Below are 72,089 nucleotides of genomic sequence, written 5' to 3' on the forward strand. Positions count from 1 at the left end.
GGTGAAGTACTCTTAACTCCTATTAAAGCTCTTTTAAACTCAAATAATGAGAAATTTGTATCAATTGCACATTCATTTGTGACTTTCCTCCCCAATATGCCTTTATTTTCCTCAATCACCTTTGCTCTCCACTCTAATTCTTCACTGGATAAGTTTTTTGTGCTATGTACCTTAACAAATGCCCTAGCCAGTACCTCTGCCTTTTCTGCATTAGTTACTGCTTCAATGTCATTTTCTCTTATTACTGGTAATGCTAAATCCCTTCTAATGCCTCCCATTTTCCTTATCATTCCCCAAACCTCACTAACCTTGATTTCAGACCCAATGTTGCTACAAAAGTCTCTCCAGTATTTTCTTTTTGCCTCACGAATGACCCTTTTAGCATTGGCCTGTGCTTTTTTATATTCAATTCATTTATTGAATGTGTGATTTGATTTAATTACCTTAAAAGCTTTATTCCTTGCCTTAACTGCTTCTTTACACTTTTCTGACCACCATGGAACCATTTTCTTTTTCCTCATCCCATTAGATTTGCCTATAATCTCCTCTGCTGATTCATACATTATGCCAGTAATCATTGAGTTTAATTCTTCAACATCATTTCCTGAATATGACATAATCTCCACCAACTTTCCACTTGCTACCATACTATAATGTTCCCAGTTGACCTCTTTCATTTTCCATCTTGGGAACCAGTTATCTTCTAAATATAGGCCTACACTTTGGTCAACCATCTTTGTCAAAATAGGGTAATGATCACTTCCCAAACTATTCTCATTAAAAACCTCCCATTGACTTCTCCCTGCTATATGTTCTGACACTATAGTCAGATCTATAGCTGACTCTGTTCCTCTGCCTACATCAAATCTTGTTCCTCTTCCATCATTCAAACATACTAGATTGTGCTCATCCATATATTCCTCAATAATCCTCCCATTTTCATCTGTTCTTATACTGCCCCATAGTGAGCTGTGTGCATTAAAATCTCCACATATTATTACTTTACCACTTCCCCTTTCCCATATACTTTCTAGCATGACTTTTGTTTAAAAGTCTGTCTTCTTCTTCTTCTTGGTTTTTAACGGCGATTGGCAACCAGCCTTTGGGGCATTTCAGCCCGTTTATATACTGTCTATGATTTCAGCCACCTTCTGCAATTTTTTTTTTGTAGGGTGTTAGGGGAAGACTCATGAATATTCATTAGGGAACTCATCCCTGATTGTCTCGCCGATACTCCAACGTTCTGAGAAGCCATGGTAACCCCAAACAATGAGATATCAGATCGCTGCGTGTCACCAGAGGTGGGGACATTCCGAGAGGGATTGTGATTGACCTACACGATTAATTTAAGTGGATTAGCGGTGAAAATCACGAACGCAAATGGTTATTATGAATATAGTATAGTTGGCCTAATTGCATGGGATGCAGTTCTAATGTTGTGCTATTGCATGGGATCACCGTCAAAATCCCCAATATAGGATACCAGAAATCATAGCAAACCATGAATAATTATTATATTACGGTAGTCTTTTCTCTCTGTTTTGCATGCGTCATCGTTATTATAATTTATTGATTTTTGGCTCTTGCCACAGTGTATACTTAACCTGAATTAGCACTGGTATGGTAGGCAACACCATTAGGAAAATGTAACACAAAATATACGTTTTTAAAAAATTTTTTATGATAGGGAATAATCTTAGTTTCGTTTTTATTTTGTTACCATAAGATCTGCGGACATCACTGGGTTTTAATTTGAGGAATAAAAACCTGACGATACATATCGTGACATAGCCATACAATGACTAATATTGTAGTAGATTTTTCCCCCCTGAAATATCCTGTAATTGGACCACTAGGAGGTGCTCTTCAATTCATTCACAGGTGACCCCCAAAACAGAAACCCTTATTCTCAGCATAGCATAACACTTACTAACAAATGACTGTTTTTATTCACCTCACAAAACAATACAAAAACAAAACAGAGATGCATAAATAGGTCTTAAGGTCAACATTTTATACATATTTTAAACTGCATTTTTCAGGTCACAACAGTTTCACTTTGTATGTATGTATATATATATATATAAACATTCCAGAAGAAATACACAGAAAGTCATGATATAGCCTACAGGTGGTAACTTGTTCAGTTCATCACTTAGAATAGCCTACAACACTAGAATTTGGCTTATTCAGGGAAGTGCAGGAAATGGTTGAGTATTATTTTAGGTGTAACATCTGTAGGCCTATTTAGTGCCTATCATGTCCATTTATAGTCTTTACACATCAGCTTGTATACTTGTATGGTTAAAAAGCTGCAAATTTCAAGACACTGACGTCACGTCAGGTCGCCACGTGGGTCACCCGTTTGAAAGTTCAAGACGTTCGGATAGACGTTCGGATAGACGTTCGGATAGACGTTCGATCGGTCGTTCGGATGTTTGATTTTGGCACGGAGTACGCACCATAGTACAGAACCGAGAACTGTTTCTTTCGGACACGTTCGACACACTTTCTGCGTTCGAAACCGCATACTCAATGAGTAGGTACTTATTTCAGTAAGTACTTACTTAACGAGCGCTAAAAGAGAAGGTACTTTATAGCCAGATCTCGTTGAGTATGAATGCGAACCGGACATGTTGACGTTATCATGTGACCTACGACGCGTTATCACAAGCACAACAACTTAAAAGATTTGAACGACACGTTTAATTAATCTATTTATCTTGATATTGATTAAACTTGCTCATTTTGTGGTCTTTTTGAAGAAACTGCTGCCCATTTGTTTTGTGAATACATTTAGGGTTGATTTAAGTTCTTATATTTAACCCTACTAATGTGACCCACCGTTTTATCCTTTTATCCGATATTATTTATTTCCCAAATTGTCATCTCTTGAATATGTTGTTAATTTCTTTATTTTACTATATTACCCCAAAACATACAATGATAACAACGATAAATGCTGACCAATACTTAATTATATAACTTTTTACTGAAAATGATCAAATTCAATAAAACAACCAAAATGTAATGTATGTCATATGACATAGCTATGCATGAATACACTCTAGATGTGTATATAGTGAACATACAGGGGCGGACTTTACCATTAGGCAAAGGTCGGCAATTGCCTTGGGCCCCGAGCTAACTTGGGGCCCCCAAAATGCCCTATTAAATGCTTATTTATTTAATTTTTTTAATTATATATTTCTAAAACTCCATTTGCGAAAAATGGCATCAAATCATTAGTGTCGCAGATAGGAGGGGGCCCCCCGCCTCACTACATTGGACTATTCCATTATCTCACTTACTGCGCATCTGCGAAAGTGACAAGGCTGTGCCAAAAAACTGACGGAGAAAAAGAAGTGATTGACAGAGTAAAAATGAAGTGAAGCTAGCTTCCCAAGTGGTGCTGAAAAAAGGAGGAAGCGGGAGGAAAGCAAAAAGTCTGTAAAGGTGCGCGGCGCGAACGATAAACAACACGCAGTAACAGGAGGACTGGGAAATACACAAACAGAGCAAGACGAGTCTGAACCATAGACTGTAAAAAAATAGGTCTAAACGCGAAAATGTAAAGTTTCGAAGTTACCCAAGCGGCTCAAATAAAAGAAAAAAAGTGAAAAGACGCTGATAAGTATTTGGGAACTGCCAAAGATGACAAACTTTTTTACGGCTACTGTAAGATACAGATCAGGAACAATAACGTCCAACGCACAGAAAAATCATGAAGCAAAGAGGACACGGAGATCGACAGACAAAACTGAGCATTTTACTTATGAATCATGATATTGAAAAAAATCTCAGCTCTCAGATTCTGTCAATTCTATTACGAAATTCAAACAATAAATAGCCTACCGTTATGCCGTTTTAATGTGACGTGACAGATTCCTATAACGATACAGTAAAGATACAGTATAACTTACCGAAATGTATATTCCTCATTCATAATATCGATCAATAAGTGTTTTTCAACCGCGGAAAGAGGTAAAACAGCTGGAGAACAATCGTCACATAACATTTACCTCAGGAAAGCCATTTAATTGGCAAAAAAAAAGAGAGTATTATATATATATATATATATATATACTATAGAGAGTATTTGGCTAAATATGTGTAGGCTACTATATTACTTATTTTAACCTTAAATTATACCATCTGATAGGGCTTTTTTTTCTTGAGAAAAAGTAACGCATATCTTGTGAAACGTTACCTAATATTTATCCAAATGAGTCAATATTGAATCAAATCACAAGAATTGAATCGAAATGGTGAAATTTGTCAAGCAAAAAAAAACAAAAAAAAAACAAAAAAAAAAACAGAGCTTACCAGAAATTGTACCATGTAAACATTGTAACATGTTTCTGTTTAGGAGTAAAGAAGTGTAGCTGGGTTTAAAGGGGACGTTTTTTTCTCCTCTCTAACCTTTACTTCCCCGTAGATTAGCTTTACCTGCCTATCCACCATTCAGTCGGTAGGCCTACATCTTTTTTTCGTTCTCTTTTAAAGATTGGATGGGGAGGGGCCCATAGCCTACCTTCGCCTTGGGCCCCCGATTTGCTAAATCCGCCACTGTGAACATACAACACATGAAACAAAGCTTTATTCAAACTACAATCATGTATGTAGGCTACAGGCGCTGAACCCCACATCCTTCTGCCATCTCAACACAGCGGTTCCCATTCTGCGGCTTTATTCTGATGAATCAGCTGACCACCAGAGGTGAGCCGTTCCTTCGTGCCTGAGGTTGTTGCGTGATGTGTTGTGCTTCACAATCTGAGGCAAAAAGAGCAGGTGGAGTGATGGAGGGCAGGAGGAGTGATGGAGGGTCTCGTAAGGGCAGGTGGAGTGATGGAGGGCAGGAGGAGTGATGGAGGGTCTCGTAAGAGCAGGTGGAGTAATGGAGGGACTCATCCATGGCACCATCTCCAGGATTCAGCTTTGGGCTCTTCATCCTAGGTGCTCACACCAGCCTGCTGACATTTTCAGACATTTCTGACATTTTTCCTACAAAAATGCACAAACATAACACAAAAGCAGTCATTTTAACGGCACAATGTCATTTGATTTCAGTATTATTTAGAAGACAAAAACGCTTTTCACAAATGCCACCATCATCTTCCCTTGCAGGTCCTGCTCCACCACAAAAGCTGTGCAGGAAATGCACAGAAATCAAGCATCAGAAAAGTGTTGTAATAGCTCTGTTTGAAATTACAATAATTAAAATAAACTACAACTTAGTTTGGCATGGCTTTGCTCTATCGCTTTTATATTTTATCTTCTATATTTTTATATTTTAGCTCCTTTTATCACCTAATTTTAACTTCAGCAAATCAGCACAGTGCTCAAACGACAAAGTTTGGATTACTACAAAAACGCAGAATTCTTCTACCCGACCAGCTTACATTCCGGGGAAAGGAAAACACAACTGCCTACAAGGTTAAGAGAGAAAATGCCTCTTCTGGAATCTACTTGCTGCACTAACTGCCACAGACTTTTACAAAGGATTGCAGTTCTTGAAACAAAGTTATTTACGAGACCACCAAACCAGACGGAACACACAACAGAGCTTCGTCATGGACACCCTCAGCATATAGCCGGTGAGTCTCATGAAACTAGTGCTCCTCGACAGGTAGAGAAACAAGCCGATCGACTTACAAACCGATGGCACAAACAGGGAGCGAGACCCAAAGGCACTCGAGACATCAGATTGTCACGAGCCTCACATATTACCGCAGTAGCATCCTCTACCCCAGATACAGCTCTGACAAAGATTGCAAACACTGGTCTCCCACCAACACCTATACATCTTGAGAACAGATTTGAAGTACTAATGAATGTAAATGAGGAATCCGCAAACGTGATGAATGTGATCGAACACAGACTGAATCAGCCAGTAGCTAACACTGATGCTAACTGGCGCTCTAGGTTGAGCAGACAGCGGCACTCAGCTCAGAGCGCAGCCGAGGCCAGGACTCTGATAGTGGGGGACTTCTGATGTAAACAGGGAACTTCAGAACATTCTAATGAAACATAAGACTGCAAATCAACTCATCATTCATGTGGGGAAGAATGATATTCATAAAGAGCAGTCAGAACTCCTTAACCCTCTGAGGTCTAAGGGCATTTTTTCACTTTTTCTTCGATTTTACATATCTTATTAAATTCACCTTTTAAAGGCAATTACATATAATAATCCCATGTGTATTATAATCCCATGTGCAATAATAATTGTCTAAAGTGACATTTTGAAAAATCGTTTTTGGTAACGCTTTAGATTACAGCCCGGAAAGTACTGCGTAATTAAAATGAAAGTACAGTGTAACTTTCGGTAATTACAGTGTACCTATAAAGTACTTACGTGTAAGTATAGGGGAACAATACGTAAAGTCTTGGGAATAAAGGTGTAACAACCAGGAAAACACTGCGTAATTAAAACGAAATTACAGTGTAACTTTCGGTAATTACAGTGTACCTATAAAGTACGTACGTGTAAGTATAGGGGAATAATATGTCAAGTTTTGGGAACAAAGGGGTAACAAATTATTTAGGCAAAATATTTAGACTGTAAGTATTCCATGTAGTTACAGGGTAAGTATGACATTGCGGGCTGTAAATTAAAGTGGTGCTTCTTACCCTCTTGTTTCATGTAGTTACAGGGTAAGTACAATAAAAACAGATGTAGGCCTACACACACACAATCTGATATCACTCGGAATTTTTTTTTTGAAAAACAACTTATTTCAAAACAGATTTACAGCACTTTGTTTCTCTTGCTTGGTTTCCTCCTCCTCTTGTTCCTTTTCTTCTTTTTCTTTCTTTCCACTGATGAATCTTAAGAAGGAATCCCATGACATGTCTCTTGCTATTCTTTATTATGTGTTAAAAGAAAATACAGTACAGAAATGCCCTCACCATTTACTCATCTTTTACCCTGATGTCATCCGAGATGTATACAAATTTCCTTCTTCAGATTAACACAAACAAAAGTTTTTAGAAAAATAAATAATCTCTGTAAATTCATAGGCCTATAATGCAAGCTCATGTGTTCCTAAAAGTTGACAACAGCACATACAACAATAACTACAGTAATCCATACGACCCCAATGGATGAATCAATGTCTTCTGAAGTGAAATGATAAGCGTTTGTAAGAAAAATACCAAATATTTAAAAAAATTTAAACTGTGGACTATCGCTTCCGACCAACTGTCACCTGCGCGTTAATGAGAGGGTTGAGTAAGGCTGAATCCCAATTCTCTGTCTTACCCCTTCCCCTACCCCTACCCCTTCGTCTTACCCCTAGCCCTTGTCCCTCGAAACCGAGTGGTAAGCGCTAGGGTTGAAAACATACCCCTATGAAATGAGACGCCACTTGGTTACGTCATCATACATCATACTCCGGCGTCCCTGTGTGATACAGGACAGTATATTGTAACGAGTGGAAATAAGTATGGCCCCTTTAAGAGCTGCGCGCTCTCTGTTGAACAGGCTGTAATGGTATTGTGCCGTGCGACTCGAACAACCCCATGTATGTGGGTCATTTCTGTGTTGATGCTCATTATTCTTGCTTTGTTTTATTGAGTGACGCTGTGGAAGTCAAGGTGGAGCGTGTGGCAGACAGTTGCAGGAGTTTGATTTGTCAATAAATTGCGAGTGAATAATCGCCTCCGTGAGTCTGTCTGGCCTAATACTTCAGCTGCGAGCTATCCTTATTTTGTTTCCCTCCTAACACAACGCGTTACAATATGTTAAGCACGTATCTTTTTCCCGGACATGTCGCCTGGATTTCGGGATCACCCAAAAATGTCCGGGATTCGGCTTTTGCTTTCTGCCGTCGCTATTCATTATGCACAGAGAGTGTTGTTTCAACCGGACTGAATTCATTCAAACCGTTGAATCTGAATGTAGTGTTTAACGTACATGAACGCTAAACAAGTGATCGGTTTATGTGCGTTTTAGCATTGCTTAAATTCCTGTGTTTTTGTATCAGTCGGGATCCGTTTGAAGCTGAATACATGACCTGCAAAGCTGGCACATACGTGTCAGTGTCAAATAATGAAACGTTACACATAATGAATGGCGACTGTAGAAAACAAAAGCCGAATCCCGGACATTAGTCAGAGAAATGCGGGACTGATTGTGCAAACCAGCAATGTATCGTTAGCATAGCCTAGCGTAGCAGACCAGCGATTTTTAAAAACGTTTAAAAACGTTTCAGTTAACAACATGGTTGCAAATATATATGTACATGACTGTGTAGAGTACAAAACACGACTGTCATAATTTTTCAATCAATCATTTAAGCCGAAAATGAGACTTTCTTGATGGTATGCCCGCCTTTGTTGCCGGTTGCGCAGTGCATTCTGGGTACCCCTTGGTTTCAAGTAAGCTCGCGAAAATTCTTGGTTTTAAGGGGTATCTACCCCTTCCCCTTAGCCCTACCCCTTGATCAAAATGAGAATTGGGATAGCCCTTACTCTCACGTGAACGAGCAAAACTAAGGGGAAGGGGTAAGGGGAAGGGGTAAGACAGAGAATTGGGATTCAGCCTAAGTTTACGCTTGAAAATTTAAAGCTTGACGTAAGCGCACCGAAAAACCGAGTGTCGAATTATTATTCGTTTTTTTTAATGTTTTTATTATTGCTCACAACAAAATACAAACAATAACAGATAATACTAATGAAAAACAAACCATGCAGGAGAACAGAGACACCAGTTCTCCCGTGAGTTTCACATCAAACTCCCGCGAGAATGCAATGAACGCTTAAAGCTTCACCAAACGCGAAGCCATTCAAGCCGACCCTATGAAGCCGACTCTCATGCACTCGCTGGTGACAGTTGGTCGGTAGCGAAAAGATGAGTAAATTATGAGAACATTTCTGGGTGTACTGTATTTTCTTTTAATACATAATACAGAATAGAAAAAGACTCCTTCTTAAGATTAGGCTAATCAGTGGAACGATAGGAAAAGAAGAGGAGGACCAAGAGGAGGAGGAAGCCATGCAAGAGAAACAAAAAAGGACAAAACATGCTACTTTCTGTCAGGACTTTAGTATTTGAAATGAAAAGTTGATTTTAAAAAATAATAAAGAATAAGAAGTGTAATATGTTGTAAATCTGTTTTGAAATAAGTTGTTTTTCAAATAAAGGTTTTCCAAGTGATGTCAGATTGTGTGTGTGTAGGCCTACATCTGTTTTTATTGTACTTAACCTGTAACTACATGGAATAAGAGGGTAAGAAGCACCACTTTAATTTACAACCCGCAATGTCATACTTAACCTGTAACTACATAATACTTACAGTCTAAATATTTTGCCTAAATAATTTGTTATTTTCCTGGTTGTTACCCCTTTATTCCCAAAACTTTACATATTATTCCCCTATACTTACACTTATGTACTTTATAGGTACACTGTAATTACCAAAAGTTACACTGTAATTTCGTTTTAATTACGCAGTATTTTCCTGGTTGTTACACCTTTATCTCCAAGACTTTACGTATTGTTCCCCTATACTTACACGTAAGTACTTTATAGGTACACTGTAATTACTAAAAGTTACACTGTACTTTCAATTTAATTACGCAGTACTTTCCGGGCTGTAAAAATACTGTTGTCTGTGACTCTACCTTCACCAAATGTTAGAGGGACTGAGATAAAATAGGACTAAAAAAACTTCCTACTACATATCAAGCTTTATGGGATGTGTGCAAATGAAAAAGTAGCATTACAACAGGTCTTTTTCAAGCAAAACGTTTACTTTGTGAAAAAAAACTCACTACTAACAATATTCACAAAATGTACACATTTTCATGTTTTCTTGTCTACATTACATGTCAGCTTTTCAAATTATTTTTTTCAAACCATAGATGAACTACATATTAGAATATACTATATATTAGGTGGGGGTGCTGGTTGATGCTGGGGGTTACGGGATCTCTTGGCTGGCCGGGCTGGTGATGATGACTGCGGTGTAGGTGGTGACCTGGTGGCAGGCACAGGTGAGGCTGCCTGTGTTATGATAAAATAGTCAATGGCCAAAACATATCGATTCATCACTACAAGAGATAATGTTATTCAAATTGTGAATTGAGGTGAAGAAATATTACATTTGTTATCAAAAGGAGACCACCAAGAACAGCCTACATGCCTACAACGTTACTATTTGTAAGTGTACCTCAGTTTTACACAAGAAAATAACTTTTAAATAAAGTAAACACTTTGCTTAAGGCCTAGTCAATTTGTCAAAGTTCAGATACACAAAGCAGGACAGCGCAGCTTATTTTAGCCAAGATGGTCACAGTGAGCCTAGCACAAAGTGCACCATGCGAACAATGTTTTTATAAAATAAATACGCTTACCTGGATCTCTTCTGTGATCATAATCCTCATCTTCATCAGAAGAAAATCCATCAGGCTCGCCTTTCATCCTCGTCGCTGCTCTCCAAAACCGCCGCAAGTTGGTCTTTCAATGTCAATGTCTTCGCCATTATCTCCCCTTCTTCTTACTTTTCCTCTTCTTTATATATGTTTTTGCCATGTTTTTTTCGCGGACTTTCTCTTTTTTAGCTTGGTATTTTCCTCACTGTGATGAGATGGGAGGGTACTTAGGGATTTCAAACGCATCTATTGGTTGGTTTCACACAAAATGCAGACAGGCAAGCTAGCCCACCAATCACGCAAGGTGAACGGTCATCTTGTCCTCGCTCTTGCTATCTGTGTGAGTCACGTACGATCTCGCGAGAATAAGGACGTTGATGCTGAGAATCTATCGATTACGGCAAAATCAGAATCATTTATGTGTAATGCACAATCGTGGAGATATTAATAGAAACATTTAGTAAACATCAAGTTGACACGCGCGCGTCATCCAACCTCAGGGGGTTAAGAAGGATTTCTTTTTGAAACACTTAAAAAACTGAAAGTTCAGACATTCATCAGTGGACCACTCCCAGCAAGAGGAACAAACAGGTTTTCACGGTTGCTTGGGATTAATACATGGCTGCAAAAAACCTGCAATATAAAAGGAGTAAACTTCATTGACAACTTCAATCTCTTCTGGAGTCAGAGACAACTGTTTCATCAGGATGGCCGCCATCCAAACAAACTTGGCTCAAGAGTGCTAAAGGACAATATCTACTTCTCCCTCAATCATCCTTCTGCAGCGTGTGCCAATCCACTCAATCTGAACGGCACACACACACCTGGACACAGTATGAATGACCACAGGACTTCACTTCAGAATGGACATGATGTTGCCATATCACACAAGGACAATGATAACACCACTGAGCCACAACAACCTCTGCTCATGGACACCATCTCAGCTGAGCCCTGCCCACAGAGCTCACCACAGACAGACACATCAGAACTGCTCCAAGATTCAGCACCCAAGGACGACTTCCTGGAAAACAGCCAGGGAAGCCAGGACAGCATATTACAGCCTCCTATAACACGGGAACAACAGCCCCTTTCACCAGACACTTTTTCCCTCTCGCCAGCAACTCCACTTCTGTGCTTCTCACTGAAAATGGAAGAACTGGTGCATGCTGGAACCAAACTATCCCACTCTTTTGCTGCAAGCCCCCAGATATCAACCAAAAAACGTCAGGCACCGCTACCACCAAAGCCTGCGGGCCCAGCTCACCCTCCCCTGCCTCTGTGAGAGCTCTTCGGCCTCTGCCACAACGCCAGGGCCCACACCCTCCTCCATCTGCTCGAGGTGAGCCAAAAACAACTGATACCAGCTCTCAGTGATATGTGTCGGGTCCCCGCTTTGATAACAGTAACTTTTTCAAATGTTTACAGAACAAGCGGGAACCCAGTGTGCCTGTATCTTTCTCTATTGCTGCTCTATTACAAGATAGAAAGTCTAAGGCCTTCAATAGCCGTACAGCAAACTCAACTAATCTGGTGCCTATTGCACGTCTAACTAAGATTGGTGTAGGGAAAAAAAGTAAGACTGTTAAGTTAGCAATTTTAGGTGAGATTTGGCGTGAAGACGTGATGACGTGATGAGGGGACAGCAAGTGAGATCTAACATGGCGGTACATTGATCTTCCAAACAAACAATTCTCTTTGATATTTCACTTTAAAACTTACGTCAAACTCATCTGTCATATTGGATAACTCATCTCCTTCAACTCTGGATAATCTCTTCACATTCATCAATAATTATTTCTACAACCTGGATGCCATGTCAACACAAAGAGCACTGAAAGAGTTTATGGAAACATCGCTGAAACTCTCCAAACAGACCGTCGATCAAATAACATTCCACCGAGTTCATCGTCTCACCCCTAAAATCAATAAAGCGAACAACCCGGCGCCAATAATAGCCAAATTCGAGCATTACAAGCAGAAAGAGATGATTAAAAGCAGAGGTGAACTCCTAAAAGGATCCAACTTTGGGATGAATGACCAATTCCCTAAGGAAATTCAACAACGAAGGAAAATACTCATCCCTATAATGAAAGACTTTCGCGAAAAAGGAAAGCGAGCCACACTATCAGTGGATAAACTCTATGTTGACGGAACGTTATTTCGTGACCGTAAGATCACTACTTGGCTGTAGGCTATCCTAGCCTTTTCTTTCATCTGCCAGTAATGCACACCCATGGAACTTTAACTCTACTTTAGCTGTCTCTCCAAACATGTTGTTACATAATGTATCAGTTACAAGCTCAAGAAGCACTGCCTTCATTCTTTCTTTTTTATTATATTCTACTCTCTGTTGCTCTTTTCTCTTCCTCTCTATCTATCTTTGCTCTCTCTAAATCTCTCTATATGTTCGATGTTTGTATGTTACTATGTTAAATGTCTTTATGTTACGTCTATTTGTCTCTATGTAATCCCTATACATGTTTTGTATAGACTCAGGCCCACATTTTTTTGTAAACCCAGGATAATCTGGGGACACCATACCAGGTGCACATCCTGTAGTAATTCAATTATGAGAATACTCTATGGCTCTTTACTCTATGATGCAATGGTTGTTTTCTTCAAACCCTATGATTTCGTTCCTTTTAACACACACATAAGCACACACACACACATTGTAGTTATTTCTTTACCCCCTCTTTTTTTTTCTACCCTTAATCTCTCATCCTTTCCCATTTTCAGACCCCACATATATTAATTATACCATGTATATCATACACTTATGTAGAACATACACTTATGCACCCACTTAAACTGATAACATGGAACATACGTGGCTTTCACACTCAATCCAAAAGAATCAAAGTAATCAATCACCTCACAAAGCTGAAGGCTGACGTATGCTTCTTACAAGAAACACATTTAACTGAAACTGAAATCCCATTTCTTAAACTTATGCAATTTGATAAAATATTTTCATCTACCTTTAATAGCAAACAAAGAGGTGTCTCAATTTTGATAAACAAAAACATCCCTTTCATTCTCAATTCATCAGTTAGTGACCCAAATGGAAGATTTATCATCATTAATGTTACAATTAGTCACACAACTCTCACATTAGTTAACATCTATGCACCAAATAATGATGATCCTTCCTTTTTCAATAACCTCTTTTCTCTCCTTCTCAATTCCTCAAATCTCATATTAGCTGGGGATTTTAACACTGTCCTTAATCCCTCATTGGATCGCTCTGGTAATCATAATAAAACACGGATCTGGCACTCATCAGAAATAATTAAACAATACATGACTGACTATGGTCTTGGTGATACTTGGAGAACAAGGAATCCATTTCTAAGAGAATATTCATTCACATCTTCTGTTCACCAATCCTCCTCAAGAATAGATTTTTTTCTGGTCAGTAACTCCCTTTTTCAGCAAATCTCAGAGAACACGATTAACCCTATTGTTATTAGTGACCATGCACCTGTCTCTTTATCCATATCGTTGCAATCAAATTTCAAACCTTCTGCTAGATGGCGTCTAAATACGTCTCTCCTAGAGGACAAGGATTTCAACACATTAATTAGAAGAGAGTGGGCATCCTTTCTGGAGATGAATGATTCTCCAGAGATCTCCCCATCTATACTTTGGGAAACCGGTAAGACCGTCATCAGAGGTATAATCATATCATATTCTGCACACAGGAAAAAGCAACAAAATAAATTGGAAAATACATTAGAACAGAAAATCAAACACTTGACGAACCAATTATCTCACAACCCTTCAGATGACATACAAACCGAATTAAAACATTCACAAAGACAACTGGATAGTATCATTCAAAGGAAGACACAGTTCTGCATCCAGCAACTCAAATATGAACAATTTTATTTCAGCAATAAAGCAGGAAAATTCTTAGCTAATATGCTACAACATCAGAAAGATAAATCAGTTATTCCATCTATTCTCGACCCCACAGGTAAACCAACCCAGGATCCGCACGAAATAAATTACAGCTTCAGACATTTTTACAGTGACCTGTATTCTGCCGGTAATCAACCCACTCAAACTGAAATAGATCACTTTCTCAACTCTGTCCACCTTCCCTCATTATCCAAGGATCAATCACATTTGTTAGATCAACCAATTACAGTTGAAGAACTCTTCAAAGCACTCGAAAATATGCCAAATAACAAATCACCTGGATTCGATGGATTACCGGCAGAATTTTACAAGCATTTTTGGGATATCTTATCACCATTATTCATCCGATTAACTGCTGATATTAAAAATACTTCATCCATACCAACACATATGAACACAGCTGTTATCACCCTTTTATTAAAACCCAATAAAGATCCAACCTATCCATCTAGTTACCGCCCTCTATCTTTGATTAACACAGATCTTAAAATTATCACAAAAACTTTACCCACAAGAATAGAAACAGTTATGTCCACTATAATTCACCCGGATCAGACAGGATTCATAAAGAACAGGTATGCCTCTGATAACATCCGTAGACTCTTCAATCTAATTGACATATCACAAAAACAGCAGAATAACACCATCATTGTGTCGCTGGATGCAGAAAAAGCATTTGACAAAGTTAACTGGACCTTCCTTCTCACCACCGTCCACAGATTTGGCTTTGGAGAATCATTCATCCATTGGATAAGAACACTATACACCTCACCTAGAGCTTCTGTTGTCACCAATGGGATCACTTCACAAAGCTTCACACTGCACCAAGGAACCATAGACAGTATATAAAATGGACACAGCGACCCCATAGGTTTCCAACGGAGAAAAGTGAAGCAAATTAGAAGCACTCATTTCCTGATTGCCGAGCGAACTGCGCAGCCTGTCTGACAGTTGTAAGTCTTCTAGTAGCTGTGCCAAGAGAAATCTGAATCATTCCCTTCCGAAACTTGCAGAGACGGAGAGCGTGAGTAGGAGCTGTCCATGAGCTAGGAGCAGGAGCAACTTTATGACTCTCTATGGGCTTCTCCCTTGACTTTATCGGACTTTATGCCTCCACGTCCCCCCGATTGACTGCGAGCTTCTCCTCCTGTCTATACGGTAATTTCCAGAGAGTCGAGTGGTTATGACGCAATCGTTAGCCTGTTTTTACAAAAACTGCTTCTACGGGGCCATAACGTAAGATACAAGGTAATGGAGCATTTTATACATTGTCGTGTTTCTTTAGAAATAAATAATGGACAAATGGAGTCTTTAAACGCCTCAGATGTAAAGTTATTCGCTGTCAAAGTGACGCCAAAATGAATGGGAGTCAATGGGATGCTAACAGCAGGTGAAGGCTTGTTAGCCAATGGCGGCCGCCGGGGGTGGTACGGAAATCGAGAGCTCGATTACCCCCCTGCAAGGAACCAGGCAAGGATGCCCACTCTCTCCATCCCTATTCGCCATATTTATTGAACCACTAGCAGCAGCAATACGACAGAATAATAAAATTCAAGGTATCCAAAATTCCAATTCAGAACACAAAGTTAGTCTTTATGCCGATGATCTGTTACAGTATCAACAATCTCCTTGTGCCTCACTTCAAGAAACCTTCAATGTTATTAATAATCTCCAACTACACACTGTAAATGATTTCTGTTGTTTTCACAGTATTATTGCTGTATTTTCAGTGAAAGTTTACTGTAGAAACAGTTTACAGTAAGTTGCTGTCAATTTTATAGCTTTTACATTATTTTTGCCGTATTTCCAGCTTTGTCACCGTATAACTATTTACAGGAAAGTTGCTGTCAATTTATGCCTTTCTTTGGTGGGGGGAAGAAAATAATTACAGTAATTCTTATACTCCTGTTAAATTGATGACAGTATATTCCAACAGACAAGCCCGACAGAGGACATTTTTTGGTTTATTGAGGTTATTTCAGCTTAGGAATTTTATAATACATCGTTTCATAAGGTAACCCATATATTAAGGCATTTAGAATATAGTTAAAAAAAGTTTAAGTTTGCTTGAGTGTTTTTTCTTCTTTTTTTTCTTTATGGTTGCCAGATTTTGTCAAAAACCCAACTAATCTCAAAGGTTATTATAGCCTAAAATGTTTGAATGGGAGATGTAGTCCCATCCAATGATCAATAATATAGGCAATATAAAATAGATAGAAATCGATTTCCATGATTTAGTATTATTATTGTTATTTTGCTTTAGATTTACACACTTAATTAGGCTACATAAAGAGCGAATCGCACGGGATATACACCTGGCAACCAATTATCTAACCGTCAGCCGTCAAACTCGAATTTTCCATTTCATCCTGACTGACTTCTAGGACGGAGCACGCAGAACCAGCAAGAACTAGCCAGGTAAGATGTAAAATTGTATTCAAAATCTTAAAAATTTGTATTTCTAAATGTTCCACCACTACAAATGTGAAGATATTCGTTTTACCATTAACTGTTAAGTATCCTAATCGTGGTGAGTTTGAAAGGTAAAGTTAAGGTAACGTTAGCTTTTTAACGCGAACATTCTAGCCAGTTAGCCAAATACTAGTTATCACAAGGTTTGATGTTAATGTCAGTTATTATTTTCAAGTTTAGAACAAAGTAATCGAAATGTTCTTGTTTCTGAACACGTGTGTGTAACTTAACGTTAACGTTACACCGTGTGCGTTGTAACGACTATGGCTCGATGGTGTGAGCTTCAAAGACATTACTGACATTCCGATCTCAACAGAAAACCCGCTCTGAACACACACACACGTACACACACACACACACACACACGAAAGCCACTAAAGTGCAACGTCATGCAGAAATATGGCTCTTGAATGTATACCTTCCGATATGTATGTGTGTGATTAGCTTTGCCTTATAATAGAGGTGTGTTTTGCTAGAGTAAAATCTTTAATTCTGAAGATTCATTGAAAGAATATTCACTCCATAGTGTTGTAACCCTAACTCAGACCATAAAACTTTACGACCCAAGCCTCAAAGGCATTCCAGAACACACACACACACACACACACACACACACACACTCTGGAACTTTGGAAACAGATATTCTTCCACATAACAAGCCACTGAATGTTGATATGTATTCCTATGTTTCTCAAAGTGTCGTCACTTGCCGTAACGGAAACACTGACAACTTTATTGTGTGTTTAATCAAACTTTATTTGTGTGTAATTATGCATATAAGTGTAACGTTATGTGTCCCCAATCTTTACCTGTCATAATTAATATCTCTGTAATCCTCTCCCTCTCACGGAGACGAATCTTGACTGCAAGGTACAATAATATGCATTTGATTCCAGGAAATATCATATTTCTAAGTATGAATCCTTTCCCTCATAAGACATATGGTAAAAGGGGGCGTGTTTTTCTTCACACAAAGAAGACTTCTTCCCGCTACAAATCAGAAGTGTTGATTCGCTCTGTCCCCAAAACAGGGCGTAAACAGATGTCTGTTAAAAGGAAGATTCTCTCTTCTCTTCTCTCTCATCCTTCCGCTTCCAACTCATCCAACTTCTCTGGACCCTCCTCCCCGGCGCAGCGCTTCTCCAAGGAACATCTGAAGGAGGCCCTGGCCTTCTCCATCGAACGAACCCATGTTCCAGTCGTAGCTGCCGGTCTCTGCAACTAAGATTTCCAGCCTCTCCCATCCCGGGAGACGAATCTGAACTTTCTCGGTAACATCACATTCAGTGAGCCTTTCAAGCTTCCCGCGACACCGGAAGACGCAGCAGAAACAGGACACCATCCTCGCTTCTTGCATCAGCTTCAGCCTGACCAAAAAGAGCACTCGCAAGTATATTGATTCCTATAAAAGCTGTTCCAGGTGTCTAGGTCTTAGGTCTGTGGACTAAGTTACCCTCTATCTTCCCTCTATATCTTTCTTTCTTTCATTTCATGTTTTTGTGTTCGGTTAAATGTTTATTGGTTTGTTTGCATTTTTACGTACGTTTATGTTTGTAGTTTATATAATCTCTAGTGTGTGCCATTTTATTAATAAACCCATTTATACTTTTAATTGTCTCTGTGTTTGAAAACCCACCTTATAAAAGTCAATGAAACTTCAAGATCTAAGCTACAAGCTCGATATTGACTACCTTGAGTAGTTTTAATTCATAAACTCAGAAAGTTTGATATTCGCGGCCAGAAGATAAAACTTTCGTGGAGTTTAAAAGGGATACCCCTTCTTAACTGTAATGATCAGACAGTACAGAACAAGGTAATCTCGAAAATTGATAAAATAAATGTACATGCGACTTATGAATTATGACCATGCGTTATAAATATTAATATTCCCTATATTCTTGAGCTAATTCACATTTACCCCGAGTCGTTTACGTTACATTTATTATGGTGGAGAATCCAAAAGCAGTTTCAAACTTTGTTTGGTGGACAAATTCAGTTTCAGTTGAATGTGTATTATGGCTATTTAATAATTGTACGCGCGTTTTGAAGTGTGAGATAAGTCGCCAAGGCGAACTCACCCAGCTGATCGCGGGCACAAAGCCAGCCCAGCTCTGCTAAAACTGCAGTCCATGACATTACATCTGTCTCTGTAAAGACGAAGCAAAACTCTTTGCAGTTGATACATGTAACATGATTTAAACCGACTAAATGAAGACGAAGGATCTCTTTTAGGACGAAGACGTAAATCTGATAGTTTTTCAGTCGTAATAGGCCTTATGATATACAATACGTTAACGATAACTCCTGGTCAGAAATTGGCCTCGCGATCCAATTTCGTAAACCTACGCAAAAATCATAAAAGTGCTATTTTGATTAATGCTTATGGGAGATGAGCAGATGATAAGTCCGGCTCACAGCTGTTCTGATGCCTGGTGTGCTCACAGCTTAAGTAAATAGATGTTCAACGCCTGTTTGCTCACAGTTTCTAGTGATTTAAAACACGAAGTTTTAATGCCTGTTGTTATGTAAACCGTTTTATATGTATAATATGTAATTGGAGGCCAGTTTTATGAATTAAGAAAACGGATGATAATCCCTGTTCTCCTTCTTTAAACCGTCTCATGTGTATAATATATAATGTGTAAATTGGAGACCAGTTTATGAATTAAGAAAAGATGATAATCCCTGTTCTTATTCTAAAACCGTCTCAATGTGTAATGCATAATGTGTAATTCCTGTTAGTCACATGTTGTGAAACTCGCGTCAGTCTTCCGCATGCAACAGAAGCGCAAAACACCACGTGATTCCCAAAAAAAAAATCTGCTGAATTACGCCACTGACCGACACTAGAGGGCAGCCTCTAGGTCTGGGGCAGTTCTCAAATTACGCGCCCCCAACCGACGTCATCCTGCGTGAGCGTCGCCTCCCACTGACGTCAGCCTGCGCGAGCGCAACTACGCCATCTCGTGGCGTTCTAAGATAATACTTGCTTTCAATTTCTTTTTCTCTCTGCATTCATTTTTCTCTCTCAAATACTTAACTGCATTCAAGCTTAGCTTATGCTGATATTATTTGGAGTTAGACAATTCCTTTTTCTGTTTTCGACGGTCACACTTTAAGTTAAGTTCGAAAAAAAAAGGAAAACTTTTCGAATTAAAAACTTAGATTCGATTCACTCAGTTCATTGATAGGTCCGCCTAGGAAGAAGCACGCCACCGTGTGGCGATCTTGGGTCGACTTATCAATATCTGTTTAACCCCCAGTCTGCAATTGAAGTGTCTCCTTGCTCCCCTTTTCGTTTGATTATTTTTATGATCCATACTAATAACCTCAGTGTTATTGTAAGGATTATAGGAAGTCATTCTGAATTTCAGTTTTGATTATTTTTAGTATTGATACATCACTGTTATCATTCTAATTTTCTTTCCTTCCTTATTATTATTATTTTGGACCTCTCATTGCATGCTTATTTGAATTTTAATTTAAACAAGTTTGCATTTTTCAAATTGTGTCTATTCAACCAGGTGGACCACTGAGAGGAAACACGGCCCTCACCCTTGTGGCACAAACCCACTGCCGGGGCCTTTTCCTCTGCCTGCGTCTCAAACCTGTGTTGTTTATTCAAATTTTATTTCATTGATAATTATTTTTCTCTTCCCTCTTTCTCCAGTCTCTCCAAGGGGGGGGGGGGGGGGGGGGTAGGTTATTCTGATAATTACAACCAATTATCGTAATTTCCTTTGTTGTATCATTATTTTAGTAAAGCCTTTGCCTCTGACTCCTGCATACCTATTTACTCAATTTGATGAAACCAGAGAGCCTTAATTTACTTTAAGTCTAACATTGTAATCCCTCATTGTGTATCTATTGGCAGGACTCAGTCAGTGCACTGTGGTGAATGAGACGTCATCACTGGTTGGTTTCCGGTGGGCGGGGATCATCTGTCCGACGTTACTGACACTGCACTCCTTCTGGTGTTGGGACCGTCGGAGGGTCTGACCGCGCCCGCTGGTTTCCACCTGGATGACCTCTATTCACCCCAGGTGAACTAAAATTTGATAGAACCCATCCACTTATTAGGAACCACAGAATACTAGCTATTCCTTCGGGTGTATTTTAAGTGCTTGGACTCACCTTTCTCTCTCTAAGACACACTTTCTTTCGAGGTCCTGTCCCGATAACCCACGCATCTCCTGGCCCGATCAGGAACTCTCGCAGTGTTAATAAGGCTTAGGCCTCTTTATTTTATTTTATTTTATCTTATTTGATTTATTTTCCTTAAATAACGCTCCCCGTGTTATTGTTTGTGACATTTCATTGCAGACCAATTCACTTCCTTGTGTTGTGTTTCCCTCTGATTTTCCCTACCTTCAACCTTGTCTCTTTCTCCACTCTGTTGTGATTTGTTTCTTTCATTTCACTTAGACACAGAACCTAAGAGAGACCCCAGGAAAAGCTGAATAATAGAGTGACGATCAAAGCGGGCGTCGCTAAAACGACCCCCAGGCTACCGCCTGTCCAAATTTCTATTGTGGGTTTCATCCATACCCACGAAATTGGCTCAGCTAACTGTCGGCATCAGTTAGCCCCGAAATTCTCATAAACGGCATAGCCCGTATGAGTATAGCTCATTTGACCCTAAAACAAACTTGCATTTTGTCTCTTTTTGTGTGTGCTGTGCTTCTCTCGCCAACAGTAAGCCGAGATGTCGAGCTCACCCTGTCCTGCAGTCCGCTGGGACGACCTTGAGGCATGGCTGAGGGACATAACAAAGACCGTGCTGCCCCAGGACCCACATCGCTCGAGCCAAGAGCAACGGGACACAGACCTGAGCCAGTTCGAGCCCCATGATCCAGCCCAGACATACAGCCACGAGCAGCTGTCCAAAATCTTCGGAAACCTCGCACTCAAACTCGTCGCCAGGGCCCGGGACAGCGAAAGGAGCAACGCCGACCTGCAGCAAAAGACAGCCGCACTACAGCTCCAGGCCACAGAAGCCCGGAAGGACCGAGCCCACACACAGAGTCGGCTAGACCAGCTAATCTTCCTGACCGAGGAAGAGGACGAGACGGACACAACGCTACAACAGGAAGTTGAAAGACTTCAAAATGCCCTGGACGATCTTTGTCGGCACACAGACCTTACCACAGAGAATCAACACCGTTCCAGGCCAGCAGGTGGCAGCACGACGGTGACGGTGCTCATCCAAAGCGTCGGACCGACCGCTCAGAAAGATTCTGGAACCAGCATCACCCGCCGTCCAGAACTCCAAGCCCAGACCGTCGAACCTGTAACAACTCTCTCCAGAACACTGGTGAGGCAGAGTCTTCTTACATCACAGATGAAGACAGTGCAGCCACGTCTGACACAGACACAGAAAACGAACACTGACACCTACTGCTTCAAGGTCCTGACTGACCTGCAGTTGAGTAACCAAACCAATGTCTGCGCCACATACAGACAACCCACCCACCCACCCTAACCATTGCAGTGATTACACAGCACAAACGAACTTTACCAACTACACTGCACGCCTCAGAGCCGCTAAAACGCTACCTCCGCTGTGTACAAAGAAAGTCATGCGGGCCTCTGATGAACAGACTTTTCCTATGCCACCACTTACCCCTCCACCACCCTCGCAGGCCATCCGAGCTCACTGACAACCAGTGCCTCAGACAGCTGTCTGCCACCACGCACATGTTGCGTTCACAAGACTTCAATACGCATTGTGCACCTGTTGCCATCACAGCGCCACAGCTCGTAAAGCCACAAAGCACAAGGGGGGGGGGCAGGCGTAACAATGACGCCACATGTGCCAAAAAGCCATGCATGGGACATCAAAGCATGTGGCATACCAACCTCAGCGAACCAAAAAGACTGTCCTAAACCAACTAAGGACCTCCATCGCTGGAATTTTTTTTTTTTTTCTCTCCTTCTCTCTCTCTCTCTCCCTATCGCCTCTAACAGGATGCAGGCCGCAGTGGTTCGCGAGAAAGCAGCCACACTCACCAGGTCTGGCATCCGGCATCGCACGGAGAGAGCAACCCTGAGTCCTGAACACCAAGGCAGGACTCGCACTCAACACAGTCCCTCCAAGCATGGGCAACCGCCCAGCCTGAATACCTCACCTGTGTCCGTACCTGGACCCCAGATGACACTGTGCGGTGCACCTCCACGGTAACCAACCACGCCCTGACTCCCGTCTTGGCTTTCACCCTGTACCAGACCCTACCAAATGTGAGCAGCCACAGCAAAGCTCACAAAGCCGTGTCTGGTGGTTTCCTATGGAACCGCAAAAAGGGGGTCCCGATCCGGGGCTCGCCTAAACCTCATTTGACCTGAGTCCTCAGTCATCAGCCGCTTGCCATCGACCATTGCGCTAATTTGTTGTTCGATAAAGTCCTTCCGAGGTCTTTATCTAACAAAAAGGGGGATATGTAACGACTATGGCTCGATGGTGTGAGCTTCAAAGACATTACTGACATTCCGATCTCAACAGAAAACCCGCTCTGAACACACACACACGTACACACACACACACACACACACGAAAGCCACTAAAGTGCAACGTCATGCAGAAATATGGCTCTTGAATGTATACCTTCCGATATGTATGTGTGTGATTAGCTTTGCCTTATAATAGAGGTGTGTTTTGCTAGAGTAAAATCTTTAATTCTGAAGATTCATTGAAAGAATATTCACTCCATAGTGTTGTAACCCTAACTCAGACCATAAAACTTTACGACCCAAGCCTCAAAGGCATTCCAGAACACACACACACACACACACACACACACACACACTCTGGAACTTTGGAAACAGATATTCTTCCACATAACAAGCCACTGAATGTTGATATGTATTCCTATGTTTCTCAAAGTGTCGTCACTTGCCGTAACGGAAACACTGACAACTTTATTGTGTGTTTAATCAAACTTTATTTGTGTGTAATTATGCATATAAGTGTAACGTTATGTGTCCCCAATCTTTACCTGTCATAATTAATATCTCTGTAATCCTCTCCCTCTCACGGAGACGAATCTTGACTGCAAGGTACAATAATATGCATTTGATTCCAGGAAATATCATATTTCTAAGTATGAATCCTTTCCCTCATAAGACATATGGTAAAAGGGGGCGTGTTTTTCTTCACACAAAGAAGACTTCTTCCCGCTACAAATCAGAAGTGTTGATTCGCTCTGTCCCCAAAACAGGGCGTAAACAGATGTCTGTTAAAAGGAAGATTCTCTCTTCTCTTCTCTCTCATCCTTCCGCTTCCAACTCATCCAACTTCTCTGGACCCTCCTCCCCGGCGCAGCGCTTCTCCAAGGAACATCTGAAGGAGGCCCTGGCCTTCTCCATCGAACGAACCCATGTTCCAGTCGTAGCTGCCGGTCTCTGCAACTAAGATTTCCAGCCTCTCCCATCCCGGGAGACGAATCTGAACTTTCTCGGTAACATCACATTCAGTGAGCCTTTCAAGCTTCCCGCGACACCGGAAGACGCAGCAGAAACAGGACACCATCCTCGCTTCTTGCATCAGCTTCAGCCTGACCAAAAAGAGCACTCGCAAGTATATTGATTCCTATAAAAGCTGTTCCAGGTGTCTAGGTCTTAGGTCTGTGGACTAAGTTACCCTCTATCTTCCCTCTATATCTTTCTTTCTTTCATTTCATGTTTTTGTGTTCGGTTAAATGTTTATTGGTTTGTTTGCATTTTTACGTACGTTTATGTTTGTAGTTTATATAATCTCTAGTGTGTGCCATTTTATTAATAAACCCATTTATACTTTTAATTGTCTCTGTGTTTGAAAACCCACCTTATAAAAGTCAATGAAACTTCAAGATCTAAGCTACAAGCTCGATATTGACTACCTTGAGTAGTTTTAATTCATAAACTCAGAAAGTTTGATATTCGCGGCCAGAAGATAAAACTTTCGTGGAGTTTAAAAGGGATACCCCTTCTTAACTGTAATGATCAGACAGTACAGAACAAGGTAATCTCGAAAATTGATAAAATAAATGTACATGCGACTTATGAATTATGACCATGCGTTATAAATATTAATATTCCCTATATTCTTGAGCTAATTCACATTTACCCCGAGTCGTTTACGTTACAGCGTGTTGCCTGTCGCGATCAAGGCCTCATACAACAATATGTTAACATAACGTTATAACTTATAACATAACCCTACCGGTAAGTTATGTTCTACACTAATTGAATGGACAACCACAGTGTTATTAGTCATATTATACATTTTATAACGTCAGTACGATGCACACTTAAAGTGAATACACAAGCAGTGAAAGTCCCGCCGAATGAATTCCCGCGTATCGGCATTTCAGTTATTGAATAATGCACTAAAATTCATAAAAGTAATCTCTCTGTGTACGTCTATGCAGTGTTGAATATGTTTTTCATTTCTTTCAGCGTGTACAGTTGTTCGAGATTGCAGTGTGCTGAGGATGAGTTTTGCTCCTTCATTAAAAACAGAGGTAAGTCATTTTCAGTTATTGAATAATGCACTAAAATTCATAAAAGTAATCTCTCTGTGTACGTCTATGCAGTGTTGAATATGTTTTTCATTTCTTTAAGCGTGTGCAGTTGTTCGAGATTGCAGCGTGCTGAGGATGAGTTTCGCGCTTTGCTTGGCCCTGCCAAGTCTGGAGTGTTTCTAGTTTAATGAATTAAATTTTAATAAAGAATTTTAAACTGACTTCTGTGTGTTGTCATAATTGACGTAACATCTAAAAATCAGTAATGTAACTGTGTGAAATATTTTTTGCATACACAACTTTAGCTTCCATTCTTTTTTTAAGTGTGTAACAGATTGTAGTTGGTTACAGTATATGTTGTGTATATAAAAATACCATAATCAATTATACTGCATAGTAACTTTACAGTATTTTAAAATACAGTGCAAAAACAAGCACTGTAATTAATTTTACAGTATAAAAATGCTGTAAGTTATTATACGGTATGCTGTGAAGTACTGTTGTCAGATTTACAGTAATTTTACCGTGGAATAAAATACTGAAGCTTGCTGGATATTTGTTGCCAGTAAGTTACTGTTGATTTTACGTTAAATTTTTTACAGTGCACAGTTAACTGGAATAAATCAACGATATTACCCTTATCCGAAAACAGCTGGGACTCTGCAGTCCAAGATCCCACCTTTCCCCTTAACACTGGCAAAATCAAATATTTGGGTATTGTGATTTCCGCCAGGCTGTCAGAGCTCTTTAACCTTAATCATATTCCATTATTACGAAAGATTGAAGATGACTATAAACGCTGGAACAAACTCCCGCTTACTCTAACTGGTAGAATAGCAACAGTCAAAATGAAGACCCTCCCTCAAATTAATTATCTCTTTTCAATGATTCCGACTACTCCCACTGACCATTGGTTCAAAACTCTAGACTCACTTACAACTCACTTTTATTGGAAAAACAAACCTTCAAGAATCACACTTGCCACTCTACAAAATTCCAAACAGCAAGGTGGTCTAGAAGCTCCAAACTTCCACCATTACTTTCTTGCAAATCAGTTACAATATCTCCTTAAATGGACACAAAAGCAAAATTCCCACTCGTGGTTAGCATTAGAACAAAATCCCCATCTCAATTGCAGATTTACCATTTTTACCACAAACAGTCAAAAAAATTGACTTTTTCAAATACATCACTATTAGCACCACTCTGACAGCCTGGTGGAAAACTAACAGAATCACTAAATCGACCATAACACCTTGTAGACTCACCCCCATATGGCACAATCCTGACTTCCTACTATGTAAGACACCAATCCACTTCCCCAAATGGGAATCTAAAGGTATCACCCCACCTCCACCACTTATTTGAAAATAACCAATTTTTATCTTTTCACTCAATTGTCCAGAGATACGGGGTTGAAAAGGACCAGTTCCTTCATTACCAGCAATTGAAAGCAATAATTAAAACCACAATTAATAAAAACAGCACACTGGAACTTACAAACACCTTTGAACAGCTATTAAGAATTGCAGACCATCCTCAAAAAACAATTTCTAAGCTCTATAAATTGATTGCCTTGACAAACTGCTCCATAACACTCCCAAAAGCAAAATGGGAAAATGACCTGGCCCTTCTTCCAGCCCCAGATTACTGGACAGATATTTGCAAGAATATATTTTCTATGACTTCCAACACCAACTTACAACTCATACAATATAAAACCATTTACAGGACTCACTTTACCCAAAGCAAACTATTCAAAATGGGAATAGCCGACACAGACATCTGCCCTCACTGCACTTTGGGGAGCACTGATACATATTTGCATGCCACTTGGTCCTGTCAGCCTGTCAATTTCCTATGGACATCAGTCACAAAGACACTCTCTACCTGTTGGAAAGGCCGAGTCATGTGCGCATGCGCTACTTACTGTCAGTCATCATCAGCAGAGAGCGGGAATGTATGAGCGGGACTGTACAAGCAAGACTGTGTGTGCAAAGTGCGTCAATAAATATATGTAAGTTGACTGTTCACCTAGTTTGGTGATCAATACTTGTTAAGGAGCTGTAAAGCCTTGATGTCATACTTTCATAAAGTGATGCATGTTTAAGAGAGATGAATCCGTTAATCGCGTGAGGTTGAGGGCTCGTGAATGTGCCGTTTATGTTCGATATTACTTGCAATTTATAATATTTATATTGAACCCAGTGTTTGATTTGTACATGTATGTGTGATCGTTACATTAGTATTTGAAACTCTTGTTATTTCGAGTTTAAGGACGCGATCTTTTCTTTATGATTATGTGCCGTTGATTTAAATTACCTCAGATTTGGTTTCGGTTTTGAATGTCATGCCATTTCTGACCACCGGGTGGCGGTGTTGCATATTTTCGTTGCTTGTATATTTATTTCTTTATTTAATATAGAATCGAACCTGATAATTCTTTATTTGAGAAATGTAGATTTGGAAGTAATGTTTGTATAATAATACTAGAGACATTTGTTAATATATATCTTTATTTCTTTCCCTTTGTAGACCACAAACACACACATCTAAACACTTTAAGCAACCTGTGTACTGCTGTTTTGTGCATAGCCAAAACTGTCAACAATAAACCTCCTTTGCATGGAACTGATCAAATCCAGTGTGTTCTAATCGACACCCAATGATGAAAGCTAGAAATAATAAATCATCACCTATTACCGTCCAATCCTTCTATCGAATACTACCATTTTGGACTGTAGAGTCCCACTCTCCCCCACACTTTGTCTTCTGGGAGACACCACTTCCATCTTCATTCCACAGAAATTTAAAAATCCAGTACTTGTCTCCCTAACCATCGCTAAGAAAATAATCTTTCAAAACTGGAAATCTAGACACTCTTGCCATAAATCATTGGATTAATCTAATTTCAGAATATATCCTTACAGAAGAGCTCTCAGCTCAAAAGATTAACAAAACATCAGCCTTCAAAGACATCTGGAACCCTTTCATAACCTTTCTTCAAACTCAGCAATAGCTGTGCCATTTACTCTCCTTACAACGCTGATACTCAACATCTGAACCCCAATGACTTAATAACCACAAACAACCTGGATTTTATGCTTCTAAATGAAACCTGGCTAAAAGACAGCTGCAACTGCAACAATCCTCAATGAAACATCCCCTCCTAACTTTACTTTTATGAGTGTCTGCAGAGCTGTTAAGAGAGGTGGGGGTCTAGCTGCGCTTTTTAAAGATATCTATCAATGTAAGCAAATATCATTTGGGAATTACACGTCTTTTGAATATCTGGGTATTGTGTTAAAAGGTGCTCCACGTATTTTACTCATCATTATTTACAGGCCTCCAAAATACTATCCAGCCTTTGCTGAGGACTTTACAGAACTGTTATCAACAATTACCTCAGAGTTTGACTGTTTTGCCATTGCTGGAGATTTTAACATTCACATAGATAATGCAGAAACCAATATGGCAAAAGAAATCAAAACTGTTTTAAAAACGTTTGATCTGACTCAGCATGTACATGGACCCACACACAATCATGGACACACTCTAGATTTACTTATCAGTAAGGGTCTAAACATTTCATTGATTGTTATTAAGGATGTAGCACTGTCTGATCATTTCTGTATTTTCTTTGATATATTGATCTCTCCTGCCATTGAAGCTAGATCTGTGTCTGTCAAGAAGAGATGCTTAAATGAGAACACTAGTGTACTATTTATGAAGGCTATATCCTTAACACCAAGCATATCTGCTGACTCTGTTGATTTTCTCCTTGATTCTTTTAACTCAAAAGTTAAAAGTGCAATTGATGATATTGCTCCTGTGAAAGTCAGGAAGAAGAGTGGCAGACAAAAAGCACCTTGGAGAAACTCAACAGCAGTGCAAAATATGAAAAGACAATGCAGAAAAGCAGAGCGCATGTGGCGGAAGACAAAACTTGTAGTCCATTATAACATCTACAAAGACAGCCTTCATGCTTTCAATATGGAACTAGGCAAAGCTAGACAGACTTTCTTCTCAAATATTATAAACTGCAATTTAAACAACACACGCACTCTTTTTGCTACTGTAGAGAGACTGACAAACCCCCCAAGCCAGATTCCCAGTGAAATGCTCTCAAACAGCAAGTGCAGTGAGTTTGCTTCTTTCTTCTCTGACAAAATCAATAATATCAGAAAGGTGATCAGCACATCATTGAGTTGCGCTGGGGTCAGACAGATCAGACCACCTGAAAAAGTAGTAACTTTGTCTGATAAAAAAAAAATTGATGGCAAAATTTTGGTAGAAACCGTACAACACCATAAAACATCAACATGCGCTCTTGACACACTTCCCACATCTTTTTTCAAAAGTGTGTTAAAGAGTTTAGAAGCAGATCTTCTAGAAGTGGTAAATGCCTCACTTCTCTCTGGGAGTTTTCCAAACTCCCTGAAAACTTCAGTTGTCAAGCCCCTCCTGAAAAAGAGCAATCTGGATAAGACCATATTAAGCAACTATAGACCGATCTCAAATCTTCCTTTCATAGGCAAGATCATTGAAAAAGTTGTCTTTAATCAGCTGAACAAATTCTTAAGCTCGAATGGATACTTTGACAATTTTCAATCTGGTTTCCGACCGCACCACAGCACAGAGACAGCGCTCATAAAGATAATAAACGATATTCGCTTAAATACTGATTCAGGCAAATTATCAGTGCTGGTACTACTCGACCTCAGTGCTGCATTTGACACTGTCGATCATAACATACTTCTTGACAGGCTGGAAAACTGGGTGGGGCTTTCTGGGATAGTCCTAAAATGGTTCAGGTCATACTTAGATGGGAGAGGTTATTATGTGAGTATAGGAGACCATAAGTCTGAGTGGACATCCATGACATGCGGAGTCCCTCAAGGCTCAATTCTTGTGCCACTCCTGTTCAACCTGTATATGCTCCCAATGAGCCAAATAATGAGAAACAACCAAATTGCTTACCACAGCTATGCAGACGACACACAGCTGTACTTAGCCCTATCGCCCAACGATTATAGCCCCATTGACTCCTTGTGCCAATGCATTGATGAAGTCAACAGTTGGATGTGCCAAAACTTTCTTCAGTTAAACAAAGATAAAACTGAAGTCATTGCGTTTGGAAACAAAGATGAAGTTCTCAAAGTGAACGCATACCTTCACTCCAGGGGTCAAACAACCAAAAATCAAGTCAAGAATCTTGGTGTGACACTAGAGTCAGACCTTAGTTTCAGTAGTCATGTCAAAGCAATAACTAAATCAGCATACTATCATCTGAAAAATATTGCAAGAATTAGATGCTTTGTTTCCAGACAAGACTTAGAGAAACTTGTGCATGCTTTCATCACCAGCAGGGTGGATTATTGTAATGGACTCCTCACTGGCCTTCCCAAAAAGACAATAAGACAGTTGCAGCTCATACAGAACGCTGCCGCCAGGATTCTGAGCAGAACCAGAAAATATGAACATATCACACCGGTCCTCAGGTCTTTACACTGGCTCCCAGTTAGATTTTGGATTGATTTTAAAGTATTATTACTGGTATATAAGTCATTCAATGGCCTAGGACCTCAATACATTGCAGATATGCTCACTGAATATAAACCCAACAGATCACTCAGATCATTAGGATCATATCATCTAGAAATACCAAGGGTTGACTCTAAACATGGCGAGTCTGCTTTTAGCTATTATGCCAGCCGCAGCTGGAACCAGCTTCCAGAAGAGATCAGATGTGCTCCTACAGTGGTCACATTCAAATCCAGACTCAAAACACTTCTGTTTAGCTATGCATTTACTGAATGAGCACTGTGTCGCTGTTCGTCCGACTGTACTGTACTGTACTGTATTTCATTTTATTTTTCTAAACTGTTTTAATTATTCTTATTTCTTTTAATTATTTTAATTTATTCTATGTAAAGCACTTTGAATTGCCATTGTGTATGAAATGTGCTATATAAATAAACTTGCCTTGCCTTGCCTTGCCTTCATGAGCCACTCTCCACCGGATAAACACACCTGTCCCTGAAACATCCAGACAAGATTCACATTATCTCTGTGATTTATGAGCTCAACACAACATTTACACGTTGAGGTTGTTTTAACCTTTTTATCCAACACAAATGTTCCTCAATTTATCAACAGTAATGGATAAATGAAATAGATAACTTATGTTTAGCTACTTTATAGATTTGTTCTACATAAGCACACATACATCACTCAGATGTCTATTTCATGTTGTGATGTGCTCTTCTGCAATACTTAAGATTTTCCTGTCAGATGTAAGATATTTAAAATTAGCGTCTTTAAGATGCAAGTTATATGGTTTATGTAAATCCACTTTAGAGACGTAACTTACGTGTCCTTACTGGAGCTCCCCTGTTATCTATGCATAATAAATGTGTTTTTACAGCAAAATCACAACTATACTATACTGTGTAACGTCTTTACACCTTAAACGATTCAACAGTTTACTCTACAGTAGTTCAACACATGTGATTTTAACACAAGGAACTGTGTTTACTCACATTTGAAAGCACCGGCGTCGCTGATCTCTGCGATGTTTGATAATGACGTATCCTCTCGCGTGGCCTCTTGGGATAAGAGTATCCATCGGTTGAGCACTCTAGAATCTGGCCGAAAGCAGTAAGCCATTCGGGAACTTCTCGCCTACTCTTTTACGAATACTGATGTTTCGAACGTACTGCTTCCTTCACGTAGGCTACTGTTTTCGCCTACTATATAGTAGGAAAGTAGGCATATTCAAACGCACTTAAGTCCGAATCTCGCGATAATTTGTATGTAACCCAGGTAATTCTCGCCTACTCTTTTGGATTCGTACATACTTTTTCGCTCGCCTACTAAATAGTAGGGAAGTATGCGGTTTCGAACGCAGCCACTGAGAACCGATGAGCTGAGCATGTTTGCAATTTTTTCAGAGGGACGAAATGCATGTTTCTAAATTGTTGAAAATCAATACGTGTAACAAAATAAAACGTTGGAAACATGTTTATCACATAATTACTCTCTTATCACTGTATTATTTTAAAGTTTGTAAACACAATGAATGGATTGTAAAACTAAACATTTATTATTATTCTAAAACATTATTTTCAGGAACAGCTCATTTAATTTCTAAGTTGATATAAATCTTTGACGTAAACTCTTGCCAAGGTTATGGTGCTTAGTTTATAATGTGTTAAAGGACAAGTTCGGTATTTTACACTTAAAGCCCTGTTTTCAGATCGTTTCTGATGAAATAGAACAGTTAAGATAAAAATTTGGACACATGCTGCTGGCCCGAGAATTTTCGGTTTCATTCGCTTTCCCCCCCACCTCCACAATGGCTGCAAAGGTGCACTGGAACAATCCTTCCTAAAACGCATTAAACTTTTGTTTACAAAGACGTGAAACTCACCGAGTGGTCAGGGGTGTTCACTGATATGCTCACACAAAAAGCGCTGCAAAATATGCTTTCCAACAGGTGTTTTACAATTCGTTGTAAAACTGTGGACCTATTTTTCCAAACGCCTCACACCCGTACATTCTTCCGTTGAGAGCTTGAATAATAGACGGCGGTAGAGTAATACCGTACCTCACAGCACATCCAATACAAGTCAATGGAGTTGGACAAAAAATACGATAAAACCTGTTGGAAAGCATCTTTTGCAGCGATTTTTGTGTGAGCATATCAGTGAACACCCCTGATTACTCAGTGAGTTTCACGTCTTTGTAAACGAAAGTTTAATGCGTTTTAGGAAGGATTGTTCCAGTGCACCTATGCAGCCAATGTGGAGGTGGGGGGGAAAGCGAATGAAACCGAAAATTCTCGGGCCAGCAGCATGTGTCCAAATTTTAATCTTAACCGTTCTATTTCATCAGAAACGATCTGTAAACAGGGCTTTAAGTGTAAAATACCGAACTTGTCCTTTAATCAAAACATAACGTATATTAAACATACTGGAGACATGCATCGACTTTTTAGTTTTAGTTTTGTCGACTGTTTCTTTCGGACACGTTCGAAACGGAGAACTGATGAGCTGGAGAGACTGCGCATGCGTGATAGCACCGTCTCTGAACCATAGACAGGGAGGTTTCCGCTTGCTCTGAACCGAACTTTCTTTCGGCCAACTGCATGCTGTGCTGATACATGAGCACGGGTGAACCGAGGACTAAATGAGGGGCCGAATTCGACGAAATGTAGGCCTACGTTTATTTAATAACAAATAAAATAAAATTGATGAAGACCAGTTTATCCAGTTTATATCTTTAAAACATGTAAAACATCCACGTTTGATCATCGCCTGTAGGGTTCATTTGCAAAACGTAAATGTAAGAAACTTATCCAAGATGATTATGATGATGATTACTATTATTTAACTGAAGTTATGATTACAAATGCCTTTATTTGAATGTATTTTTATCCGCTGGGATGATAGAATTGACGTCATTACGCGAGGACGTAAAAGAACTGATGAACCGGATTTTGAACCGGTTCATTGAAACGAACTGTCCGAAAGAACCGGTTCGCGGAAAAGAACCGGACTACCCATCACTAGAGCGAACGGTGATGTCATAGGCCGCCAACAGTACGATCGAAGACGCGCCAAATAATGTTTACGACAAAACATCAACATAATCACACAAAAATAAAAATTAAATATATTTATTCCAGCTGCTCTCTTTCTGCTGGTTGTGTAAAGTGTGTTGTTTCTTAACCCCCCGAAGCCGTGTGGAGAACTTTTATCATGGATAGATGCACTTTTATGGACTTCAAAACAGAAACTGCAATTCACTCCCATTATAAAGCTTCCCCCCAGTATTGTTGAATCACAGAAGCTACACCAGTTACTTTTGCCAAGAGATTTATTATTTAAACATGTGTCATGTCAGACAGAGAGAAACAGGCACTTAACCCTTTCACACGTAAGTTTAAAATATTCTGACTGACCCCCCAGCGTGAGTTTTTCAAGGCGACCGTTATTTAGAATGTGTCACTTTATGGTTTCCGTGGTGACGCGTCATTGATTGTCACGTGACACACTGCAGCAACAACAGAGCTGAATGAATGATGATCTGCTTTTATGTCATTTTTCCTTTTTTATTCAAAATATTCACAAATTTGTTAGATATGGCATGAAATATCTGATATTCCGGTTGTCAAATATATGCAAGTGGAAGTGTTTTGTTGTTTAAACACATTTATAACGATCGCGTTAGTTCAGCTGTATTCGCGATGGGCGCCGCCATCTTAGTTTGTGCCGCAGACGCGCAGTTCAGAGAATCGGATCTGTTGGATTTACAACACGTTAATTCATCCACTTCTCCCGAAATACATACAAGTAAGTGGCAGATCAACTGGGAGAAGAATAGAGTAAACTTTAAAGTTACTTACACAATGTGTATCTGATATGAATAAAACGAATTATAATGGAAAGGATTATTATTGCCTCTTCCTTTGACATCAGTGTGTATTTTACGAACTGTAATGTATTGTTTTTTTAGTACTTATATGTCTGGAACCTAAAATAAACATTATGTGGTTGAAAACACTGAAAAGTTGTGATATATGACAGCTCTGAGCGCGCCTGTCTCTGGCTCAGCGCCAGCCAACGCGCGAAAGCACATTTGAATTTAGCAGTTGATCACGTCATGCACTGACCGTTCTAATCACACCGGTGTGATCGTACGCTCCAGGGACCAGCCTAGACTGATCACACCGGTGTGATCGTACGTGCGAAAGGGTTAATAAGGCTAATAAGGCTATAGGTGAGGAGGTCTTCATTCCAGATTTCTCTATTCCCCATTTCTCTATCTTCTCGCCCCATCATGCCAGCTGTAAATGGTTCTGGGTTTCTCCTTCCTTACCCCTCATCTCAATGTTTCTCCTTCCTCTCACCCCTAATGCCTTTATGTTTCTCTGAGGTGGTACAGTAAGATTGAGCTTATATACATGACAGAGCGACTTACAACTTCCTTGTAAGGTAGCAAAACATGTTGCTTATGTTTAAAGATAGAAATGTATACCTAATGCACATGGTACAATCCACTATCCACATTAAGAAACTATTTCTTCAGTGTATACATTAGTGGTGTATACAGCTGTATTATACAAATGGTACATTTGCATCAGTTTAAACATTCATTCTCCTTGCAAAGAGCAAGTCAACTGTACACATTTGAAGTATCATCATTGTAACATCTCTGCTAAGTGAACATTGCATACCTCTAAGCAAAATATAACTCTACCAGCTCCCTGCTCAGCACACATGCACAAACATAGTCTGGCTTCACAAAAAAAACATTATGAAATTATAAAGAAAATGAATAAAGAAAAATAATACTAAAAAATAACATTAAACAGTAAAGTTTTAGTCTTCAAGCAAGGACATTTTTTAATATAACTCTGATTGTATTCGTCTGAAAGAAGAATGTCATATACACCTAGGATGACTTGAGGGTGAGTAAATCATGGGCTATTTAAATTTTTGGGTGAACTATCCCCTTTAAAATGCTTTCTCAATGGATCTCCCAGCGCTGTGTAGTAATGTTGTTGCGTGATCGAGATCGGCCCACGAGTAAACCGCTGTCTAGTATTGCTCCGAGCTGATAAACTGTTTTTAACGTGGTTTTGTTTGCTGTGTGATGTTTCTCATATGCGGCAGAAATGGCAGCTCTCGCACCGGCAGGAAGAAAAGTCACAAAATGAGACCATTTACTCTCAGTCATGAGCGCCACCTGCTGCCAGAGAGTGAATGTGTGTGTTTTTTTTTTTTTTTTTTATTGATCTGAACTGACAAATTAAATATCAATCAATGAACAAAGTGTCCTGTGCCCACCACACACCGGCTATAGGTGGAGAGGAGAGATTTGGCTATAGGGTGATGTGTGTCTAACTTATACAGAAGAGACTTTGTTGCTCAGCAACTTACTGTGATCTCAGACTGTGGTGATGTGGTTTCTCCACTGCATGGATCTTCAGGTGTATCTTCAGGTGAGTTTTAAAAGAGAAACTTGTTCCACACTGATCACACGTGTGCAGCTTCTCTCTGCTGTGGATCCTCTCATGTGTTTTCAGATGAGATGACTGACTGAATCTCTTGTCACAGTGTGAACACTTGTAAGGTTTTTCTCCAGTGTGGATCCTCTGGTGCAGTTTTAAACATTGCGCTGTAATAAAAGTCTTCTCACACTCAAAGCACATGTACTCTCTCACACCTGTATGTATTTTCTCATGTCTTTGTAAAGTTAGCAGCTGTGAAAAACTCTTTCCACACACAGAACATGAATGTGGCTTCTCCTTCGTATGAACTGTCAGGTGTCTCTTCAGGTGTGATGCCCTACAAAATGATTTGCCGCATTGATCACATGTGAACGGCTTCTCTCCGGTGTGGATCATCATATGTTTCTTAAGAGAACCTTTGTCTGTGAAACTGTTTCCACATTGATGGCATACATGCGGCTTCTCTCCAGTGTGAATTCTCTGGTGTGTTTTCAGATGTGATGACTGGCTGAATCTCTTGTCACAGTGTGAACACTTGTAAGGTTTTTCTCCAGTGTGGATCCTCTCATGGGTTTTCAGGTATGATGAATCACAAAATCTCTTGTCACAGTGTGAACACTTGTAAGGTTTTTCTCCAGTGTGGATCCACTGGTGCAGTTTTAAACATTGCGCTGTAGTAAAAGTCTTCTCACACTCAAAGCACATGTACTCTCTCACACCAGTATGAATTTTCTCATGTCTATGTAAAGTTAGAAGCTGTGAAAAACTCTTTCCACACACAGAACATGAATGTGGCTTCTCCTTCGTATGAACTGTCAGGTGTGTCTTCAGGACTGATGCCCTACGAAATGATTTGCCGCATTGATCACATGTAAACGGCTTCTCTCCAGTGTGGATCATCATGTGACTTTCAAGGTGTGATGATCGACTGAAACTCTTCTCACACTGATCACATGAGAACGGCTTCTCGCCTGTGTGAACTCTCATGTGAATCTTAAGACTACATTTGGCTGTTAAACTCTTCCCACACTGAGTGCAGGTGAAAGATTTCTTGACTCTTCTTTTCTTTAAAAATGTCTGTTTAGTCTTTGAGCGACTCAAAGGTTTTTCTCCAGGTTTGACATGATGTTCCTCCTCCACTTCACTCAGTTCTTCACTCTCCTCGCTCTCTTCCATCAGGTCTGACATGAAAGAAAAAAAATCATTAAATTAAATTCAGTAAATTGAAATAATTCAAAGTGAGCACTGATGTAATAGTAGAAAGCAACTGTTATAAAATATTATGATAATTTGATGCCTTTTTATAAATTGATTATAATGGTCCTTGAAACTTTCCATGAATGAGGTCATTTATCTTCCAATTATTATTTTTAAAACAATTATAGGCACAAATTTCTTTAGCAAGAACTATTAAATATAGCAATGACACAATTATCTAAAATTATATTAACATTAAAATATACAATACTGCTCTATGTTGACACCAAATTTGAGATTGATATTTATTTTACTAAAACGTTTTAATTATTAATGGCCGTTCACACTAGACTTTTCCTTCACAGACTTCCATTCATGCGCATGTGAAAGTGGGACACCAGAAACACAAGCTCAAGTGAATAACCCTGTGAGAAATAACACAAACATTTAGCATTCAAGTGGAGTGGATTGTTTATTTTTTATTTTTTATTTTTATTATTATTATTATTATTTGTTATATGTTGAAAGTGTAGAGTGTCTGCAGCTTTAACTAGTTTTAAATTGAAATGTTTTATTAGCATTATCTGTGTCCTACATGTTTCACTCAACCCTGTTACTCCTGACATGATTTTCCTCCTTTTACAGTTTTTCTCGATTGCTTCATTTCATTTCTTGAAACTATGGCTCGTATTCTCAAAACTGTTAACACAAATCCATAACGTCTCACCCAATTCCCCAAACATCCTATTTTCAGGTCAAAATGAAGCTCTACACTCAAAACCATTCCCTCTTGCTGAAAAACCAAACTTTGACCTCAAACAGGACACACAAGCCCTCAAAATCACACACACTACAACATAGTCTAACACACTGGTGCAATAAATTCCAAAACTAAGATGTGTGTTACCATCATAGTGAAAGAGCACACACAAACCTTATTCTAATATGGAGTTGTATTGGAATGGTAAAAAGTGTTGGGACGTGACAGGAGGGCCTCCACTCAAGGAGACAATATGATGAACACGTCTAAGAATGTTCCACATGTGGTTGAAATACCATCATTGGCCTTGAAAGATAACATTCTGGGAGTCAAGACTATAAAGGAGAAAGGATGCCCTCCCTTCACTGTCACACTCTGCAGCCACTCAGTGTGACTGTACGACTGCTGGCTTTTTCTTGCAAGAAAATAAAACCTCATCAAAGACTATTGGAAATGTTTGTCTCTTATTCAGTGCTAGAATTTTGTTTGCCAGCACACCTCCCTGAAGGTTCTCGAGGCGACGGTAAAGCGACTCAAATTTGGCCTTACTCGTAGCCCAGCCTTCCTAAAAGTCATACCATTGATAAAGACGTGCAACTAGAGTGGCTTGAATTTCATCTGAGACTGCTTGTCTTCTTGCCCTTCGTCCTCCTCCTCCGATCTCTTCCTTCATGTCTTTCTGGATCCATTGTTCCAAAACTCAATAAACTGATTTGGGCCCTTTTATCCATCTATTGAAGGATCTGATTGATGTGTGTTAAATTGCGACTCTTAGTGTTTCCACCTGGGTAATTGTGTCTAACTGAGCTGAAGCTGTGCTGACTTGAGTGAACAATATTGAATGCTAGTGCTTTCTATATGACAACATGGTGAAGGCAATGAAAAATAAAGGTATTTGTGTGTAGAGTTTTGCAGTGACAGTTCAACAAATCTGACTCATGTGTCAAAACTTTGAATAGTGTTTATAGTTTAGGGAAATGGGTGTGCTTTTTCATAAATGGCATTATGGTTTTGAAATTTTAGTTCAAAGGCCTGGTTATAGTGTTTAAGCAATCGAGAAAAACTGTAAATCAGAGCATTTCTAAAAATTGTGACATCATCTGGGCTCTTTCTACTGCATGATGGGAAGACAAGAAAATAATCTCAAGTCATTGTCACAGTTTTTACACAAACTGTAGCATTTACTGTATTCATCAACCCTGTTACTGTAGGAAGAATCTCTATAATAACTTATATAATATTTGACAAATACAAAGTTATCAGTAACTTGGTGTTTACTGATTATTCCTAAAGAAATAATTTTGTAAACCATTTTAAAATGACAAAAATTCTGGTAACGTTGTTGCAAATTGGGAACCAGATATAAAATAAATGTCAAATAAAACAGTAAAAATAGTATTTAGTTTGATCTGATGTTGACAATCAAAATAAAATGTCTCAAATCTCCCTTTACTGACCATTTGTTGAAAAAAACAACAAGAACATTCTGTACCATTTCATAGTTTAACTGTTTATCTAAAAGTGATAAAGAGCTTGAATGTTTCTAACTTGAATGTTCTTCAGCATCATGAATGAATGAAGAATAAACACCAACCTCTTTGTTCTTCAGGATCTTCAGTGTGTTTCATTCTGCAGGGTTCTGGATCACTCATGTTCTCACTGTCCTCTTTAATAAACTCAGTCTTTGCAGATTTCAGCTCTTCCTGATGCTTTCATGCTCGTCTTCACTTGTAGACTGATGGGGATATTCCAGCATTTATTGGAGAATTACAGTGGGAGGAGCTTCACTGACCATGTGACTACTGTGGGAGGAGCTTTGCTGATGATGTGATTGCAGTGTGGGAGGAGCTGATCTGCCCAAAATCAAAAATATATAAATTACTGAGTTTGTTTTTATAATAAATGACACTTCTAAGCATTTATGCCTGTCTATCTATTCATCGTATCACTGAAACTGAATGCCAATTCATTAATTATTTGTAATGCTAATCCTAACTATTTCTGCTTCTTCATTAAAATGCAGGTATCTAGAAATAAAGAAAAGAATATAAATAATTTAAATTCTTACAAATATAATGGTAAGAAAAACAGTTAAAAGCATAAAGACAGAAATAAACGTACATAGTAGCCAACAATTACCCTCAGTCTGTTAACGCCAATGAAATGAGCTTTAAGTGTCAATTTACAGGCGATCTGAAGACATCAGCATAATAAATGAGGTGAAAACAGGAACTATTGTCATGAAATAAAGAGTGTTTTCAGCAGATCTGTTAATATTGATGAGCCTCAGACTATCAACACTCATTCAACAAGCCATTCAGGATCATCAGCAGATCATCTCACTTTATTCTGAGTGTTTGCTGTTAGAAACACATTATTTGAGTCAGGATACATGATAAAAGCCTATAAAACTGCTCTATTTAAAGACTTGATAGAGTTTGATTTTTTGATAACTACATTCATTACAATAAAGTAATTAGATCATTAAACTGTGCAGAAGCTGAAAACGTAAAACGTATATACAGTTATGTACTTATACAACTTATGTACTTAGGGATTGTTCGTTTTTTATTTAATTGGCTACCAGAGGAGTTTTGTACTGGTTTGCGCTTGGCAAAGATGTTCAGATAGCCATTGTTTTTTTTACAACCATGACAAACGATTTTTGATTTTAGATTTGAAAATAATCATGTTTTGGGTGCTGATGCGGTGGTGACGCGGTCATGTAACATTTAAGGGCGGCGCTGCCAATAAAGCATCTAAAAGCTGCCACAAAGAACCGGCAAAATGAATGATTATGAATGTCAAATATATCAAGGAGACATTTTAATTGTTTATTAATAAACAAGTGTTTTCTGTGTCAGTGCCGGCTGCAAAGATGAAGTTGACGATGCTGACTCGCGAACTTCGCAGTAGTGAACACGGCAGAAAGAAATGCACATTTCATACGGATTACATAAGCAGAGAGCAGTTTTCTTTCTTTTGAATTGTTCTGTTTAAAAGTAGACATTTCAAGCTTTCTATATATTTCTCAGGCTACGCTTAAGGTAGAGTGTCGGTTCATTTATGAGACGAGAGTCCAGTTCACGCGCCGGTGCCTCCGTGTCATGATTATCTATTTTCTACTATATTTACTATATTTACTATAATTTACTATATTTAAGATACAATTAATAAAAAACGAAATTCACTTTAAAGAAAGGCTTTGTGCTTTCTGTTTGAGGTTTCTGTGAAAGTTTTAAAGTTGCTTTCAGAGCGGTCATGACCGTAACGGAGAACTTTCACATCCGTAACATTGTTTTTTTTTTCTCATAAATGCGAACACGAAAAATAAAATAAAAATAATATTTTATGTTCTGTGAAGGCCGACCCTTCTTCATCCAGTGGATAGTATTACTTTTGTTTTTACTGATATTTTTCTAATGTCTGGACTCCTTTATTAATGGAGTATGGATATATAAACAGACGTTTCAAAATATTGGTATTAAATGCATTTTCTGAGAATTTATATTTCAAGTTTTGACTGCAAATGTCACGTCCATAACGCTGGAATTGCCCAATTTTAAAGAATTTATCCTCAACTAGTTTTTTGGTGTAGGTCTACATATTTTATTATGTTAACTTCAAAGGTAGCCCTACATCTTACACATCACACTCCACTGTTATGGTGGCAATTTCACAAAACTCACAGGACACTGCACTTATTTGCAATCACAAAAGTTCATTATTTGCTCGTGCTTTAAAGCTTTGCCGGGTAAACATTTCATTGGCGTTCTGTTCTGACATGATGCACTTTTTCTGAGCGCGCACTGTCAAACAACACCAACCTCGATTTTTGTTGGGTCAGACCCATCTGATAGCGACGGGGGGCCGAGACCGAGAGAGCTACATGGAGCTACATGGACAAAATATGCACCAAACAAGCCACTTTAAAATGTTGCTGTTTTCATGAATACAAACGTTGGGTGACCCTCCCCCTAGACTAAAAAAAGTTGGATGACCCTCCCCTCAACAAAGAATAAAAAGACATGACCCTCCCCTATTTTCCTCCAGTGGTCCATTCCATAAATACCGAACAGTCCCTTATACAATATTATTTATGTATAGATTTAAAGGGTTAGTTCACCCCAAAAAATTTATTCTGTCAGTAATTACTCACCCTTATGTTGTTCCAACCCAGTAAGACTTTCGTTCATCTTCAGAACACAAATTAAAATATTTTTGATTAAATCTGAGAGCTGTCTCACTGCTCCATAGGCATTTATTATAATTAAAACTTACCGGCCCAGAAAGTTATTAAACACAATGTTTGAAATAAATAAATTACTTTAAGGACTCAGTTTCATTGATCATTTTATTTATTTATTTTTTTTTTAAAAGAAATGTTTAATTGTTTAACATGTAGCGGACCTACAAATAAACTCCCCCGACACCACTGGCTTCGGTGGACCACGTCCGCAGTTTATTAACAGAGGACAGACAATCAACACACAAGCCTTCAGGTTCACTCTCTTTCTGCTGACTCTCTCCAGTCACAGGCTGTTCTGAGGAGCATTTCATACAATAAAGTCTTGTATTACAACAATCAATTTCTTTCTGTCTTATTTATGAAAATTCACATTCACACAAATCAAATTAAATTAAAGAAATACAATTCCAGAACAGAAGAACATATATGATTACATTAATATTATAGTCAAAATGCCTAAATTTGTTTACTCTCTTTCAGCTGAAGGAGGTATGAGAAAAGACCGTCCTCCAACAGCAACTGCAATTCATGTAATATACAGGTCGCATATGGCTATAAACATACATTTTAACATCCAAATGAAAGCTACACACATTTAATATACTAAACAACATTTCCACAGACTCAATCCACCAAAACTATATGTGGAAATTATTAACAGGGAAAAGCCTGCACTCTAATTTGACGCGCAGGCGGACACATTATAACTTAAAACAAACACGCGCGTTTATAAAACTCCGAAAATGAACTCTAGGCAGAAAAATGCATGTATAAACTTGTTCTCGTTTTATGACATTTTTATAATAAATATCAACTTTAAACTTCACTTAATACAGCATATTTTCGCTCTTAAATGCAGAGCACTGCACAGACTTACCTGACTCTCTCCAGTCACAGGCTGTTCTGAGGGAGAGAGCCAGGAGAGAGCAGGCGCGGCCGGTGACGGTCCATTACCGATGACGTCACTCACAGAACAAACTCAGAATATTAATCATATATAAAAATACATATTTTCCTTGTCTTGCTGAACAAAATAAAGATTATATTGATGATGTAAGTAATTGTTTTGAATTATATTTAACCAATTTAGTTATTGAACAAATAAAAGTTTGCTGGAACAGTTACCAGGAAAACTCCAAACATAATAATGTAGTCAGGCATCAGTAGTGCAGCAGATTTATGAAAGGATAATAACACACAGTTTATGGGGAAAACCTAACACAACATAAAATAATTATTAAAACTTAACTGAAACTTTCGCTGTAATGACTACAGTGTCTTTTTGAGTTCTGAATTATGCCAAAGCACGTTCATAACATTGTCTTATTGTCTCATGCCATGACACAGGTAATACAAACACTGATCTCTCTATCCAAACCTGCAATAATTAATACGTTTAACATTCCCAGGAATTTATGTAGGCACGTGTTGAAAATGTTTAGACCAAATTACGGAGAAAAAATAAACCCACAAGCATGTTTTAATAATAATTCGCTTTAGAGGGAGTAGTTAAATTGTGTCTACCTTTAAGCTTATGTATTTCTTCGTTTTTCAAATCATAAGAACATAATACAATTGTCTCACATTTTTTAGTAGACTACAAGTAAAAACTTTTAGTTACTAAAACTTTTAGTTTTTTTTAAATAAAGTGATCAACTGTTTTTAATTAATTTACAAAGAAACAGTTTAATAACAAGTGACCAGTAATTTCTTCATTTATTTACAAAGAAACAAATTAATAAAAAGTGATCAACAATTTCTCAATTCATTATTTGTCTGCATGTGCAGAGCTCTGTGTTGTACAGGAATAAATATTTCAATGTGAATGCCTGACCTGTTGAAATCCTACTTCAGTGAATTATTAAATGTAGTTTCAAACGTTTTGTCGGCTGCCACTGTAATATTTAACAGTAGTCAAATACCTGGAACATTAAGCATTTAGCCAATATTCAATTTTATATTATTGTTATTACCAGCAATTTATTTCGTTATTTTATCTTAATTTAAAAGTAGGCCTACAAATGTCACAGGGATTAAGCGATCAAGCGTCACGTGACTGGGTTGTATATTTAACGCTGGAGCCTCACGCATTTTGCTTGACTACCTATATCCCTACTCAAATAATGTGTTTCTAAATTTACATTATTTGTTTACAGCCTCATTTACTTGCTCTGCCATGTCCAGTCTCATTTCATATTTAGCTTTGTATCCAGAGACACGCTATCAGTTTTATTACCCCATAAATCTGCATTCTTGCTGTTTCACACACACACACACACACACACACACACACACACACACACACACACACACACACACACACACACACACACACACACACACACACACGCACGGAACAGAACAAACTCATTCTAGAGTTTGCTCTGTTCCATTCTAGGATCTTTCACGCAGTTATCACAAATATAGGTATAAGATACCTATATATATATATATATATATATACACTGTTAGACCTTACCGGGTTTTTTTACAGTAAAATACTGGCAACACTGTTGCCAGTAATTTACTGTTAATTGTGCAGTTCTTTACTGTAATCTACAGTATGTTACTGTGAAATGCACTAAAACTCGAGTTAACTAATTTCACTTGCAGAAACCTTAAATTGACCAACTGTCATTTAAATGTATTAAACTAAAATGTATAATGCATTAATAACGTGAGCAAAGTATTACTGTGAACTTATTTCATTTGAAACCACAACAAAACTTTTGTAAATAAAGAGATTTCCACTGGACCAGCAACTACACAGTCACCGCCTGTTAAATAAAGCAACATGCAGCATTTCATCAATATTTGTAGATCTTCTCCTGGACTGAAGCACAGGCTCTACTCTTCTGCACAATGGTGACCCAAAAAACTAAATTTTACAGTAAACTACTGGCAACAGTGTTGCCAGTATAAACCTGTTTTATAACTTACAGTTTATTACTGTTAAAATACATTTTGTGGGTGTGTCTTTTTATCTTACACTGTTAACCCTTTCAACACCACAGGGAAATCCACACTACAAAGAGTAAAAAGTAACATTGAGACAGTGTTGCAGTGAGATAATTAAGAGAATATGTAAGTGATTGTTGAGCATTAGTGATGAACACCTGCTGTTAATAAGCAGAATCACTGAAGAAAAGAGAAACACAAGAACAGAAAATAGAGAAACACAATAACTACGACTGACTTCCAGCCATTACACATTATTACACTTATTATTAACCAGTATGACTTTATTTCTGTCATACAGAAATTGTTATTGAAAATGTTTGCTTGAAGTTACCATTATAGAGATCAGTGCTTGCTTTAGTTGGGATGCTGATGCTAAAACAATTGTTTTTCTTTTGCTGCTTGAGCTGTGTTTTTGCAAGTCACACTTGTGCACACACAGTTTATGAATGATTGCGGTTGTAATGCTTATGATGACAAAATCATCATATTGCCTGTTCATTCACTAAGGAATTAATTCTTATTCATTCAGTGTTTTATCCTTGATCAAAAGTGTTACATTAGCACTACTGTGAAACTACAGCAATAAATTACTATGACTATTTTTTTTTAACACATCATGCATAAACCAAAAAAAAAAACAGCGCTACACTATGTTCTAGAAACACAGAGATATCACAATTTAGCACATTAATCTCAACAATGGTGGCAATATTTTTTTTATATTTTTATTATTATTCATGCAGCAGTGCATGCTGGGAGCTTTATATTATCCTGGAACCCAGCATACATTGCGACATGACACTTTTCACCATTGTTGAGATCCATGTGCTGATTGTTGATATCTGTGTGTCTGAACAAAGCAGGAGTAAAATAAAATTGAATGCACTATATGATTGTTATTTTTCAGAAGACCTGAATACAGAAATATTGATTTCATTTTGTAGATACACAGATTTATGCTAAATATGACATACCCATAATTTCAATGAATATATACAGGAAAAATCTGAAAATCAGATAGTCCAAGATGATTGTGACATCATCACAAAAGAATAAAAACACCTGATCATTTTACTCTTGGCTCTGTCTTGCCATAACAAATGTGTTTTATAAACTCACTGTTACAGCAGCCAGAGAGAGATAAAAGGTAAGAAGTCAAGGGACAAGAGACCAACTAAAGCAAATACTGATCTCCATCATGGTGACAACAAACTTTATTATTAACTAAATCTCTGTTAATTCTCAACAAGAACTTTTGTACATGTATGAAATAAATAATCGTAAACTGGTTTGTAAACTGGTTTCACACTCAGTGTTACTGGAAGTCAGTTGTAGTTCTTGTGTTTCTCTTTTTTCTGTTCTTTTTTCTCTGTCCTTCAGTGATTCTGCTTATCAGGTGTTCATCAGTGTCTCAATTCACTCTCTTCTTTTCATTCACTCTGTCAACGGGACTATATTAGTGAACTAATGTAGGGAATAGTGAATGAGGGTATAGGGTGTGATTGGGAAAACAGCCTCTGAGTGTCGATTTTGAGCACTGTTCATTTACAGTATATTCCTGTAGGCTATTTTTGTTTTCTACGGTATATTACTGTTTTAATGGAAAATAGTATGATACTGTCAGAATTACGCCTTTTTTTACAGCAAGGGTTAACAGTGTATATATATAATATATCGTTTCACTCTTTTTAATTAAAAGAGCATGTTAGAAGTATTTTATAGGCTAGCCTACTCTTTCTTTTTTTATTTTCTTGGTCTTTAATTAGTTATTTTATATTGTTGATAAGATATGTATTTTTATTTAAGGTAATTCTACCTTCCTTCCTTTCTTATTCCAATATCAAATTCTTCTTACTCCAAAGCTCATTTTCTCAAACCATACTGTATGTTTATCAACGTTTTTTTATATTTTTTTATACTTTATCTTTCTTAGTAATTAAATCCTTAAAAGGTTTAGTGGATAATAATAATGTTTAATTTACATTGCGCCTTTCCCAAACTCAAGGACGCTTCACAATAACAGTAAAGAACAATCAGTTCATAGATGGACATGATACATTTGCCCAGTCTAAGAAATGAGCGATTGCAGTTGCATATATTACAATTAAAATACAAACAGAAATAATTACAAAATAATAACAGAAACAAAAACAACACTATTTACAGTTATATTAGTAATACTACTATTTAGTAGTTAACTTCTTATTATTCAATTTTATCTACACAGCCTGAAGTTTGTCATTATATTGTTTATTTTTTCTATTTATCTTTTCGAATTACATTAGTTAAATTATTATAATATAATGACTCCTCAATCTCTTCATCCCATCTTATGTCCTTACTCTAAAGAAACTTTTTAGGATTTAAAGGTCCAGCTATTTCCAATCAACACCATTGGTTGACTCTTTCTGGTGTGATTCTAACATAATCATAATCATTTCTTATAATTCTTTGTCTTAATATAATTATGTATATTTTCTATATTATCATTTTTAGGTTTACAGAATATTTCCTATAATTGTGTGTTTTCCTAATACAACTGTCTCATTTTCTTTAATTATAATTCTTCTTCTTATTCTTGCTAATTTATCTTCTTTGTTTCATATCTCTGTGCTTTACGTTGAATGTTCATGCTGATAAATCACTGCTAGGTCCAAATTCCTATCTAGATCATTAATCTTCTTCCATAAGTCACCTTGTTCAACAGGTTTAACAAACCTGTTCTATCTCCAAATGTCTAAGTTTGCATTTAAACTTGTCTCAACCTTTTTGCTATCCGTTATAATAATAACTTGTGTAGCATTTATTTCTTTTAGCCTTTCTAGTGATGTTAATACAGCTATAACTTTTATATATTGGTACCCAGGACTAAGCCCCTGTCTCTTATTTATTTACACTTTTTATGTTTAATAAACTAAGAGTTTATTAAGAGTTTATTGGATCTAAGAGTTTATTATCCTATTGTTGCTCAAATAATTTTGGGTTTTTGCATTTTATACTTATCTTTAGTTGAATGCCCCTTCATTGTTTTATCAGTAATAATTAGTCTATTCCTTTATTTATTTATTTATTTATTTTATTTATTTTCTCTTGCAAGACCTGGTAATTCTGCATATATTTTACTCATAGCTGCTAGTTTTTTCTCTACATATTTTCTTACATTTTCAATATACATATTGGTATATTGCTCTTCTTATTCCTTGCTATTAATTGATAACCAGTTAAATCTATATCTATAGATCAACCTCAAGAGCCTTCTCCTCATCTCTTCCTTCTAAGAGCTTAAAATGGCTTTTTTCACTCTTGAAGTGTTTTTTCTGCCTATTCATTACAACACAATTTATGGCCTTTTATTGTAGCATGCATTAGTCTATTTTTCTGACTAAATTCAGGAATTATATCTCTCATATAATTCATAAGCACCTTTACTTTTTGTATCTTTTGTAACGGAGAGCAGATCACCAGTTTGCATGATGATTAAATTAAATTAATTAATGCAGTCTAAATCTACCAAAAACCCCTGTCTCGCTCTGACTCAAGCTATTCTGACATTCCAAAGCACTCTCATTTAGGCTACGACACCTCTGTTGTCTTGAGATTGCTCTGCGCAAGACGTGCAGCCCAAATGGCGCCGAAGAATGGTGTAAATCACTGATTACCTCTCTGGAAACACAGATCTCTTAATTCTAGATCAACAAAGACCGTCTGTTTATGGCTTGGAGAGCCTAACGCTGACCAATGATACCCCTTTTCCACCAACAAGAACCGGGTGCTGGTTCAGAGCTAGAGCTATTGCCGGTTCGGAGTTGGTTCGACTGACGAGCTTACTAAGAACCGGTTTGCGTTTCCACCGGCCAGAGAGCCACAACAGAGCTATATCTTACGTCACTGCATACGTATCACGTTGCCCAGCAACAGCGCCAAACACAAACACACCAGACTTGTTCGAGATGCATCGGCTTCTCGCAGAACGATCAGCACATGAAATCAAAGCGATCAAAGCGATCAAAAAGCACAAGGAGTCGTATTATCTCCAAACACTCCCGCAGCTCTGATCGGTCCACGCTGCTCCGATGCATCTCGAACAAGGCATCAACAATAATAGACGTTGCGTTACTATGGATGCGCATGGGTTTGCGAAAATAAATCGGCATCCAAACACGGCGAATCCAACGCGTTCGTGCAGCTCGCCGTAACTTACATAGACGGATATTATAATCGAGCCGCTATTAGCTCGATTAGCTGCTATTTAAAAATGGTGCTCACAAGTTTCTCTTCAGTCTTGTTGGCCACGGTAACCCTGCCCCCAGCCTCTGACGCAAGCGGTTCTTTCTTGGCTCCGTTCTAGACCCTGCAATGATTTGGTGCTACTTAAGAACCAGTTTTACTGGTTCGGAGCTGGTGCTTTGGCGGTGGAAAAACAAAGAACCGATTTGAAACTAGGCTCTGGCTCCGAACCAGCACCAGCTCTGCCTTGGTGGAAAAGGGGTATGAGAGCGATCCCGAAAGCACCCCCCCCCCCCCCCCCCCAGGGAGTCTCTCGGACACTGATTTACACGTAGACACTAATTAACTCTTCACAACAATAAAACAGTGTTGTAAGACCAGATGCCAAAACATGTGGTCTCTGCTGAGTACATCAATTCAAGGAGTCAAACGAACGCACACACATAACCCTCACCCCGCAGCGCCGGGGACAAGAGTTCAGCGTGCGGTTGTGAACTTTCAAGACACATTCACACACACACACACACACACACACACATAAACACACGCAGGCCCCACCACGTGCGACCAAAATCCTTGTATAAAATATTTTAAATGTATCTTCTTGATGTGTATGATCCCCTGTCCCAGATATTATGCCTATGTAGTTTATTGGCCTGTAATCACTCTGTGGTGCCCACAAGAGTAGTTTGATTTCTAACATTATTCTCTCAACAGACATTTACATCGATAGTCTGGCGTTATAATTTATTTGATTTTGGTGTACAGTGGAGTGGGTAAAACTGTTTTAATGGCAGGCTAGCAGTTACCGTTGACTCGCGCTAGCCTAGCACCGGCGAACTATGCAACTGGAAGGACTGGGTGACAATTTTTGAAAACTGTCTCCACTGATAAATAACACCCAGGCTAACTTGGAAATGAGGTCCGATGTCCAAAATCCTGAACCATAAGCCGCGGTCAGTCTAGACTTTCAGTATGTGAGTTTCTATGGACACTTTAAACTTGAACTACAACACACAGAAAATCACCTGATCTTGTGTTTGAATGGAAGTCAGTGGAACAAAAACAGTCTAGTGTGACCGGCCCTCAGGTATTAAAGTCTTTAGTAAAATAAATACAGAAGCATGGAATTAATTTATTATGTTTTAGGTTTCAGGGATAATTTATCAAAATGTATCAAAATGATCGTAATATTTAATAGCAGTTGTCTATTACATTACTTATATCCTCACTTCATATTCCTCTCTTAGAATTATTTTGATGTACTGAAAATGAAAATTAATTTCTTTCATGTCAGACCTGATGGAAGAGAGCGAGGAGAGTGAAGAACTGAGTGAAGTGGAGGAGGAACATCATGTCAAACCTGGAGAAAAACCTTTGAGTCGCTCAAAGACTAAACAGACTTTTTTAAAGAAAAGAAGAGCCAAGAAATCTTTCACCTGCACTCAGTGTGGAAAGAGTTTAACAAGCAAACATAGACTTGAGTGTCACTTTAGAGTTCATACTGGAGAGAAGCCGTTCTCATGTGATCAGTGTGAGAAGAGGTTTCCATACAGAGAAAGTCTTAAGCTTCACATGAGGATTCACACTGGAGAGAAGCCGTTCACGTGTGATCAATGCGGGTCGAGTTTCACATTCAAACATAATCTTAATCTTCACATGATGATCCACACTGGAGAGAAGCCGTTCACATGTGATCAATGCGGGATGAGCTTCACACAAAAAAAACAATTAAAGATTCACATGAGGATCCACACTGGAGAAAAGCCGCATGCATGCGATCAGTGCGGGAAGAGTTTCAGAGGTTCAGCACACCTGAAGAGTCACATGAGAGTTCATACCGGAGAGAAGCTGCATGCATGTGATCAGTGTGGGAAGACTTTCACACAATCAGCACACCTTAAGAGTCACATGATGATCCACACCAGAGAGAAAGAGAAGCTGTTCACATGTGATCAATGCGACAAAACATTTTGTAGGGCATCAGCCCTGAAGACACACCTGACAGTGCATATGAAGGAGAAGCCACATTCATGTTCTGTGTGTGGAAAGAGTTTTTCACAGCTGTGCAGTTTAAAAGTACATCAGAAAAGACACACTGGTGTGAGAGAGTACATGTGCTTTGAGTGTGAGAAGACTTTTATTACAGCGGGCTGTTAAAAAAAAACACCAGAGGATTCACACTTACAAAGGTGAAAAACCTTACAAGTGTTCACAATGTGACGAGATTCAGTCAGTCTGCAAGTCTGAAAAGACATGAGAGGATTCACACTGGAGAGAAGCCCACGTGTGATCAGTGTGGAAAGAGTTTTGCTTTCAAACACTACCGAAACACATGAAGATCCATGCAGTGCAGAAAACCACTTAGGCTGTGTTTACACTGCAAGTCTTAATGCACAGATCAGATGTTTTGACCATATCTCTTTTTCTTTCTTTTTTTTGCCCACCTTTTTACATTCACTATATTTGTAATTCACAAAATTTGCAATAAGGTTTAATTTGTTAACATTAGTTGAAATATTAACTCACAATGAACAATATATTTCTTACATAATTTTATCTTTGGTAAAGTTAGTTAATACAAATACAGTTTTGTTCATTGTTTAATACACAGTTTTTCATTTATCATCAGTATTTCAGGGAGTTTTACTGTCCTCTAGTGGAAAACACAAACACACTTCATTCATTCTTTTTATGACTCTTGATTCATCTTTCTTGTTTTTCTGATAGAAATATCAAAGTGAATAAAGTGAATTGAACAAACACTCTTATGATTGTAGCCATGTTTCTCTAAGCTTCTCTGTGGTTTAAAAAAAAAAAAAAATTGCAGTAGATGTGTTCAGCTTGAGTTCATGCGATTCATGTGATAATGTCTTGTTTTACAGTGGTAAATTTGACACCCTTACCTTATTTTTTAGTATTCTCCAGTTAGTTGAATCTGACCTAAATTATAAGCACTTTAAAATACAATTGGACAGAAGATTTCTCTGTGGTCTGTTCTGGCTGAAGGACTTAAAATCAATGCCCGGGAGGCAGACTTTGTTATAAAATATAAGTCAGTTTATTGATTATAAAGTCTTTGACAAATGCTTTTCATCTTTTAAGAACAACGTAGTGTCGTCAGCTAACTGTGTCGTCACTATCCCGATGACGTGGCCACTCGATCGAGTCTTCCCTTACTATGGCAAGCCGTTTTAGCATTAACACTAGAAGTGCCAGAATGCCATAACTACTAGAACTGCCGCAAGCGGTCATTTTGACCGCTAGATTCCAAACTCTATATCTTTAATGATACATACCCAATTGAGAGATTAATGCATTTATTGTATTAGGATATATTTTAAAAACAAAACAACACCAAACTGTACATTTAAACAAGTTTAATTATACATTTATAAATAATATCTGTAGATGTCCTGAACAAAATAACGGATCAGCCTATGTTTTCATGTTTCCACTGTTCGATCGCGGCCGCGCCCGCCGACACACACACACACACACACACACACACACACACACACACACACACACACACACACACCATATTACAGAATTGCAGTCTTGACATTGCAGCCTGTTCATTATAGCCATAATAAAATAGTCAACCTAACATATAAAAAATCCACTGCTCTGTTTATATAGTCAGTATAGCCTCATACAATTCGTACCATTTTGCACGTGTGAAGAGGATGATTTTTTCCATCGATATTGGAACGTGAGTGAAGTACAAAGCCTATAATAAAGTAGTTTAGTTTAAAATAGTTTACCATCCAAATACATCGCAAATGTTGAAACATTTTGATTCTAATTAGAGAATTACGTACGTGAGCCTAACGCCGCTTACTTTCACTTTCGCTTATAAAGTATTTCATTTTGGCTTGTTTATAGTTATTTTTTCATTCTTGTTCTGTTCTGAATATCATTACATTTAAATTATTTGTTGTTGAATATGTTTTGTGTATTTTTACCACATTTTATTGTTGTGTATATTGGTATAGCCTATAATAATACCGCGAAATTCAGTGCGGTCAATATGACCGTCTATGGCCGAAATAGGTAAATATGTTCATTTGTTTTTTTGCCTTATGTGCAATTTATATGAAAAACATTTTAAATGAAAATACAGACACTTTTAGGAAAAGTCAGGTACCGGCAGGATTTTATTTATTTTTTCAACAAAGTTATTGCAGATATAAAATTCAAAACGGTCAAAATGACCGCCATGGCACTTCTAGTGTTAAATACCCCTGGCTGTACTAGACTAGTCAAAATTTCAATTCCAGATACAGTATCTATTCTACAGTTTTGACTAGTCGTAATTGGAAATAAGAAATCTGCAATGTCATTTTGATCATATCCTCCCATTGTCACAGTGTCTGGTTTGTGTTCCCTGGGTAACCACTAGAGGTCCTCTTCCCCCACGGTGTCTTTCACTCATAACTACATTTCCCATCATCCTGTTCTGTCACTCATTGATCATTGCACTCAGCTGTTTCCCGTCTCCTTGTTAGTATCTGTGTGTATATATACCCTGTCTGTTTAGTCATTGTCATGGAGTCCTTGTTTAATGTCACTACACTTCTGGAAGTCTGTTTTTGCCTGTTTCTTGTTTTTTGAATTGACTTGTTTGGATTTTGACCCTTGCCTGGACTGGATTGTGAGTACGGATTACCCTATTAAATACTGCAATTGGATCTTAACACTTTGTGTGCGTGTCGTGACACCCATTGACTTCATCTGAAAATATTTCCAGATATCTTCAAATGATCTTGACTAGTAGAAAGTTGTATTTAAAGATATCTATAATTGATTTTGTAATAGTCATAATCCTAATTAGAGACATCTCAAGTTACATTTTTAATAGGGATAATTAATTTAGAGTTATACTACGAATGCTTGATTCTGATTGGTTGACGAAAGTAGTTCCAGGCAGGTTTTGACCACATCACAGTTCCACATCACTTCGCCAAATGATTTCAGTTGTTTAAAATGTCTTCACAGACTACAGATTTGAAACCCACAATGACTCTGGCATAAATATAGTAAACAATAGGATAAAAACGACCATTTATTTCCAAATTTGTTGCCACAAAATTATGTTTTATTATGTATTATGCATGTATTAGTTATGGAAAAGAACATCTCATTCTCGTGTGCTCTCTTCCACTCAAACGCATAAACATACAGTATGGACACACTCGCGTGTTGTCAGCGCTGCTCTGACGATTTTATCAGTAAAATATCTTAGCAACTTAAAAAGCCATTTCTCACTAGCGATGTGAAGATAAACATCTTTACCAGACATCCTAACAGACAACTAAATGCAGAAATAGCTTTTGATATTGAATGTTATAATACTGAAAATAAACAAAATGACATACTGATTAAAGGAACACTCCACCGTTTTTTTCGGGCTTATTCACCATCTTTACTACATTTAGATAGGTGGGCAAACACATTTTTGTCTCAGTGCATGTATTGTTTTAGCTTGGCAGGGTCGCCGCTAGCTTAGCTTAGCAAAATGAATGGAATCCTTTTGTTGCCAGCTAGCATGTGCAATGCCTTCGTCACGGAAATGTATGGGAAGCCAAACACACCGAAAGTGGGACTAAACGGTGTGGTGTTACAGAGCTCGCACTGCCCTCTGCTGACATGTAATCTGCGCGGCTCAATGGACCGTGACCGACTCGACAGCTCGGTAACACCGCATCGCTTTGTCCCACTTTCGGTGTGTTTGGCTTCCCATAGATATGCGTTTTACTAGGAGCATCCATTCCAGCTGTAGCGATGACAGTTGAGTGGGCGTGGTTTTAGCGCAGCCAGCGGACACGCCCCCAGTGTTTGAGAGCAGTATTGAGTACTGCTAATTTTTTCAAGATTTTGATAGCTTATTTTATTTATTTGGCGGCTTTTTTTTTTTTCATTCAAATTTGGCTGGGTGGCTAATAACACATTTTTCTGTGGTGTGACAAACTCAGAACACATACTTCATTTTGACTTTACAGGGACTTTAAGGGAAAAAGATTCAGGAAATGTTGAGGGCCCAGACTGTACCAGGTGCAGAAATGATTAGTTTACCTCTCGGGTCTTTGGGTCTGAGTCGTTTGATCATCACGTCGACATCAACGAAGAGTCAACTGAAGACTCGAGAGGTGAACGGTCCGTGTACTTTTTGATCATTTCATTTCCTGTTTGGAATGGAATAACGAGAAATGAAAACCAGCTCGTTTATTCGTTTTTTTATTTTTTATTTTAGTTTAAAAAACGAAAAATCGAGCCAAAATCTCATTTTTCTTTTGTGGTTACAAATCGTTTTATGGGTTCGACATATATCATTTGCACACGTGGGCGGCGCTGAAATGCCCCTTTCATTTGATTGGTCAAAACGCTCCGCCTTCAGTAGGCTACAAGGTTGTCTCTCCGTCAGGCAGAATAAGAGTCAGTACGAATGCGCACTGCCAAATGCACTTTAATAAAATAATGTCTGAAACCACCACTCACTGTTAACTACACACGTATAACTTAGTATTAACCCATAAAATGGTTATACAATTACTACAATATATTTTACTCTTGGAGCACTCACTCACCGCAGACATTCACTCTCTCGGCTGGCGCAAATCTAAATGACCCTACCGGAACCAGTTCATCATTCTTCCAGATCTGGGCGGAGAATGCGATTTAAAGGGGCCATACATGAAAATAAATGTAGCAAGTGGAAGCACATATTTGACCCGTTACATGCGCATGTGCAGTCAACATAAAATTAACAAATCGTTCATGATCGAGCCATCACTATTCACAACGACAAAACATCTATAAACTAACATAATTACACAAAAATTACACGCCGCTTCTCTTTATTATTTACTCTTATTTGTTGTTTAAAGGGCTGGTATAATGCCCTTTTCACAAGATGCAAAATAAGTCTCTGATGTCCCCAGAGTGTGTATGTGAAGTTTTAGCTCAAAATACCCCATATATATTTTTATATAACATGTTAAAATAGTCACTTATTGAAGGTGAGCAAAAACACAGTTTTTGTGTCTGTCCCTTTAAATGCGAATGAGCTGCTGCTCCCGGCACAGAGTGCGGAGTTTCAAGAGCTCGTGTCCTTTTAACTCACACACGTGCACTGAAAATGTAAAAAACTTTTAGCCTTTTATGTTCAAACTGAAGTTCGACAATGATGGAGTGTGTAAGCTCCAATCACCGGCCAAGGGCGGTGTCCGGTGTCTTGGTCAAATTCAATGTGTATGTCTTTTCGGGCGCTTCTGAAAAAATCACTTTAATTTATTAAACAGTTGATTTCCAATTTTAATTTTGACTCCATTAATAATTTAATCTGACTCCAAATTTTAGTGACTCTTTGTTCTCTTACGAGAGGTCTCTCGTACTGCGTAAGATATCTTACGCTAGGGGAAAATCCTTTTTCCGCGAGATATTGAAGCCAAAAATTATCCTTAATTTTGTAATAATGCAAAACGCGTTGCGGCAGCATGCAGACATAGGCGAGGCAGCTCGCGCGCCTATTGGCTGCTCTGCGGCAACTGCAGCAGCCTATCGAGCGAGGCCTGGCGTGACGCCAGACCCAATCAGGGCACTTCGCGCCCGCTGCGTCACGTCCCGCCGAAATGGGCGTGGTCTACGCCTATAAATACCGCTCGCAGGCAGCTATTATCTGATTTTTCATCCTTCAAGCGAAGCACACGCATCGCTGGAGCTGGATAAGAAGCCGCGCCGTCTGAAAGAGAGCACCTTCAGCGGGACGAGTCACTGAAGTCGCTGGCCGCGCCGCCTTCCTTGCCTTCCTGCTGCGCTATCCGGCGTTATATCCTTTCTCTGCTACTGTGTTTATGTATGTGTGTGTGCTCGCCGCCGCGACACACACTCCCATTGCACTAAAAGAGCTGGGCGTCTTTTTCAAGACACCCCTTTTCCTGATCACGCAGCTCTCGCGCTCGCTGACGGCGACTGCCCTCACTGCGAGCTAGTTACTGCCTATGGTGACTCTGAGGACTCACCTGGCATCCTTCTCCGAGACTGCTCCTCCGCCCCCCCCCCCCCCCAACCCGCAAAGCTTGCCGGTTCGCCCGCTTGCCTTGCCTGCTTGGGGGACGATACCTGTTCTCCCTCTGTTCGAGCCGCGCACACGCGCAGCTCACAGAGGATGTCAGGAGCGGGCGGTCACGGGGCTAGCTTTCTCTCTCCCTCTGTGCAAGCCGCGCAAACTGCGCCGCTCACAAGGGAGGCTGGAAGCGGACAGTCGGGGTTAGTTTTTCTTTACGTTATAAGAAAGCTACCCTGCCTCTGCGCCCCATTCATGCGTCACTCACCGGCGAAAGGAGAAAGGTGTGTTTTTAGTCCCTCCGAGGATGGACTGACCCTCAATTTCTCATACATTTCCCAGTTCCCTGATCATGCGACTGGAAATATCAATATTGCAGCAGGCGAGCCTGTTTTAATACAAGCGCGCCTGCAAGCAAACGCCGAAGAAAACATGTGACGCTCTTATATGCTCGTGCATCCGAAAGCCTTTGTGTTCCCCCCTGTGGCTCAGTGGCTGAATCATTGGTTTTCCTCACGAGAGACCGGAGTTCGAATCCCGGTCTAGCGGCAGTTAAAATTATGCCGCCAATGCTTCGCTCTGTCAGTTCCCTGAAAAGCGACTGCAGACGTGCATTTTGCAGCCAACGAGCGCGTTGCACAACCCGCTCGCCTGCACCCAAACACCGTTTCTATGGTTTCCGTGCGTCACTGGCGAAAGGAGAAAAGAGCGTTTCTGGTCCCCCCGCGGACGGACCGACCTCCTCTTTCTCGTACATTTCTCATTCCCCTCTGAAGTTCGGGCGACTGGAAATGTCAGTATTGCAGTGAGCAAGCCTGTTGTAATACACGCATGCCTGCAAACAAACGTCAGCACGTTGACGCTCTCTTATAATACTCGCGCTAACTGAGTTACAATGTGTTTCCCCCTGTGGCCCAGTGGCAGACTCTCAGGTTTTTGCACGCGAGAGACCCGCGTTCGATCCCCGGGTCTACCGGCAGATAAAATTATGCCGTCAATGCTCGCTCTGTCAGTTCCCTGAAAAGGCGACTGCAGATGTGTATTTTGCAGCCAACGAGCGCGTTGTACAACCCGCTCGCCTGCACCCAAACACCGTTTCTATGGTGTTCCGTGCGTCACTGGCGTAAGGAAAAAAAGGGAGTTTTTCTGGTCCCGCTGCGGACGGACCAACCTCCTTTTTCCTATACATTTCCCATTCCTCTCTGGAATTCAGGCGACTGGAAATGTCAATATTGCAGTGAACAAGCCTGTTGTAATGCACGCAGGCCTGCAATAAACGCCAGCATGTTGACGCTCTCTGTTTCTATGGCAACTTCTCGCTCGTTCAGTTCCAGTAAATGTGACTGTTCCAGTGTATCCTGCAGTAAACAAGTCGGTTCTGTCACCCGCTTGCCTGCACACAAACGCCGTTTTTACGGCTACCCGGATAAATCCCATAAGTGTGAATTTTTCTGGTGTCCCGGCCACGGCCGATGGTGCTTTATGTGTAGAAAGAATGCCCACTGCCCAGTGCCCATCTCTACACACAAGCACAGCCCGTCACACAGGGCTCGCGCATATGAATCGACTCAGATCGATTGCGCTTCAAACATGGTGAATGTGCCCACTAACACCACGTTATGCATGTCTCACGGTTTCTGTAAAAACGAAACCAACGTGCATTCGCTTCACTCAAGCGAACGATGCTTTCAGTGTGGTAAATGTGCCCGCTGTCCCGCGCCCACATCCACACATAGACATGACAGTTCCTACGGGAACCGCCCAGCCCTCCCCCTCGCGGTTGACCACCGCAGAGGAGTCGAGCGCGGGCAATCTGCCCGCTGTTATCAGTGCGCCCCATGCCTCAAATGTCACGAGCGCGACGCTTGTGTTACAGCACTCCGAAGCCTCCCCATCGCTGAGCGAGCGGAGCGCGCTTCGTATTCAACCCCTAGCTATTCATGCGGACGCATGGGCAAAGCTGCCCGGGGTTTCGAAGTGGGTGCTGAACATTATACAAAGAGGCTATTCGCTACAGTTTCGCCGACGCCCTCGCCGCTATGTGGCGCGCGTCGAGACCACGGTAAAAACAGAAGTAGCACATTTACTTCGAGCCGAAGTGGCGAAACTATTGAGGAAAGGGGCCATAGAGCCTCTCTCTCAAGTTCAGAGCGAAGGAGGGCTATACAGCAGATACTTCCTGGTACCGAAAAAAGACGGGGGTCTCAGACCCATACTAGATCTAAGGCAACTGAACAAAGTGCTTGTGAAGCGACAGTTCAGGATGCTCACGACCAGACAAATCCTTGTGCAGATTCGCCAAGGAGATTGGTTTGTGTCAATAGATCTGAAAGACGCGTATTTTTCAAATACAAATAGCGTCACGTCACAGGCGATATTTGAGATTCGCCTTCGGGGGCCAGGCATATCAGTACACAGTCCTGCCGTTCGGTTTGTCCCTGGCACCCCGTACATTTACGAAGTGCATGGATGCGGCGCTCACACTCCTCAGAATGAGAGGCATGCGAGTACTGAACTATTTGGACGATTGGCTGATTCTAGCGCAATCTCGCGCAGTGCTCATAGAACACACGACCATTTTACTCGATCACCTCGAGGATTTGGGTCTCAGTGTCAATTGGGCGAAGAACTCTCTGTCACCCAGTCAGAAGATATCTTTCCTGGGCACAGAATTGGACTCGCTGTCCATGATAGCGCGACTATCACCACAGCGCGCGGTAGACATTCAACGCACAGCGAACTCGTTTCGCTGCGGCGCGTCTGTCCCGCTCAAGAAATTTCAGAAGATGCTAGGTCTCATGGCCTCAGCATCATCAGTGCTCCAGCTGGGCCTGCTCCGCATGCGCCCGCTGCAGTTTTGGCTGAAAGCGCGAGTCCCACGCAGAGCGTGGGCATCCGGTTCGCTTCGCCTCAGGGTCAATCAGAAGTGCGTCACAACTCTGAAACCTTGGAGAGCGAACGACTGGTACCAATCAGGTGTAAGCCTGGGGACTTCCTCGAGGGTGAGAGTGGTGTCCACGGACGCGTCCACCTCGGGATGGGGAGCGCTGCTCGAGGGCAGACCGTTCTTCGGCCAGTGGTCAGAACGGGAAAAGCTCCTGCACATAAACTGCCTCGAAATGACCCACAGACAGTCCAACTGCTGTGGAAGAAATTCGGCAGAGCGGAAGTAGACCTGTTTGCGTCTCAAGAAAACGCTCACTGTCCGGAATTTTTCTCCAAGAGCAGGAACGCGCTGGCCCATGTGTGGCCCCGCCGCCCGCTCTATGCTTTTCCCCCCGTCTCTCTCCTGCCTCAGGTGATAGAACGGATCAGGGAAGAAGGATGCTCAGTATTGCTGGTGGCACCGTTCTGGAAAAACCAACCTTGGTTCCCAGTCGTGATGTAGTTAGCAAGTACTGCCCCGTGGCCAGTACCAGTGAGGAGAGACCTCCTCTCACAGGCCCACGGCTCGATCTGGCATCCTCACCCGGAACTATGGTCCCTTCATGTCTGGGCCATCAACGGGTACATGTTGGACTCCCTAAAGGAGTATTAAACACGATCACGCAGGCTAGAGCTCCGTCTACGAGACGGCTCTACTCCTCGAAATGGTCAGTGTTTTCGGGCTGGTGCACAGCCCGTGGTGTGTCACCCACAGACTGTGGTGTGACGGAGGTGTTTTCCTTCCTACAAGAGCTGTTGGATGAGGGCAGGGCCCCCTCCACGCTCAAAGTTTATGTGGCGGCTATAGCAGCGTTCTCAGGAACAACGCTTGGTCAGTCAATAGGAAGGAACGATTTAGTCATCCGCTTCCTTAGAGGGGCTAAGAGACTGAATCCGCCCAGACCTCCCTCAGTCCCCGTATGGGACCTTTCTACGGTTCTGGAAGCCATGAAAGGTGCGCCATTTGAGCCTTTACAGTCAATTGATTTGAAACACCTGTTTTTCAAGACGGTGTTTTTGCTGGCTCTCGCTTCAGTGAAGCGCATAGGGGATCTACACGCGCTCTCTGTGAGTGTGGCGTGCATGGAGTTTGGGCCTAATGACTCAAAAGTTATACTCAAACCTAAGCACGGTTATGTTCCAAAATCCCTCAACACACCGTTTAGGGCGCAGGTTATCTCCCTGTCAGCCCTACCGGTCCCTGATGAGGAAAGAGACGCGAGCCTCCTTTGCCCAGTCAGGGCATTACAAGCTTATGTGTCTCGCTCGTCTGTTTTCAGACAGACGGAGCAGCTCTTTGTTTCATTTAGCGGGCGTTCTAAGGGACTAGCCGCGTCGAAACAGAGCCTATCCAGATGGATAGTTGATGCTATAGCGCTGGCATACGCCTCCAAGGGCATGCAGTGCCCGTTGGGTGTCAGAGCGCACTCCACGAGAGGCATGGCCTCTTCGTGGGCCTGGTCAAGTGGGATTGCCTTGCAAGATATTTGTATGGCGGCAGGCTGGGCCTCCCCGTCTACATTTATAAGGTTTTATAACCTAGAGGTTCCCGCCCTGCAGGCCAGGCTGCTTTCGGTCTAAGTTTACCAGTATTATCTGACCTGATGCTATCAGCTCAGAATGCTGCGTCTACTGAGCACAGCTCAATGTTCGACAGTAAAAAGTAGCAGCACGAGATGTGCCTGGGCAGACTGTGTAAGACCCACATTCCCCCATCAGTTCAGGCCGTACCCCGCCCTGTCTGTATGAAATTCGCGTCTCAGCGACGCTGCCATATGTGGAAGAGTGCGGCTTCGCCCCTCCCTCTTCCCGGACTCCCTGTGAGTTCCCTGAGTGATTGTGCACTATATGTACCCCGGGCTTTCGCCCTTGGGTCTTTGGTGTCAGATCTCAGCATGCACGGCGTTTTGCATTGGGTCCCCTAGCGTAAGATATCTTACGCAGTACGAGAGACCTCTCGTAAGAGAACGTACTCGGTTACTAACGTAACCTCGGTTCTCTCTAGAAGAGGGAACGAGTACTGCGTATCTTGCCGTGCATGCACACGCTCTGGTTGCTTCGATGATGAAAAACCAGATAATAGCTGCCTGCGAGCGGTATTTATAGGCGTAGACCACGCCCATTTCGGCGGGACGTGACGCAGCGGGCGCGAAGTGCCCTGATTGGGTCTGGCGTCACGCCAGGCCTCGCTCGATAGGCTGCTGCAGTTGCCGCAGAGCAGCCAATAGGCGCGGCAGCTGCCTCGCCTATGTCTGCATGCTGCCGCAACGCGTTTTGCATTATTACAAAATTAAGGATAATTTTTGGCTTCAATATCTCGCGGAAAAAGGATTTTCCCCTAGCGTAAGATATCTTACGCAGTACTCGTTCCCTCTTCTAGAGAGAACCGAGGTTACGTTAGTAACCGAGTACGTTTTTACTGATTTTCTCTCTTAACAGCTCATCAAAAGATGAATTGTGATTTAATTTAGATCTTTATTATTCTTGACACTCCATACTTTCAGTTATTAATACATTATGGACCCAATGCCGCATAGAGATCACGTTGGCCAGATCGTGTTTCTCATGGACACAAACTTGTTAATTCTGATTTTAGTCAGAGGATGTAGGGTTTTCTAATACCACTAAAGTCGGTTGCCTACTGCTCACTCGAACAAGAGAGTGTAGTTTAATTTAGCCATTTCCATACAACTTGCTAAACCAGTGATAGACAGAAATCAAAAGGTCTTCAGATGACGCGCCTACTGCTCCGTTCACACATGCGGCTTTAGTTTGACCTACCTTAACTAAGATCTGCGGTAGCATCAGCCTCCTTAATATATTAAAATAATGATTTCAGAATACTTCAGAATAAATCAAGATGTAACATTTATTTTGCCAGGCAAGGTTAAGCATCAATTAAAAGAATTAAACAGAATACACAATACATAACTGATCAGCATAAAATACAAACATAATTCAAAATGCAATATCAAAAATAGTTTCAAAGAGTCAGCATACCTGGCAATAGAGACACACAGCAACAGTGTGGGAAGTTCTGTTTACAGATGCTTCCTTGAGTGGTTTGCCAATTTCCTTTAAATACCCAAGTGGAAAAAAAGAACAATAAACATCTAGCACCCAAATATTTATTCAGCTTTTGCTGGACCCTTTCTCGTGCCCAAAATGGTCACGTCTGAGTTTGGGGGATAAAGATAAATGTTATCAACAATCTTTATTAGGGCATCTTCCCACATCATTAGAAAAGGCATTGTTTTCTTTGTTCTGACTGTTCTGCTGCTGCAGGAATGAAACTTCCTTACCATTCGCACCAAAAGTATTTATTTTGACCTCTCATAAAACAACTGGAGACTGTGTGTGTGTGTGTGTGTGTGTGTGTGTGTGTGTGTGTGTGTGTGTGTGTGTGTGTGTGTGTGTGTGTGTGTGTGTGTGTGTGTGTGTGTGTGTGTGTGTGTGTGTGTGTGTGTGTGTGTGTGTGTGTGTGTGTGTGTGTGTGTGTGTGTGTGTGTGTGTGTGTGTGTGTGTGTGTGTGTGTGTGTGTGACTGAATGAGACCAGGAGGGGAGAAGATAGTGTGAGGAGTCAGGAACTCAGCATGGGGGGAAGAGATTGGAGAAGTTGTGTTGTGCTCTCTGTCCCATAGATCTCTTCTTCAGATTAGTGAGTTTAATTGTTTTATTGCAGGTTCAAATTCTTGAATTCAGTCTTAGTAAAAGTCCATCCTTACAAGAGACTCAAGAAGAAGTGACAACATGTTAAAGCAACAGGACATTTCTGAATGGTTAGTTGATGAATTTAGGTAGCTTATGTGTTATCTTCTTGATTAGCATATTCTTTCATGATAATCTATAAATTGTGTTCAGGGGGCGGGGTTTATGGATATTTTGGAGTTGGTGATGTCACTCTTCTATGAGGAATGTCGTGTAGTTTCTACCAGCCGTTTGTTGTAGTCCTTAAAAAGCAATTTTTTTAAAGCAAATATCTCTCTTTGCTTTGAACTTTGAGTGTTTATTTGTTTTATACTCAAACAGCAACATTACGCACTAACTAAAGTTAGAAAAGTGAAATCATAATCACCTTTTTGAACTTTTGAAAGTGAAATCACCTTTTAAAATTTCTGTAAATATTTGCCCTAAAACGCCTCAAAAAGGCATACCCAAAATAATCACATTATGAAATAAATGTTTTTCTCCAAAACACATTGGCCACAATTATTGGCACCCTTTTACTAAATATTTTTTGCAATCTCCTTTTGCCAAGATCAGCTCTGAGTCTTCTCCTATAATGCCTGATGAGTTTGGAGAACAACTGACAAGAGATCAGAAACCATTCCTCCATACAGAATCTCTCCAGATCCTTCAGATTCCCAGATCCATGTTGGCGCTTCTTCTCTTCAGTTCACTCCACTCATCAGGTCAGGGAACTGGGACGCTCATGGCAGAAGCTTCATTTTGTGCTCTGTAACTATTTTTTTTAGTTGATTTTGATGTTTGTTTTGGACCGTTGTCCTGATGGAAGATCCAACCACGGCCCATTATAAGATTTCTAGCAGAAGGCGTCAGGTTTTGATTTTTTTATCTGTTGATATTTGATAGAATCCACAATGCCATGTATCTGAATAAGAAGTCCAGGACCTCCAGCAAAAAAATATGCCCACAACATTAAAGTCCAATGGTATATTAAATTGTACACATGGAGTACTTTTTATCCTTGTGTGCACCAAACCCATCTAGCGTGTTTGCTGGCAAAAAGCTATTTTTTTTGTTTCATCTGACCATAGAACCCTGTGTTGTTTGAAGATCCAGTCGTGTCTGACCACTAAATATGCTGGAGTTTGTTTTTGGATGAGCATTTTTCTTGAAACCCTCCCAAACAACATGTGGGGATATAGGAGTTGTTTGATTATTATTATTTTATATAGGCTTTCTGACCCCAAGACTCAACTAATCTCTGCAATTCTCCATCTGTGATCCCAGCCCGATCTCATCCCAAGGCGTCATATACTGACGCTTTTGACATTTCGTCTACATCCAACGCACATGGCACCCTTCAGCGTCAATATGAGACACAGATAGATATGGGCCAGAAGGCGCCTCCTAGCGGTCTAACCCTAATCCTACCCCAGACCTAAACCTACCCATAATCGAACAAAGCTCTGTGCGTCTCATATTGATGCTAAAAGGTGCTATGTGCGTTGAGTGTAGACGAAATGTCAAAAGCGTCAGTATAATGACGCCCTAGGATGAGAATGCGTTGATCCTTGAAGAGTCTTTGGCCACTCAAACCATCCTCCTCACCGTCCATTAAGACAGTATAGACGCGCGTCCTCTTCCTGGCAGATTTGTAACATTTTTAGTTGATTGGAACTTCCTAATTATTGCCCTGATGGTCAAAATGGGGATTTTCAATTCTTTAGCCATTTTCTTACAGCCACTTTCTATTTTGTGATGCTCAACTGTAAGGGGGGTACAATTGTCAGACCCAGGACCAGATATGATGAAAGAAGACCAGGAGTCGTGAAGTTCAATCAAATAAGTAACATTTTACTGAAGAATAGTTTGCAGTTAAATTGGTAGAGTCAGCGTCAAAATCTCACAAGGAGGTCGCAAGCTAACTCTACCTTACACAAAAATCTTACACCAATTATACCTTTTCCAAGGACATGCATTACATAAACATTTACTTCTGATCAGCTAAGAGAACATAAAGTCTAAACAATAATCCATAGCAGATAGATAAGTGGGTATATCGCCGTTAAGCAGAACAATTGTCGCCCAACTCCCAGATTTAAGTCCGCGGTGACCTCTCCGGGTCTGAGAATGGTGTCTTTGAGTCCATAAGTTGTACATAATAGAGTTCAGAACCTGCAAAGAACGTCAAACGCGCACACACACAATACTAACGAACAACAGTCCTCTTTAAGGCTGAAGGCCTGAGCTGATTATCAGAAGAGCAGCACACCATAACAGACTGATAACACATTTCACTCCTTAGGAAAGCAAGAACGACAATAAGCCCTTTTACTCCCTAGAGAAATACACATGAGGAAGTTCACTTAACAAACATCAGGTAAAATTATGTATACGTTGACCTTCAAACTTATACAAGCTAACTAAGACAGATATAAAGATGCAGATATATGGATATAGTGACCCTCGAACTTATACAAGTCACCCCAAAACAGATATGATATCCCAAGAGAGTTATCATCAAAAGGCCCCTTGTGTGTGAGCACAACCCAAGGGCACACATTGGAATGCACCTAAAAGAAAATGATTAAACACTTACAGAGACTATATGGATACATGGATATACTTGATTATTTAATTTTTAATGAGAATAAAGTAATCATTTAAAAGGATATATATTTAAATTGAAGAGACAAGGGATTCTGACCACAACCCTTCAGCTCAACAATCTTTTGCTGCACATCAGAACTATATTCTTTGGTTTTACTCATTGTGATGGATGATTAAGGGAATTTGGCCTTTGTGCTTCCTCATAATCATATGTATATTCATGTTCATACTCCTGTGAAACAAGAAGTCATATCTGGACAATTTCATGTTCCTAGTCACCGCGGTGTGCAAAAAAAAAAAAAAAAGGTAAATATTAATGGGAATATACTTCAGAGATATTTTACTCATAAAAGATTCTAGGGGTACCAATAATTGTGTCCAACGTGTTTTGGAGAAAAACATTTATTTCATAATGTGATTTCCCCTCCACTTCAATTCTTTTACTTCAATGAAAGGTTACATTTTTGGCTTTTTTTTGGCTTTTTTTTTAATGAAAGATCAAAAGGATAAACTATGCAGATTTATTTTTTACAGCCATTTTTGATCATATTTACCAGGGGTGCCATTAATTATGAGCACGACTGTGTGTATGTGTGTATATATATATATATATATATATATATATATATATATATATATATATATATATATATATATTATACATGCTCACTCATGTCATCTCACTGGCATGTAAACAGAAACGCATGCACACTTAAGGCGAGACACTAAAGGTGAATAGGGTAAAAAATTTAACTTACAGATATCACCATGACACTTTATCAGTTAATTACTCGCATGGTTAGGAGAAAAAAAAAATGTATTGCAAGTTTTCTGTAATTTTATGTTTAAAATATGCTAATCAGGCTCAAAAACAGGCTCTAATTAAGGTAACTTCTCCACAATGGGATTTACTCCATGAGCTGTATCCAAATATGACAAGCCAGGTAAATATCCTCCCTCTTTGGCACACTCTATCTCCTGAAGAATGTCACCTAACTCCCTAGGCCTGACATTATCTTTGTTGGTGAGTTTAAGGAAATCTTCAACCTTTTTTAGCAGAGCATGTTCTACTGCTTCTGATGACCCATAGCATTCCTCTAGTCTTTGCCAGACTAAGTTGAGTGCTGCTGTTGGGTTGAACACATGCACAGAGCGAATCCTCTTTGCCTGCTCTGCAGATTCCTCACCAAGCCATCTTGTTGTCAAATCCAGTTCTTCCCTTGATGAAAGGTTGAGATCTTGGATGGCACTTTGGAAAAACTCTTTATTGTCAGCACATATCATGACAAACACTTGCCACACAGGTGAACATTTCACAAACCTGAGGTAGAAAAATCTTTATTGGAAAATGAATTTCTTAGTTTCTTAGTTTATAACATTCCAATGACTCCGACTGCATTAGTTTTGAAATGTAATATGCAAAATGACAATGCAATATGTAAAATGGCAATGCATTTCTGTATTTAAATTTAAATTTTCCCATCATTTGTGCAACGTTTGGTGCAAAATGAAAATGAAAATTCAATTATAAAATGTACATTTGCCATTTCATGCACTAGTTTTAATATGTAAATTGAATACATAATTTAACGGTTTATAAGTTGCAAAATTAAAATGTATTACAGAAATGATTAGATATGTTTAACATGTTCAAGCAAAAACTGTGGCAAAATTGTAATTTAAATGTTATTTTTTCTTAATTGCATTTACACTCACAGTTAAGACACTTGCGATTGCATTTCCCTTAAGTGTCACGCAATGAATGTAGCAAAATTCAATGTGCAATTTGAAAATGCATTCTGAGCCCATCACGTGCCCGCCCCGCCCTGTCAATCACTGAGTGAAGTTGGCTCCGCCCCCAATCCAATGCAAAACGTCGGCAAAATTGTCCACATTCACCCAAAATAGACTCATGTTTGTTCTAATTTGCGCCGATAAACGTTTATTTTGTGCTGCTTCGGTTTCTTAAATATTAAAATATTATTTATTGGTGATTCTGAGGTCACTCAGCCCCCCTACCTGCTCCACATTGACCCAAAATAGTCTTGTTTGTGCCGGTTAAAGCAGCACTCAGTAGCTTCGGGATTTCTTCGCTGTATTCTCGCTTTTTGCTCGCAGGTTTCTCTCTAGAGCTCCCCCACAGCTTCGTAATAGATATTTGACAACACTGTTGTAAAAACTCGTTGGTGATTCTCAGACACCAGAGGCTAGTAGATCAACGACATCAAAGCAGATGGAACATTCTTTAAAACGTCTTCTTCATTCGGGTTCGGACAGCGTGAGGGAGCGCAATAATGACAGCATTTTAGCAGATTTCTTTTGGCCGTAAAGCAATTGTTTACATCGCGAGACCTGATATCACGCGAGACTTCCTGACGCAGCGGCCGGCGGCTCGCCGGCTCAAAGTTGCAAGTGCGTATTTTCCGTTCACGGGCACCAGGGGGGTGCGAAACGACCACCATTCAACCCGAAATAAGTAATAACCATTCCAATGACCCCGAAGCTGTTCAGTTAAGGTAAAAAAATTTACTTAGTTCACCTTTAAAGTTTCGTGTGCTGCTTCGTTGTTTAACCTGCTCCACATTCACCCAAAAAAGGCTAGGTCGATGAATTTGACCCGTCAGATTCCGTGACCATGTACTAATACCTTATCAATGCTGTTTATAAAATGGAAAGGGACTCGCATATGTCTGCCTCAAATTTTATGATTATACAGCTGAATAAACAGAGATGTATCACATCACATTCGCCACTTTATTGAACATTACAGTCAGTTATAAATAAATAAAGAGCTGTCACATTTATTTTTCGGTAGCTATTAATACTGAATACCAATGGAGCTTTGTCATATTATGTGATCACAGGGTAATAGGCCTATGCATTTGTAAGGAAAAACTATAGGATCTCCAACATTATTGGGTATTACTGTTAATAGTAGGCTAATAAGAATAAAGATAAGCATGTATCAGACAATGACAATATTTTATACAAAACGAAACCATCAACACAGTCCAGCATCAGACAACAGCAGCGCAGCAATGTTGACATGGGTGTCGACGATGCTTGATAGGCAGAACGCTCTCCCAGACCCAGACGGTCCAACATCGTACTGGTTCTATCACCTGCAGACGCGTAATAATCTTCGGAAACACTACCATTCGCTGTCCACGCTCCACTTCATCTGCTAGTGAATTTAACGGTCGTATCAGCTCTGCCGCCGCCCTGTTTCCTTCCACAGTTTTTGCTTGAACATGTTAAACATATCTAATCATTTCTGTAATACATTTTAATTTTGCAACTTATAAAGCGTTAAAATGTATTCAACTTACATATTAAAACTAGTGTATGAAATGGCAAATGTAAATTATATAATTTAATTTTCATTTTCATTTTGCACCAAACGTTGCACAAATGTATGGGGAAATTAAAATTTAAAATCAGAAATGCATTGCCATTTTACATATTGCATTGTCATTTTGCATATTACATTTCAAATTGAAAATTGCTACACATAAACTTCCATATTGCACACAGTGTTTCTCCTGTTTGTCAGCACCATTTCATCTGCCTTTAAACTGGTTTAAATCACTGAGACGTGTGTTCTTCGCTGGATTCAAGCGCTTCTCACTGGATCTCGTGACCGATCAAAGTAAATGCATCTGCTCTAGTGAGCTCTCGCTGCGCTGCCGTTTGGACTTTGAGGCAAACGGATAAATGGTAAGGGTCGCGCGGTTCAAATGAGTTTTGTTCCGCTTTTGGCGCATAAACATTATCGAACATTTATCGAACTCTTGATCTTGTTTTATCAAGAAAAATTATATTGCGATAATTGTCGTTATCGTTTTATTGCCCAGCCCTACGTGTGCAGCTTCTCTCCGCTGTTCTCTCATCTCATGTGTTTTCAGATTAGCAGACAGACTGAATCTCTTGTCACAGTGTGAACACTTGTAAGGTTTTTCTCCAGTGTGAATTCTCTGGTGTTTTTTCAGATATGATGACTGGCTGAATCTCTTGTCACAGTGTGAACAGTTGTAAGGTTTTTCTCCAGTGTGGATCCACTCATGTGTTTTCAAATATGATGATCGACTGAATCTCTTGTCACAGTGTGAACACTTGTAAGGTTTTTCTCCAGTGTGGATCCTCTCATGTGTTTTCAGGTATGATGAATCACAGAATCTCTTGTCACAGTGTGAACACTTGTAAGGTTTTTCTCCAGTGTGAATCCTCTGGTGCAGTTTTAAACATTGCGCTGTAGTAAAAGTCTTCTCACACTCAAAGCACATGTACTCTCTCACACCAGTATGAATTTTCTCATGTCTATGTAAATATAGCAGCAGTGAAAAACTCTTTCCACACACAGAACATGAATGCGGCTTCTCCTTCATATGAACCGCCAGGTGTGTCTTCAGGGCTGTTGCCCTACGAAATGATTTGCCGCATTGATCACATGTGAACGGCTTCTCTCCGGTGTGGATCATCATGTGAATCTTAAGGTTTGATGAATTTGCAAAACTCTTCCAGCACTGATCGCATGTGTGCGGCTTTTCTCCAGTGTGAACTCTCATGTGTGTATTAAGATGTGGTTTTTGTGTGAAGCTGGTCCCGCACTGATCACATGTGAACGGCTTCTCTCCGGTGTGAATCCTCATGTGATTCTCAAGATTACATTTGGCTGTGAAACACTTCCCACACTGAGTGCAGGTGAAAGATTTCTTGGCTCTTCTTTTCTTTAAAAATGTCTGCTTAGTCTTTGAGCGACTCAAAGGTTTTTCTCCAGGTTTGACATGATGTTCCTCCTCCACTTCACTCAGTTCTTCACTCTCCTCACTCTCTTCCATCAGGTCTGAAATCAAAGAAAAATATTATTATTCATCAAAATAATACAAGAGAAAAAAAAAATGAAGTGAAAGGACATTAAAGTAGACAACTACTATAAAATATTACCACTTTGCTGTTTAAAATAAAATAAAAAATAAAGTTAAATAAAGCGAATTTCCCTGTGTTTCAGTTCGAGTTTGGCGAATTCAATTCCCGCTCTGTTTGCCACAGAAACGTCACACAGTGGCCTCTTAGTTGAATTACAAGAACACACACTTTTTGCAGTCCGGTGGAG

General features: G+C 39.7%; 2 protein-coding genes and 1 long non-coding RNA gene across 3 annotated transcripts in view; 1 reads left to right on the forward strand and 2 right to left on the reverse strand.

Annotated features, from left to right (window-relative positions):
- The first annotated feature begins 16,601 nt into the window (after positions 1–16,601).
- Positions 16,602–25,495, forward strand: LOC309487463. Its single transcript, XR_014201861.1, has 2 exons — positions 16,602–17,013; positions 24,899–25,495. It is a non-coding gene; the product is annotated as an uncharacterized lncRNA (long non-coding RNA).
- Positions 25,496–35,078: 9,583 nt separating this feature from the next.
- LOC309477775 (uncharacterized protein) lies at positions 35,079–40,200 on the reverse strand. Its single transcript, XM_082141181.1, has 2 exons — positions 39,843–40,200; positions 35,079–37,472 (listed from the first exon to the last, which is right to left on the reverse strand). Exons 1-2 carry the CDS (start codon positions 39,898–39,900, stop codon positions 36,217–36,219), a joined length of 1,314 nt encoding a protein of 437 aa, XP_081997307.1. The 5' UTR covers positions 39,901–40,200; the 3' UTR covers positions 35,079–36,216.
- Positions 40,201–70,791: 30,591 nt separating this feature from the next.
- The window catches only part of LOC309495063 (uncharacterized protein), a gene marked incomplete at its 3' end in the record, with an annotated part of 3,110 nt that continues 1,812 nt past the window's right edge, over positions 70,792–72,089 (reverse strand). Inside the window, exon 2 of the mRNA XM_082164613.1 lies at positions 70,792–71,819. Within this exon, the coding sequence (XP_082020739.1) occupies positions 70,792–71,819 (1,028 nt within the window). The remainder of the gene's footprint in view (positions 71,820–72,089) is intronic.

This window comes from Leuciscus leuciscus, assembly GCF_965113295.1.
Source record: "Leuciscus leuciscus genome assembly, chromosome: 1".
In the NCBI taxonomy this organism is placed as follows: Eukaryota; Metazoa; Chordata; class Actinopteri; order Cypriniformes; family Leuciscidae; genus Leuciscus; species Leuciscus leuciscus.

Bases quoted from the DNA above. Each gene is read 5' to 3' on its own strand.
- LOC309477775 (XM_082141181.1), bottom strand. From the start codon at position 39,900: ATGAGTGATCCAGAACCCTGCAGAATGAAACACACTGAAGATCCTGAA. The intron at 37,473-39,842 runs GTTGGTGTTTAT...CTTTCATGTCAG, and splicing joins AGATCCTGAAGAACAAAGAG to ACCTGATGGAAGAGAGCGAG.